At 44.5% G+C, this 58,806-nt stretch overlaps 1 protein-coding gene across 2 annotated transcripts; it reads left to right on the top strand.

Moving 5' to 3' along the window:
• Positions 1 to 8,991: 8,991 nt before the first annotated feature.
• GAD1 (glutamate decarboxylase 1) lies at positions 8,992 to 49,443 on the top strand. 2 transcript variants are annotated; one of them, XM_032637330.1, is made up of 17 exons: positions 9,189 to 9,356; positions 10,818 to 10,962; positions 14,328 to 14,390; positions 20,015 to 20,173; positions 21,509 to 21,751; positions 26,312 to 26,402; positions 33,217 to 33,329; positions 34,474 to 34,589; positions 34,670 to 34,749; positions 34,974 to 35,028; positions 36,317 to 36,433; positions 37,622 to 37,686; positions 41,117 to 41,195; positions 42,314 to 42,463; positions 44,565 to 44,672; positions 46,348 to 46,437; positions 48,017 to 49,443. In XM_032637330.1, the coding sequence occupies exons 2-17, from the start codon at positions 10,881 to 10,883 to the stop codon at positions 48,188 to 48,190; spliced, it is 1,785 nt and encodes a 594-aa protein (XP_032493221.1). In that variant the 5' UTR covers positions 9,189 to 9,356; positions 10,818 to 10,880; the 3' UTR covers positions 48,191 to 49,443. The 2 variants fall into 2 exon arrangements, with proteins under 2 accessions (XP_032493222.1, XP_032493221.1); XM_032637331.1 differs by lacking the exons at positions 33,217 to 33,329; positions 34,474 to 34,589; positions 34,670 to 34,749; ... (6 more) ...; positions 46,348 to 46,437; positions 48,017 to 49,443 and adding an exon at positions 31,630 to 31,812 and having other exon boundaries at positions 8,992 to 9,360.
• Positions 49,444 to 58,806: the final 9,363 nt, after the last annotated feature.

The raw sequence follows: 58,806 nt of genomic DNA, 5'->3' as shown, positions 1-58,806 counted from the left end.
TTGTGAAATCATCACCACCATCCACCTCAAGAACTTTTTCCATTTTCTCAAACCAAAACTTCGTACCCATTAAACAATAACTTCCCATTTCCCTCTACCCTCAGTCCTTGGCAACCACTGTTCTACTTTCTGCCTATGAATTTGACCTAGGTACCACAAGTAAGTGGAATCCTCCAGTATTTATCCTTTTGTGACTGGAGTATTTTACTCAGCATAATGTCTTCAAGGTTCATCTATGCCCTAGCATGTTTCAATACCTCATCCCTTCTTACAGCTAAATAATATTCCATTGTGTATATATATATATCTCACTTTGTGTATCCATTCATCCATTGATGGACAGTTAGATTGCTTCCACCTTTTGGCTATTGAGAATAATGTTGCTGTGAACATGTGTGTACAAATAACTGTTCAATACTAAAAACTTTTAAATTAAGCCTCTAATAGGGCAGGATGAAATCTGGGGGAAAAATTAATGAAAATGTTAACTATGGTTGTGTATGGGTGATGAGGTTATTTCATTTTAGTTCATTATAAAGTCACAGACTTTAACAATCATATATTAATTTAAAGGAAGAAATGTACTTTTTTTTAAAAAAAGAAAGAAACTTAAAAAGAAAGGATAAACAACAAGGTGCCACTGTATAGCACAGTGAACTATATCTAATCTTCTGGGATAAACCATAATGGAAAACCATAATGGAAAAGAATATTAAAAAAAGAATGTATACATGTGTATAACGGAGTCACTTTGCTGTACAGCAGAGACTGGCACAACGTTATAAATCAACTATACTTCAATTTAAACAAAGACTAAAAAATAAAGTTAAAGTAAAACTGACCTTAGGAACAGAAAAGTTTACACAAGGAAGGGAGGAAATAGAGCAATATTCACAAATTGCCTATTGTACGTGAGGCATTTAAGCAGGCCTTAGTACACTTTTTGGTGTGCTGGAAGCTTCTGATGAGGATCAATACCACTAAGTAAATAAATAGGTCATTAAGTTCAGAAAAGAAATGTTGTCTGAGACAGAAATGCTGATCTTCACAGAACCTTAACCAGTTAGTACACTCACAAACTTGCTTACTCTTATGCCCAGTTGGATAAATCAAGTAGAAACAACTGCACATCATCACCTATAGCCTCCAAAAGACCTTGTTTTTAAAGAATTGATTATGTGCTGGATTGTCCAAAAAGTTCGTTCAGATTTTGCCATAACATCTTCCAAACGAACTTTTTGGCCAACCCAGTAGTTCCTATTGTTGCAGAACTGTATCCAAAACAAAGTTTAATAGTTGGTTAACTTTCCTGAGCTCCTTCCCCCGCCTTTCAAACACTTTAGCTTGCCCCCTCTTCTACTCTGTAACAAGACTTCTGGCATTTCATGCCCCCAGGTCTCTAAATGTATCTTTGCCTCAAAGAAAAATTATTCTGAATGTCTTTCCATGAAAAGGATTACTTGAAAACAATCATCCTGTTAAGATGATGCATTTCACAGTTCCTTGTCTACCACTGGGTAGTGTGCTAGGAAGAAAATCGCTTTCCCATCATAATAGGCACCAAATTCAGTTTCATCCTGTTGGCATCTGAAGAACTGAGCCAAAGGTGGGGCAGAATACTTAAATCAGCAGACAACACCGTCATCCTACAAGCCACCTTCCCTTAGCTCACATCCCACCAATGAAAGAAAATAAGAGGAAAAATATTAAAAATCCTGGGTACTAAATGGAATTAAAAGAATACTTTTGAGAAACTTGTCTCAAAACAAACTTGCAAAACTGAGATCTTTTGCCACCTGTTAAGGCAGAGGTTTGAATACTAATGTAACTGGCTGCTCCTTCATAGGCTAGTTGAGGTCTCCTAGGTGGTTCCGACTTCGGGGGACTTATTTCTTCCTTGTCTACTTTTTCTTCTCACCTCCTTATCTGAATCCAGATGAAGAAAAGAAAGTGATGCAAAACGACTGCCCATGGTCATTCTGCAGGCACTAGGTGACTTCCAGATGGCCACCTGAAGATCTTAGGAATATATTGTCTATTCAGATGCACAAAATAAAAACCAGCCAAATATGCAGTGGGTGGTTATAGTGTTCCAGGAACCATTCTGTGCTGGGGATACATTGGTTTCAAAAGAAATCCCCACCCTCATGGAGCTTACATTTTAGTGAGACGAAAGAAGCAATAAATAAGTAAAATATACAATATGTCAAGTGGTAAAGACAAAAAGAAAGTGTTAGAGGAAAAAAACAGGCTGGAATAGGGATTTCTATGACCGGGGGAGATTTGTAAATTTAAATAGAGGGATAAAGGAAGGTCATTGAGAAAATAACATTTGAGCAAAAACCAGAATGAGAAGGAACAAATCCTATGGATACGTGAGGGAAGAGCTTTCCAAGCAGAGGAATATTTATTGCCAAGTCCCTGAGATGGGAACATGCCAAGAATGTTTAAGAAACAACAAGAAGGTCAGTGTCATTGGGGCAGAGTGAAGACATTGGCACAAAACTGGCTCCCTTTCACCCCTTCTCAGCTGAGTCTGAATGTGCCATCAGAAAATTTTCTCCTCTAGGAATCAAAACTCTCTGTAGATTAAAAGGCCTCTAAATCGCTGAAGAGAAAGCCTTCAAGTCCGTGTCAAGGGATGATGAAGCTCTACTGAAATGGGCAACAAAATGAGACACATATTAGGCTTAGCTTATACATCCAAGGAGAAAACATTTAAATGGATCAAAATCACTGTTGAACTAAGGGGAAAGAACAGGAGCCGGAGTTGACATACATTGAAATCCATAAACCAGGCATCACTGAACTTGTGAACATGGGTTTTATGGACATCAAATAAGACAGCCCACAAAACTAATGTTAGCTCCGATTTTATTGATGAGAAAATTTAGACTGAGCATTTAAATAATAGCTGATAAGTAAAATTGAGATTTGAACTCAAGTCTGACTAAAGTTATTGATTTTCCTCCTGTTAACAAGCTGCCTTGAAGACCTCAAGAGGTCCTTGAGTCCATAGCATTCACAACTGGAGAACATTGCCCTGTGAGAAGAGTCATGAAACACTACTAATTAATTATTTCAGATGAATGAAGCCTTATCTGGTCTCATCTGATACCCTAACCCTGCCATTATGGGAGTCCAGAGAGATTAAGTGATTTTCCAAGGCCAAATGATTATTATGTGGCAGAGCTGGGAGGCCTCACTGAGCAGTGCACAGGGCACTGAGATGGAAGGGAGAAGAGTTTCCAGCCTGATTCTCACTAAGTGTGTGCTCTGGGAAATCCTGAAACTTCTCTGGACTTCAGTTTCTTTGTCTGCAAAGCAGACGATCTCAGGTGATGCTTAAATGAGAATTCAGACAATAAACACACTGCATAATTTCCAGGAGATTTATTTTTCACCTCTATAATATAACTATTTCTGTAGTCATGATTCTAAAGCGAGAGACAGAGACGTCAGAGGTCGCTAACGTGCCCCACCCTCTCCACCACCGCTATTAGGCCAGACTGGGCCCACCCACAGTAAGCGATCCTGGGCAGCCAACACCAAGACCTTCTCTGAGTTCCACCTTGGTTCTCCCCGGCAGCCTTGGTGTGAGAGGCTGTATTCGTCAGCTACTGCCACGGAAATGATGCATCACACATTACCTCAAAACTCATGGATTTGCAGTTCAGCTCTATTCCTGTGTCCAAAGCAAATCACATGGCCAAGTCCGATATCAAGGTTGGTGTGTTTGTGTGGCGGGGTGGGGCTGGGGCGGGGGTGACGGCGGGGAGAGTATACCGTTCTGAATTCAGGGAAGAAAACAAAAGTTTTACCAGTTCAAGTCTTCCCGTGCTTCAATGCATGTCTGTGGTTTATCCCTAGCTATGTAGTTGAGACAATGTGACTATAGCCCCAGTGAAAAGATATTGACCATCATTTAATCTGCATATTTAGGTACTTTCTGAGATTTCAAGTTGTTGCAGTTCTAAAGGATCCTTGACTCATCCAAAGGCAGAGAACACAAGACCTCAGCCTTGCACCTGAAAGTAAGAAAGAACGAGCTCCAGGTAACTAATTGGGAAAACCCAGGGCACTGATTTGCAGCTGACACAGGTGAGAACCTTGGGTGTGAATAAATTCCAGTGAGCTCTTACTTGTTAGTTCTTGACAAGAAAGAAACTGAGCTAGAACAGCAATGATGAATCCCACCTGTTAAGCTTCTGTTTTCTCCGCGAGTAACTGGCCAAGGATTAGGCCAGATAGGGAAGGAATCTGATCAGGAATAGAAATTTATCAGATTCTCCACAACTAAGTCAGAACCTTCCAGAACCTCTCATACACAGCAGTCCTAGGCACCTACATCTGAAAGCAAGGGCTAAATACCTGTTATTCTAAATAGTTCAAGAGCTTTTACACTGAAAAAAAAATAGATAAAATACAGTTGACCCTTGTACTACACAGATTTGAACTGTGAGGGTCCACTTAGATGCGGATTTTTTCCATAGTAAATACTACAGTACTACATGATTTCAGGTTGGTTGAAAGTGTGGATGCAGAATCTAAGATACAAAGGAACCGTGGATGTTGAGGAACTCTGTACATGGAGGGCCGACTCTAAGTTATACGTGGATTTCCCACTGTGGTGAGGGCTGGCTCCCCTAACCCCCGGAGGTTGTTCAAGGCTCAACTGTATCGCTATTCCATACTCTGTTTCACTAAAAAGCATCTCATTTGGGAAATCATCTTTCTTCATCCCACTCTTTTGGGAAAGGACTGATTTTGCCTTCGTTTTTGTTGAGAGAACTGAAAACATAGATACATCTTAGAAGCTGTCAGAATTGCAATCCAGACCTGTTATTTCCCTGGTGTCCAGTTTTGCAGTGAAACACCTTGCCTAATTAATACCAGAGTTCCTGTCCTGAGGCTACCTTTAAAGAGCAGCTCTGTGGGAAAGAGTTGGATACTCTGCATCCCCTCCTCTTTCACCAAAGGGACAGAGATTCTGAGTGTTTCCAGCCACTTCCGGCAGCATCTCTCGGCATTTAAAAAAAAAAAAAAAAGGGCCCTGCTTTGTGAAATATGGCAGAGTATGAGTGAACTGGAAAGGGCCTGCCAGCAGTTTTCCTTCAAGAACTGCTCCCTTGTGGAACCCGTTGTTCCCTCAGAAATTGTAATCTATCGCCACCTGGCGGTCCCTCCGTCGTCGTGTTTGAAATAGCGAGAACTGGGCGTCTTAAGATGTGCCCCAATACAAATTACTCTGTCCTCTTTGATTAATTTCTTTAATATTAGAATATTTTCATCTTCTGAATAGCAAGGGGGAAGGGACCATATGACGATTATCTGAGGAACTCAGCGCTGTTCTTTAGAAGAAAAGGTTGTAATTTCCGGAGTCCTCTCTGGCGGCGTTCTGGCTGGAATTCTCCCTCTCTCGCCACACTTTTAACCCTTTCCCATCTTCCAGGAGTGAGTGTGACGTCGTCTGTTGCGGGTAGGGGTGTTGATTTAGCTATGGTTCCCAAAGAAAGTCCAGAATGATTTGGGGAACTATCTTTAAAGTACACAAACACACCGAATAGACCTTCGCTCCCACTTACGAAAAGCCGAGTGTACGGTTAACGCTGCCCACAGCCCTCGTCTCGGGAGACAGACGTTTAAAAGGTGAGGACTGCCATTTTTTCCCCCTCTATTTTGGTCGTAAATTAGATGCTTAAAATAGACCTTAACGAGCAGGCTGAAACGAACCAACACTGTGGCTCTAAATTACCTTTCCTGGAGGCTAAAAATGCTAAATGCGTTAAAAAAAAAAAAAAAAAAGATTGACGTTTCATATTTACTCACCTGACGCGGACCATATTTTACGCATAAAAAATCTCCCCCGCAGCCCATCTGGGTGCCCCTTCCACTCCTTACTCCACCCACTCGCTTTTTTTCCTTTGACGAAAGGCTCATCTCCAAATCCAAATCCACTTGGAATATCTTTAAACCTCCCGGGGAAAGGGCATTGTGGGCGGAGGGTCGTATTCCCAAGTCCCAACCATCCTTAACCTGAAGGAAGGTTGTCCTCGGAAGACATAATCGAGTAGCCTGGGTTGCAGGCTGGCAAAACCTCCACGCCCGGCAGAGAGAGACCAGAGGGGTCGCCCTCGCCCCCTCCTTCTTCTGCCTCTGGACGTCTTGTTCCCATTTCTTCAAAGCGCTAAACCTTCGATCAAATGCAAACGAAACAGCTGGGCGGATACTACCCCCTTCCGGGCCACCCCTCACCACCGGCAAGAGTCCCCAGAGAGGATATCTTTTTCCCACCCCCAATATCCAAAGCATCTTCCCCCGGGAGTCATAAAAGATAAAAATAAGAGTGGAAAAATACCGACAAAAATATAGATCCCCAAATATTCTGAAGAGCCGAAAGACCACCACAACGACCCTCCTTGCAAATTCTTACCGGAGAGGCAAGAATGGGGCGACATACTCCACCACCACCGCGCCCCAACAAGGGAAACAAAACCCAGCAGTTACTGCGGGGAGGCGGATGGGGAGAGCTGGGCGGGTTTCCTAAATGCTGGAGACCTAAGCGGACTAACCCGAGGCTTAAGCGACCAAACCGTGGGCTCTGTCCTTGGTGCTGAAAGAGCCGTGCCCTGAGTCCGAACTCGCTGTGCTGAAACTGGAATTCCAGGCCTTCGGTTCCTTACCATCTCCGCTGAGCCCAAGAGTCTGGGTTGGAATGAGAGATAATTGGAAACTAAATCAAAGCCATGAAGTCCCCAACTCTGTTACTCTTCCCGCCTAATTGGAATGTTCATGAGTGCAGGGATAATATAAATTGCTGGACAGTGTAAGCTCCATGAGAACAGCGCCTAGCACAAAGTAGGTGATTAATAAACATCCGTTTAATTAATTACTAATATTAAACATTTTAAAATTAAGGACGAGCAAGAATCTTCATTCCTCCCTTCCCCCCTACATAAAGGAGAAAGGGAGGGATGTCCTTGCAGCTGGACGGACTCAGCTTTAATTTGAGACACACAGTCTTGTAGGAGATTTCTTTCTCCGGCGAGATTATTTTATTGGCTAAAACGTTAGGGGTGAGCGTTTTGGACACCGGGGTCAGAAGAGGGAGTGGGTGGAAATTTCTCAGTCTGATGCCACAGGTTAAGGTAAACGAATCTTCCTTTCTGGGGAATCTCGGATCTTAGGAGAAGGCAGAGGAGACAAGGTGAGCGGGCGTCTTCCTGGTACGGCACACCCTGAGAGGAGCGGGGATTTGTTGCCTCCTCCCGCCGGCCTCCTTGCCCTAGGGCGTCTTGAATGATCGAGCACTAGCACCGGGCTCCCTGATTGGTGCAACCATTTCTTTTAGGAAGGCTCGAGGAAGGGGCGTGGGTGGAATTCCGAGCCTAGTCTCGTAGTAAACCGCGCGTTCCAAGCGTGGCAGAGAAGCTGCGCGGTGCGCAGTTTGAAGGGTTGTTTCCTGCGCGGAGTGGGCACGCCCACCCTGCCCAGTCGTGAGACCTGGCGCCCGGTGCTGCTGTTACCCACGCCCGCCGTTCGGGATGCTTTTCCGTCCTTAAAAAGTGCCCGAGTTCTTACTGTAAGATGGAAGAGAGGGCAACAGTATTTCCTTTAGTATCAAGGGCAACGCGGTTATTTCAAACCTCACAACGAGATCCCTCGTACTAATCGAATTCCGTCTTCTCAGGGCTGAATCTTCGATCTCCCTTATGGAATATTAAGTGCTTTGTAAGATTTTCGGCATCCCCACTGTGTCATGGTGAAAGGCAATAAGATATTCAGAGAGAAGGGTCGGGACTCCGGTGGGCCAGCAAGGCCGCAGACATGTCCATATATAACCCCTGCCTGCTGCACCGCAACAGGGAAAGGAAAAAGAAAAAAAAATCACTGCGAAAACGAGTAAAGGAATCACTGGTTACACGGTGTCACCCAGACCCAAAGATCAACTTTGTTTTGCCCTCAAGAAAAAGAAGCTGAGGTAGAGGAAAGAGGAGAACAAAAATTAGAGACGAGGGTGCCTGAGGGATGGCTTGAAAAGGCCAGAGAATAAACAGCCCCGCCAGCCAGTCTGGTTGTTGGCTCTGGCGCACGAGGAAAGCCCCGGCCAGCATAGGGCCTCTCGGTCTCTGGCCGCCTAGCGCCATCTGGTGGAAATTTTTCCGTGAACGTCTTTTTACCGTGAGGGGCTTTCCGAACCAGGCAGTTCGTTAAATACGTTTAAATATTGCAAAAGGAGAATTCTTAAAAAGCATGAAATCGAAGGGGGAGTGGAGGGGAGTGGGTCTAGGCATAGAGGGCCGGTCCGCTCCCCCCACCCCACCCCCAGGACACCTCTATGCTCGGGTTCCCCTTGTGTGTGGAGCGGCACTCGTGCGTGTTATTAACCTTCAGATATGATCAATCAGGAGGACTCCTTTCCCCATCACCAAGGGAACCAAAGCTAGGAGGGAGCGTACAGTGGGTTGGAAATCGGACCCTTTTCTCTGCGGAGGCAGTGGGTAGCTGAGCTCAGATGAAGTACTTGGGGAGGCTCTGAGCTGGATGAGGAAACTGAAATGAAAAGGAGATGGAATCCTCTAGGGTCTGAGTGTTCCCCCCTCGTCTCTGCCTTCTTTGCTTTCACGACAATCCTGGCTCAGTAGAGAGCCAGCAAGGACACGACCCAGAACGCGGTTTCGCTCAAGGAGGCATCGTGGGGTCGTAGAGCTGGAGGAACCGCGGGGAGAGTAATTGAGGCAAAGCTACTGCTCTTGTCTTCTCGAAGATATGGTAGTGGGGGAGAAGAAAGGGAGGGAGAAGCGCTCAGCGAGGCAGAATTCTTCATAGAAATTCTCTCTTGCCTCGCCTTACCCGACACTCTGCCTATTTCAAAAAATAGAGCGTGTTGAGTACGGTCTGGATTACTCATAGGGCTCTTTCTTTTTCTTTCTTTCTCTTTCTTTCTTTATTTCTCTTTCTTCCTTCCTTTTTTTTTTTTTTTTTCCGGGCGCAAACCCGTGATCTGGATTTATAATCGCCCTACAAAGCTCCAGAGGCGGTCAGGCACCTGCAAGGAGCCCCACCGCTCTGCCGAGCTGCCCCCGCAAGCAGCGGCCTCGTGATTCCCCTGCTGAGCCGGTCCCCGCCTCCCCACTCCGCCTCCGCCTCCCCCGAAGCCAAGAAGCCGCCTCTTCGGATTGCTCTTTTCTCTTCCTGGAGCTCCCGTGCGGGACGGTGCTAGCGAAACAGAGGCGGCAGCTGGAGGTGACGCCGGGCAGATTACGCCTGTGGCAGAGCCGGGCCGAGCCGGGCGGATTGCTGGGCGCTACGCAGAAGAGCGACCGGAGCGCACGGCTTGCTGTCTCCCAACCTAGGTGGGTAAGCGCGCGGCTGCCCGTACCTTCCCAGTACCCAGCCGCGACTGTTAGCTGGGTCCTCTTCACCCGCGGTTTCTTGACCAATCCCCACCCCAGTGTCTGCCATCTACCCTCCCGAGATGAGTGCGTCCCACCCGCCCCAGTCCTGACTCTCCGTTCCTGCGCGGCGCAGAGACCTCAGCCTTCTCAATCATCCTATCCCCATCAGCGAGATTCATGCCCCGGGGACGCACAGAGGCTGAGGCTCGCGCAGAAGTGGAGCGAGAGCGATTTTCCCCTCCGCTTCCCGGCTGCGAGCGCCGGTCTCACCAATGGGCTCCTGGCCAGCAGCAGCCGAAGGCGCGACTCAGAGCGGTAACCTGTTACTTCCCCAGAAGCCCCGGCCTCCCCGCTGCCTGCTCTGCTGGGCGAGTGCGCGCGCGGAGCTAGATGCGGAGTCCTATGCAGGGTCTGGAGGCCGTGGCCGGCGGGCGCTACTCTGCAGGCTCTTAGATGTACCCAGATTCGCCCGCACTCTCTGTCCCCTGGCCTTCGGAAGCCATCGCACCAGCGCCGAGCGCGGAGCAGGGGCGCCGCGCACCTATCCTTGTCTGCCACCTCTCGCACGCTGGGCGCAAGTTCGTTTCCCCGGTGACGTTCCCCTTTCTTGCCTCTCTCACCCTCTCCGGGTCTGTACAGCGAGAAATCCGGGGACCTCAGAGAGTTGGGTGGAGAGGAAATACAGAAACAAGGATAGAGCCCCGTTCTTGGCTTCGAGATGACTCAAAGCGGGTGGGGCAAGAGGGAGACAAGCGAGGTTCCGACTCGCTGCTTTCTGGCTGTCTGGACTACAAGGTGACTGTATTTCTACCCCAGCCAAGTCCGAGGGAGAACGTAAAGACATGGACCCTTTTTTCCCTCTCACCTTGTCTCACCAAAGTCCCCGGTCCCCGGAGCAGTTAGCCTCCTTCTTTCCAGGGAATCAGCCAGACACAACAAGGGGAACCAGACACCGAACCAGACGTGCCCGCCCCGTGCGCCCTCCTCCCCCGCAACACCCGCCTGCCCGCCCGCCCGCCAACTGCTGAGAGCCCAATAGTGCTTGTCGCGGCTAGGCTGGAAAACCGCGCACTGAGCCTCCCTAGCCCTCCTAGCCCAGTCCCCCGCACCCGCGCGACCTGCACTGGCCTTGGGCTCTTCTAGTCTCACCGCTGCGCTCCAGGTCGCCGCGCCGCCAGACTGGAGAGCCACCCCGGGCTACGTTGCGGGCGCCCGAGTCCCCAGCTCGCGTGCACGTCTCTTCCTCCCCCCGTCCCCAGCCCGGCGCACCCCGACCCAGCCCGCTGGCTGCCGTTCCTCTAGCCTCTGTCTCCTGAGCCCGGACTTAAGCGGGAGCGTCCGCGCCCCCGACCGCTCAATCGCCTCCCGCGCGCCGGACCCCTGAATCCCTCCCCGTGCAGCTCTCGCTTCCCTTTGCAGCCTGTTCCTAAGCCCGGCCGGCCGAGGACCCCGGACAGCAGAGGACCGGGGACAACCGAGCAGATGGCGTCTTCGACCCCTTCTTCGTCCGCAACCTCCTCGAACGCGGGAGCGGACCCCAATACTACCAACCTGCGCCCCACAAGTAGGTCCTGCTCCAGTGTCCTATCAAATGGACTGCGTGGAAGATGGGGGCGCTGGGACGTGAGGAGGCTGCGCTGGCAGAAAGGGAAGGGGGAGCGCGGAGATGATGGAGGCTAGAAAGAAATGGGGCCCTGACCCAGGTCCCGACCAAAGGTCGTTCGACTGCCAGGGATACTAGGCGATTCCAGGGCGCTAAGGCAGTGGGAACCACGCAGGGTCGGAGCGGTGGCGATCCTTGGAGGCTTCGCTGCGGGGGAAGGACGCGCGGCGAGAGTGTTGTTTTTGTGTGTGGTTTCTTTGCTAGGTGGGACGACGGGGGTCAGCGCAAGGGGCGGTGTGAGGAGCTGGGAGTCTCAGCGGGAATAGAGTCTTCTGTCTTCGGCTTTCGTTGAGCCGAGATCTGACCCTACCCCCCCCTCCTTTACCCCTGCATTGTGCTCGAACTCTATAATCAGCGGAAATTTCGACGTTAATTGCAGCTTTTAGAAAACTCGGGGTCCCTAATTGCTCCAAATTTGCGTCGAGCTATTGACGAGTGAGGAAGAAGCCAAGGGCGAGACAGGAGCATAAAATGGTTTGAGATTAAGCCTCGACATTTTAGACAATTAATTACATTTCAGAGACAAAAAAAAAAAAAAAAAAGCGGGCAGCATCCTGAGTGGCAAGAAGTGGGGAACCAGGAAGAGTCCAGAAGGTTTGCCAGGGCGGTAGGAGAGAGCAGCCCTCTCTTTTCTCCAGGGCAGGAGACCTGTCAGCAATGAACACCTCTGGAAGAGAGAGGAAGAAAAGGGGAACCAGATAAAAGTGGGTGGGGAGATGTATGCTTCCCCACCCCTAGCTCCATGCGGCGACTCAACCCATTTCCGGAATCTGTCTTTAATTCGGATTGATTTCCAGCATCTTTGTAGAGATGTGGAGATGGGGGAATTGTTTTCCTTTTTCCACTTTGGATGGAAATGCGCTCCCTCCAAATCCATGAGCTCTGGATAGTAACGGCCCCAGAATTTCTATATAAAAGGGCTTAGGGATGGCATTGTGGTTAGAAGGAGGGCTCATTGCTTCGCTTTTATAGTACTTTCTATAAGCTTGAGAAAACATCAATTGTTCCCATCAACGAAGGTTGGCGCAGGGGGGGTATCAGGTAAGCCCTCTATCCAACCCCTAGGTGCTGCCCTTGGCTTCCCGGCTGGAGGCCTTCTCTTAAATTCTTAGGCGGCGTTCCAGCTCCCTTTGCAGCTCCCTCCCCCAGCCCCCCAGGCAAGCTACAATTACCCACACAACAAAGAGGGGCTCAGGAGAGCCACCAGCCTTGGTGGCGCGAGAGCTGGGCACTGGCTACCAGAGCTGGTTGGACCAGGCCAAGAGAAACGGGAGGCCTGCGCGCCTTTGTCTGTTGCTCTGGCCCTGATGGATTTCTTTTCCAGTTCTCTCCACATTTCCTGCCCCTTTCTTTGCTGTCTGGCAGGGGTGGGCGGCCGTTGTGTTCACCAACCCTCGAGTCCTGAACCCCTACTGCGCCCCTACTTCCCAGAGGCAGCCAGCAGCAGAGCCCATGTGCCCAACTGCGGGTCCCAGACCCAGCAGAGGAGCTGACCCGAGTTCGCTCGTGGCCGGGCACGCCCGGAATTCGCCAGGGCGGAGGGAAGATAGCTGAGAACTGGGCCCAGGAAAAGCCTGCAGCACCTGTCCTGAGAACGCCGCCGTTGGCCCCCGACAGCCCAGCCACCGTGAGCATTTCTAGGCTGTGCGCGCACGCCTGGCTCTCCACCCATCCTTGCCCTCCCTTGCAGACACATCCTCGCCCGCCCAGCTGGCTCTGCTTCTCTGCCCCGCCAGGGTCTCCTGGGAGGTGGCGTTGCTCAATTCGCACAACCTTACTAGACCTCTTGCTCCGGGGACGCCTCCTCCTTGTTCTCAGCCACTCGGTCTTCCCTACTCTGGCTACGTCAAAGGATCTCTCTCACTACCTCTTCCCATCTCTCTTTCCCTTTCTTTCACTGCAATCCCCAACTCTAAAAGGCAGTGCTATGGGTCTGAACTCCAACGCCACAGCTGAGTGACCTTGGAAAACTCTCCTAGCCTCTCTGAGCTTCAGTGTTTTTATTTGTAAAGTGAGTCTTAGATTAACACTCCTCTTGCTTCCTAGGGTTATGAGGATTAGGTGAGATGGCGTTTAAAATGAAAGCACTCTATCGGATGAAAATAGCTCTTTACCTGCCAGGCATTTTTATTAGGGTTTAGCTTTCGCCCCGATTTACTACTGTCTGTTGCAGGAACTCCATCTGTGACACGCTCTCTCATTGACGTCGGGCTAGTTCTTCTCCCCGCTGGGGCTCTGTTGTGCCTCGGGTTTAATGGATGTCACTCTCCTTATCGCAGCAAACACTCGCGCCCGGCTGAAGGCACTGGCCCGGATGGGGTGGGGGATGGGAGTGATTGGAGGGTCTTGCTATGAGGAATCCGAGGGGAATTTCAGGCTAGGCCCACTACACCGGCTCGCATGCAGGCTTTGCAGGCACCGCCGTGCTTCTGGCTGGAAGTTGAACCCCGAGGGCAGGATAAACGCTGAGGAGTTTGAGAACACGGCAGCGCCTGAATCTGCGATTCAGACCTGGAGAAAAAGTGTCTGATTCCCTTCGCCTTCGCCTGCTCCAGATCCGAGACGTCCGAGGGAAGGGTTAATGAGGGGCATGTTGGGAAGAGGGGGCAGGGGATGAGACCCGAGGCGCACTATTGTCTTGCCGACTCCCCGGTCCCACTGAAGAGCGGCCATGCCAGCCCGACCATCTAGTCAAATACTATTTTTCACCCAATTAATTCCTGAACTCTTCCGCGACCCCATTTCATGCCAGTTTATTTTAAGCTGCCACTCAGCTGGAGACCCGCCAAGAAATTATGAGATGTGTTGGTCCCAGATGTCTCTGTGTTCCCTTTCCCAGCCGCTGTGGTCGCCCTTCGAGTCTGCGGGGCGGAAACCAAGGGACAGGGCCTGCGGGTGGGTGTTGGGCAACTCGAGGAGCCGGGCCTGGCCCTTTGCACCTGTGGTCAGCCCTGTTCCACTCCGACCCCGCCTTGGCGGCTACCCCATCGTGGTCGCTGGGAGCCGCGGGTGGGGCGCTGGGTGCGTGGCCTCTCAGAGACACTGTTCTGTACCTGAGGTCGGAGCAGGAAGGGACTGTGATGGGGTCTCGGGGGGCACGAGTCTCCCCGTCGGCCCAAAGATCTGGCTCTTAGCTCCTTTCGGGAAAGAGCTTTTTAATGAGGCGCACTGGCGAAGACCTGCCCCTACCCTCCCCAGAAAACCTTTGCCCTCGACCGGGTGCCGGACTGTCGAGCCTCACTGATCGCACGTCTCTTGGTTTCTAGCGTATGACACCTGGTGCGGCGTGGCCCACGGATGCACCAGAAAACTGGGGCTGAAGATCTGTGGTAAGTGAAAGGGCCGGCTGGGGCCCCAAAGGGGCTGCGAGGCGAGCGGGCTTTGCGGGTTTGGGAGAGTGGGACGTACGCGGAAGGGAATCCTGGCTCTTGGGTCTGTTTTCTAGTGTCTACAGCCCCTACGCCAGACAGAGAAGCTCCTCTACTGGCCTTGACCTTCCTCTGCCCTCTCCTGACGTGCCCCCCGAGGGACCTTTTCCGATGGGGGACCCTGGGCTACTTGAGACCTCGGAGCTCCCCTAGCTGGGCGCGAGCACAGCGCCCCCGCGCGACAGCCCCATTCATCTTGCCCGGCGCTTTGGCTGTTCTGACCCAGGCACTCTGCCTACGCGACGCGAAGGCGGCATAAAAAGGGTCCGGGTTTACTGGAGAGCAGGCCCAAGGCGAGACATCCGCCTTAGACGGTGGCTGGCGCGTCGTATTCCTTCCCTCTCCACCATCGCGCGTTGAAAGTGGCTCCCTCAGCTGGATATTTTTGCCCGAGATGTCAAAACGGATTCAGATTTCGTTCTTTGAGGCCTTGGAGGCCAAGAGAATGGATTGCCTGCAGCCCTCGGTGGCCTACCTGGAGGAGGTGTGGGCGGTGCAAGCTAGAGGGTTTGAGGAGCTTGCCCTTGAAGGAGAGGAGGGAAGGGAAAGGGGGCAGAGGGGGCGTGGGGCCGCAAGACGGAAAGTGGGTATCGGGCACGATTTGCTAGAGAGGAAGGAAAATAGATCTGGGAGCTGGACGGGAGAAAGAACTGCTCTCCGGAGACGTAAGGATCTAAAATGAAAACGCCCAAGGGCTGTAATTTTTTTTTTTTTTAAGGAAAAAGGGAGATTTGTTCGAAGGGACACAGCTGAGTGGCTCCGGCTGAACAATGAGAACTTGCTTTCCTTGCTACATTTCACCGTCTAAAATTTCTAGCCTTATCGGGCCAGAAAATACGGACGTCCCCGGTCAGGGGGTGGAGAGGCGGGGTAAGATTAACGAGGGGCTTATTAAAAGGTCATCCGTCAGCTGCTGCGCGCTGGAGATAGTGGCGGCGCAGGCGTAGGCACGCCCGCTCGGCCCCTGGAGCGCCCGAGAGTGGGCCGGCGAGCCGGTGGCCTCCGGGCCTGATCTTCCCAGCTGCCCTGCAACCCGGGGCCCCAGGGAGGCGAGAGTTTGTGGCCGGAGCGAGAGGAGTTACTTGGCAGCTTTTGGGAGTCACCCTCCCTTCCCCGCCTTGCGGCGCGGCGCCCTCCTTGCGTTTCTGGGGCTCTGTCCCCTTGATCCCAGAAGCAGCTTTACGGTGAGGAAGGGTTGCTCGACTCCAGGACCTAGCCGTTTTGCAGGGAAAGCCCAGCCCTGCGGCGGGGAGGCCCGGGGGTTTGGCCCTCTCCCCAGCACGCGAGGCCCGCGGGGCGAGGCCTGGGCCGCGTCCCCGCGCGGGGGCAGCTGGCGGCAGTCGAGCTTTGTTCTATAAATAGCCCCCTTCTCCCAGCCGCCATTCCCGGCTTAATGGCCCATTTCGCGCCAGGTCCCTTCGGCGGCCGTGGCGCTCGGCTTCAGCAGCCGTCATTGTCATGCAGCCGGGCAAGCAGAACTGAGCAAGCCCTGGGCGCCCGCCACGGTCGAGGACAGGGTCGGGGGAGGCTTGGGGTGAGGGCTGCTTTCCTCGCGGTCCTAGGCCTGCCTAACCAGCGGCCTTGATCCATCCCCATCCCCGCTTCCCGGCCTCGGACCTGGGCGGTGCCCCCTGCTGCCCCGACTGCAGACCCTCAGGGTCGGGGGAGAAGAGAAGGTGTAAACGCCGCTTCGGGGACACACCCGAAGTGACCCGAAAAGGTAAAGGGGCAGGAGTATCCCCGGGTCCGGGAATAGATGTCCAGGCACAGGGGTACGGGAATTGGGGAGTAGAGGTTTGCATTAGCTTCCCCTGAGGGAGAGCTCTTGGGCATTTGGGGGCTACCATCCTCAGGGAGTTGCTTCTCTGTTTTTACCCACCTCCCCAACATTAATTTCAGGAAAGCTGAAACACCTGTGACAGGAGAGGGCTGGTAGTGTGTTGAGGGGAAATTGCCTTCTGCTAATACACATGCTTTGGGGGCCACAGGTTAGGAGGATTTACAATAGGTTTGATTCTGAAAGGAAACAAAACAACAGGAGGATTTGTTTTCCATACTTTGCGCCAACTCTGGCTTTCCATTTTAGTCTAGTTACCGGAGGCAAAGTGCAGTCTTTGGTTTTGACTTGAATCCACACACCCCTCCCCTGCCCCACACACAGATTCCCCGACTCCCTTCATCCCAGACCTTCACGGGCTTGAAAGGTGCCCTCTTGACCTGACACTCTCCAGGTTGGTTTGACCTTTCACCTTAAGAGAGTTGAGGGACTAATGGTCATCTTCTCACTTCCAGATCCATTGCCCTGGGGGACCCATCCATTGCCCTTGCCAAGATTCCACCCCACCCCCTCTCCTACCCCCTCTCCTGGATCCTCCCCCCGCCCCCCGAAGACAAAGCTGCAAGGAAGGCCCCTGGTCTCACCAGTGTAACCCTTAGCTCCGGAGGCAGAATCCTGTGGGAAAGCAGTCAGCCAGAAGACACCCAGGGTCTTGCCAAGAGGTAGAGAGCCAGGTGGCTACAGGCATGATAGCATGACCTAAATCGAAGGAGATGCAGGGAGCCCTAAGTTCTGGCTCTGGGCTCTGCTAACTTCCCAGTGTGTCCTTGGGCCTCAATCACTTCTGTATTCAGAGGTCCCAGACTGGCTGCTAGTTACAGCCCCCTGAGCTGTTTTATTTAGCCCATGCAGTGTGTGTGTTTGTGTGTTTAATTTTGTGTCAGTCACCAACTTTTAAATATACATTTCAAATATTCTGTATTTATTATGGCTTCTCTTGAAATTAAAAAAAAAAGTTTGAGGTGGGGGAGAGATCTGGCAGGGTACTTATAGCCCAGAAAAATCAGGAAAAGAGCCCCTTCCTCTAGGGAGATGCAACTCCATGCTACAGCTTGGTGAGAGACAGCAAGGGGGTTGGGCTTCAAGCCTCACTTGCCCCCTTGGCCAGGTGCCCTTATGCCAGGCTCAGTTTGAAACCCCACTTGGAAACAACCAGCTTGAACCAGGTGCTCTAGTTCCTCACACCTCCCCCCCCCCCACAGGGCTGAGTAGGCCTTTGAGTTTGGGGGCAGCTGTGAGGACCAGCCGCAGGATCGCCCCTCGGCTCATAGGTGGAAGCTAGCCAGGGTGCTACGACCAGGACAAAGCTCACCGCAGCTTCGGCTCCCCTCCACTTGCCTCTTTGCCTCTTAAGAATGTTCAGCTAAGTTACCTTAAACTAGGTCCTTATAGCTGAGGTATAGAGCAAAAGGGAGTACAGTCTGCTTTAGTCTCAGGGACCTCTGCTTCCAGGACCCCTTGCTAGCCAGGGAGGTCATCAAAGCACTGACCTCAATGTCATCCACCACCTCATTATCCTTGGAGAAGCATACGAACTTCCAGAGCCTCTCAGAGCCCAGAGAGGCCCGGCTCCTTGACCTTATTTTTGAGGCTCCCAATATTTTAGAAAACAAATACCTTCCAAAAAAGTGATATTCCAAAAATAATATCCATTAAGTGTTTATATTAGCAAATGGTTTTTAACACAAATTATAATGCAATATAAGTGTGCTTTGCATAGGATAGTTACAAGATGTATAGAAAACACTAATTCCTTGTGCACTCCAGGAAGTGTGGTCCAGGAATGGGATGCAGGTTTAAAGTGTCGTGATTGGCATCTTTCATTCCTATCAGGACACCTCTGGGAATGCCTGTGAGAAGAACTCCTTTGGAGATAATATCCAAAGCCCAAATGCAGGTCCTAGGTCCTTTCCCACCTAGGAAAGGAGTTGCTAAGGGGTTTCAAGGCAGAGACTTTCCCAGGGAGTGAGTCAAAACCAACCAGGGGTCAGAGACCTAAAGAGCAGGAGTTCAGCTAGGCAAGACCTCACCTCCATTAGGGCATGTGGACTTGGTCTTTTCAGCCTGCCTGAAACAAATTCCACTGCTGCCTGTTTGGGTGGAGGGGGGCAGTCTCACTCAGGATGCAGGTGATACTGCATCCCTCTGGCAAATAAGTGCTAGCTTCTCATTTTGGACTCTGGGGATTTGGAGGAGGAATTCAGAAAGTAGGAGCAGAGGTGAAGGGGAGGATGCACCCCCCATCTTTATATCCAAGTGTGGAGCTCTATTATAGTGTATTTCCCCCCTTCTGATGTCCTTTAGAGCTTTAGTGATAAGTTTTAAAGGTGCTGAGAACAATGAAAGGCCTGGTGCCTCTGCCTTCCTATTCTTCCCTCCAAAAATAGACCCTGCTTCTGTGTGTGGGAGGATTCTAATCACTGCAACTTTCCCCCTGCACCCCTCCTTCCTCCACCCCTCAACACTGAATTGCAGTCCTGGGGAAGTAAAGCTGAATTCCCCAGATTAACTTGCCTCTCGTGGAACCTCCCGGGACTTTCCTCCAAGCCTGCCTTGTGACGTATGTGACTCCCCAAGGATCTTGGTGTCTACAAATACAGCTTTGGGGTCACCAAGAAGCTTAGAACTTTCTTCGTCTTTTCAGGGTGTTGCATTTCAGACTAAGATTGAGGCTGAATTGGAGGAGATGCTGAGGGAAGGAGCGGGTCCGCGGGTCCCGAGCACCAGAAGGGACAGGTGGAGGTACTGAGAGAGGAAGTGTGCTCCTGGTTGGCAGAGCCTCAGCCCTTTCAGCTCAGCCTTCTTCTGGGTTTGCCACTGGTAGTGTTTGCACTGCTCAACTCAGGCAGGAGAGATTTCCACTCCTTCTGAGGGGCAGGGAGGAGGTGCTTTGACTCCCACCCTGGGCTCAGAGTTCATCTCTGTGGAGTTCTTGGATGGCTGTCTAGCTTTATTACATTGTTGGTCACCATCTGCCAGTCTGCAAGCTCCTGGAGAAGAGGGGATCTGTCTCATTTATCTTTATCTGTCCCTGGTCCTAAATGCTCAGTAAAGTCCTTTTCCACAATAGGTGCTCAATAAGTGTTTATGGAATTAAATGTCACCACACATAAGATTTTAGGCTTTCTTGTCTCTTTCTCCAGTACCTTTATTTAAGGAGAGGGTGTGGTACAGGGAAAGCTGCCCTTCAGTTTTGGGTGAGAAAAATTAAACTTACATTCAACCCTGGTAGCATTTACCTGGAGTCCAAGGAAAGCATCTTCCCCAATCCTCAGTGCTGGTCTCACCCCCTCCTCCCTCTGGTTGCACAGCCCATAAACCCAGAGCTGGCAGCATCCTCTCCGTTTGTGTCCCTTCCCTTAAAACCCTATCCTGGGGCTGGTTACTGGAGTGGAAGCTGTCCAATTGACTTAATTCTGCATTCACTGTCATGTTGAGAGAGGAGAATGGGCTTCACTTACTGTTTTTCTCTCTTGCATGACTGGGTCTGTGCCACTGATGACACTTGGTACTGCCCCCTCCCCGCCTGGAGGCGAGCAGTGCCAGAGCCCTTACATATAAAACAGACACTCGGCTTCTATTCGGGATAAGTGAGAACCCTGCTTGGAGAGTCGACCTGGGCCAGCAGCAGACCCTCCGAGGCTGGGAGTTTGGTGCCCTTCCTCTGACCCAGCTTCTTGTGCTACAGGCTTCTTGCAAAGGACCAACAGCCTGGAAGAGAAGAGCAGGCTTGTGAGCGCCTTCAAGGAGAGGCAGTCCTCCAAGAATCTGCTTTCCTGTGAAAACAGCGACAGGGATGGCCGCTTCCAGCGCACAGAGACTGACTTCTCCAACCTGTTTGCTCGAGGTAGTCCCCACCCCCAGCCCTAGTGCTATCCAGTAGGTTGCTTATTGGAGTTTCTTTACTTTTTCATGAAACCTTGCTTCTTTTACAAAAAAAGCCATTATTCTCTCTGAACCATCATGAAACTGCTTTCCCAACATTTGAATATACTATACTCCCTCCTTCCCTATTGCCCAGGTCTCCATCATTTGAAAGCTGGATGAGGGCAATCCGTAAAACAGCCAACTCTAAAGATACTTGCAGGGACGAATACACAGTCAGAGAATCTCAGAATCCAAAGAAATCTTTCATATAAGAAAATCCAGCTATTCCCTCCATAGCATTTATCCTCCAAGGGTGGTGCCCACAACAGCAAAAGCACCCTGTAGGAAGCTGTGTAGCTGGGCCTCATGACCAAGTGCTGTCCTGAAGGTCATTTTCCTTTTGAAGATTTTTCACTCATTACCGCTGCCCCTACAACAACGGTCTCAGGAGGTGCTTTCCCAGTCTTTCCTGACCAGCACAAAGGTAAACCCACCCCCCTCCCCCTTCCGTGAACCCCCCACAAGCCATGGAGGCCAAACCAGAACAGTAAACAAGATTCACTAAACCTTGGAGAGATAATCCAAAGAATAGACACAGAGCATCATATACAGCCAGTCTGTTCTTGAGCTATGGCTGACAACTTCCGTTGGGGCCCCCTACAGCTTCCCCCGCTGGCTACCCCCGAGCCTGACTCTACCTAACACAGACCAGAACCCAGAGTCACCTTCTGGCATCCCAGAGGCCAAGCCCTAAAAGGTAAGGTCAAGAGAGGGGCAGGAGTTCCCTCTCCCACCTTCCTGAGCCCCACTTTCCAGTTCTAGTTTTCTGTCCAAGGACAACATAAAGAACCATCCCCTTCGGTGTGACCTCAGCCTCTACCCACAGAAGCCTCACCCGCCACCAGCAACAGATCAAGCACATCATAACACCAAACCGAAAGCCCAGTATCTGAGCCAGATGTACAGAGACACACCTGGTACTAGGGGAGCAAGACAGATGCCCCGTCCATCACATGCCTGACAGGTGCCCAAATGGATAACTGCAGGGGAGGCTGCTCGTGACTTCTCAAAGCGTTTCAATTAAGAGCAGCCTAACTATCAGAAACTCTGTGAACCCCCAGAGAATATATGCAGCGCTTCTGTGTATACGCCGATGTGCATTGCTCTGGGGAGATGGTACATCAGATTCTCAACGCGTGCATATCCTGGAAGAAAATCAGTCCTGTAAAGATACGGATATTAGGGAGTTCTAAGCTGACTGAGGAAATCCGGATAGGAGTCAGGCGATAACCCCTCATGGGCTTCCCCCCACCAGATCTGCTTCCGGCTAAGAATGGGGAGGAGCAAACTGTGCAGTTCCTGCTGGAGGTGGTAGACATACTCCTCAACTACGTCCGCAAGACATTCGATCGCTCCACCAAGGTGCTGGACTTCCACCACCCCCACCAGCTGCTGGAAGGCATGGAGGGCTTCAACCTGGAACTCTCTGACCACCCTGAGTCCCTGGAGCAGATCCTGGTTGACTGCAGAGACACCCTGAAATATGGCGTCCGCACAGGTAAGGGTGAGAGCCAGGTGGACACGCAGTGGCAATCTTGGCCTGCGTCAGACCTTTGCCAATTGCCAGGATGTCAAAGTCGTGTTGAAGGAGAAACACAAACCGGGGTGAAGGAAGGCAGCAAAGCACTCCATGACCTCAGAACCACCAGACGCAGTGACAAAATCCAATCATTATTTATTGTTGTAAAAATAGATTTAAAAGATACAGATACATGGTGCTGTGTCAAGTTCTGTATAAAGAGTTTTAATTCTTGGTTTGAGGCTATTCACAACCTAAAGAGAGCAGAATGATCCATTCTCTACTTCTCCCACTTCCATTTTCACGCCTACTTCATTCTGATAAATCCGACCCTTGCCTGTCCCTGAAACTGGGGAGAATTGGGCCCATTTCCTTTTCTTTCTGTACTAGTTTCCTAGGGCTGCCACAACCGATTACCACAAACTGGGTGACTTAAGACAACAGAAATTTATTATCTCACAGTTCTGGAGGCTAAACGTTCAAAATCAAGGTGTCTGCAGGGCCATGCTCTCTCTGAAGACTCTTGGGAAGGAGCCATCCTTGCCTCTTCCAGCTTCTGATGGTTGTGGGAATTCCTTGGCATTCCTTGGCTTGTAGATGCATCCCTCCAATCTTTGCCTTCATCTTCACCTGACGTTTTCCAAGAGTCTGTGTCCAGGTTTCTCTCCTCTTTGGATTAATGCCTACCCTAATCCAGTATGGCCTCATCTCAACTTGTTTACATCCACAAAGACCCTATTTCCAAAGAAAGTCACAGCAATCGGGTTAACACTTGAACATATCTCTTACAGGACACAATTCAACCCCCCACACCCTCTATTTGCTAGGCCCAAAAGCCACACACTTACACACCCTTTGCATTCTACTCCATCCTCTGGAGTTCAGGTATTCTGAGGCACCAAATCCTCTCTCCAACAGGGAGCCCTGGAGGATGCCCTCTTGCCTCCTTTCCATGTTATAGGAACTCTCTCTACTCAGCAATCCTGGCCAAGTGGTTACTCTCCAGTTGCCTCAAGTTCAAGGACTTTTGGGATCTCTGTCTGGCTCTTTCTAAGCCTAGGAATCAAGCAGTGGTTTCTTCTCCCTACCGTCTTTCCCCACTGCAGTCTGGCTCTCCTGAGCCCTTGGGCAGACTGATGTACAGGAATTGGCAGTCCATAGCATGGTTGTCCCCACAGAGGAGCCCCTGAGGCCATGACTGGTAGCCTCACTCTTCCTAGTCATTTGAAGATATGACTGGGGAGGGTGTCGTGATAGGACTGAGTAAGGCTATTGGATGTCAAAAACAAGGGTTATAATGAAATAATGAGGCTGGCCAAAGAGGCATTTTTAAATAATGAATCCCAAACAGCTTTTAAAGTCTGCCAACACCACTGGTATAGGTGTAGCTTTCTTGAATCACTGCAAGATGGACAAGACTCAATTATATTACAAAGTCTGTGTTTGATTTTTAAAGAAAAACACGCTCATCAATTTAGTTACATCTCACCTTGGTCTGATGGCTAATCTGTTCCTGGTGGAGATCAAGTTGTTATTTGGCTAGGGAAAAAAACAGAGTTCTCTGTGTATGTTTTAGCTTGACCAGCTTTGGTCCACTATTTTTATTTTGTCAGTTCACGCCACAAACACTTTATCAGAGAGATGAGACCACGTACGTTTATCACGAAGCTCAGAATAGTGTTGCCCCTCAAAGAAAAATACATGGATTTGTCATAATAGCAACTCATATCGCCTACAAAACTGAAGTATCACATGGTCAGAGAAGCATGGACTCTTACTAGAGTCGAGTGTGTGAATCCAATTAGATACTTAGCCTGGAGCCATTCATCCCTGTTCTTCAGAGCAGCTTCTAGAAGCAGATATTTGCATTTGTAGAGTTCATAGTCTTCAGGCAATGTGAAACCTGCATCACAGGGTGTTGACCCTGGCAAAGTGTACTGTTGCTTTCATGGGAAAACACATTTCCTAGTTGCTGGTGTGTAGTTTAGATGTAGTTACTGGAGCAATAGAGTAAACCCACAGGTATTCTGCAATGGAAGTGGAAGATATTTCTTAAGAGTATTAATGCACAGCCAGAATAATGAATAGGGTTTTAGAATGAAAACATACTGATCTGGGAAGCATCTGTGGAGGGATGATGATGGCCTTTGGAAATTTCCCTACAAATTAACAAAGACTTCTGAAAAAGGAACCAATGTATATACATTCTCCAAGAACTCAGAGAAACGCTAGTCAGCCCTCAGTCACAGTAGACATGCTGACTTCCTTAGTTTTCCTGTTTTGAACTTTTTATCATGGAAATTTTAAACTTATACAAAAATAAAACAGTGTAATGAACCCTATATACCCAACACCCAGCTTCAGCTATTAGTAGCTCTTGCCAGTGTTGTTTCACCTGACACCCCACCCACTCCCCTCTCTTCTATAGTATATGGAAGCAAATCTCCAGCATAATATTATTTCATTCATAAATATTTTTTATCCTCAAGGACTCAAAAAAAAACATATTATCATTGGTACATCCAAAAAAATTTATAATTTTTTAATATCACATAGTGTTCAAATTTCCAGTTGTCTCATGAATGTCATAAATGTTTTATTTTGTTACAGTTTGAGTCAAGATCCACAAAAGTCCCCCACATTGCAATTGCTTAATATGTCTCTTAATCAATAAATTTCTTCCTGCATCTCTTTTTTTTTTTGAAGCTTATTTGTTCAAAAATTTTACTTTAAAAAATTACTCTTTCTTTCTCTCCAACCTGACTCTAAGCCATGTGCTGCTCAGTACCACGTCTATCATCTGTTAGTATTTTTGTTGACTATAGACAGTTGAAATTGAAATTTAAACTAGGTCATTTTGTTGCTTGATAGAAATTCTGGTATGAGATTTTGGGGACATTAAGCCATAGCCATAAGAGGAAAGTAAGGTTTGGGGGGACTTTGTGTCCTTTTATATTTTAATAGACCATGAGATACTGTTTCACTTTTGTTTGAGGGTATTTGTGTCAGTCTGTCTGTCTGTCCGTGTCCATCTTTTGTCTCTGCTATGCGATGTGATTTTGATACATTGTCAAATGGTGTGATTGCATTTATTTATCATTCAATCTTGTCTTAAAATGAAATGTTTGTTGTTAAAAGTTTTCAAATGGGTATTTTGTGTGTGTGTGTGTGTGCGTGTATATATATATACACACACACACGTGTATGTTTATATATATGTACATACATATTTATATTTAAATGGACTTCAACAAAATTAGTTACGTTGTAGGAGATCTCATAGATTTTGTTGGCACTGAGCCGAGTAGAGCAAAATGGACCAGTTTAAGCTATTTAGAGTACTCTACATGAATATCTGGAATCTGGCCTTGAATTTACACCAAGCTTACTGTTTATGCTTCTTTTATTCTTTCTAAAGATCAGTATTATTTTTCGAGGACTCTTGAGGTGCGGGGATCTATATATTCTGCTCTAAGAAGTCCTAGTCTAGATGTTCTGAATGAGTCCTCATCGCAAGGAGGGAAGGATATACTTCCTCAGAGAGGGGACTTAGACCAGGAACATTCCAACATTAGCTCTCTGACAGTTATTTCAGAGGCAAAAGCAATTTCCTCTGGAAACACAGCAGTCAGCACATCTTTCTAACACCAGTTCTCTGTCACACACCCCTAGATAATGTATTGCGTTGGCGCCTTTGTGTCAGCCAAGCCAAGCCTGCTGTATGGGGTTGAGTTTTTCTGTGAACGCCAAGTTGGCCAAAATTTGGCAATAATCCTGAATTTGCTGAGAACAAAGCCTGATAAAGCATAGAGTAGGTTGAAAAGGACTTTTGAGTTACATAATAATAAAAATTATTTTATCAACAACTCAATGAGTGGATGAGGCTGTGTCTGCCCCTGTTTCACAGAGCAGATGCCAGGTCATCTCAGCAATACATCTAGTGTAACAGTCACCTGACTATACGTGGGCAAAACACACCAATGCTTGGCATCGTATTTGACTGACACAGAGGCCCAGAGAGTGATGGCATGCCTCGGCATCAGCCTCAGAGCTGGCACTTACCCTGGGCTTGGTTCGGTTCACAGAGCCACTGACCCCTTCTGAGGCCTGCAGCCTCTCCTCCTCCCTCAGCATACCTTGATTTGGAGAATAAAAGCTTGAGGTGTTAAATTAAAAACTGAAATATTTATGGAGAAAAACAGGACCACCACATCCAGATTTGTATTTTAAAAAATACAACAGAGGAGCTCATCTGGAAATCAACGATACTGGACAGATTACTTGTTTTATGACATTGGATTTCTTTTACTTTAAAAGCATTATGCTTTAGAAACATGTAAGTTTGGGAGACATCTTCAATGTTAAAGGTTGGTATAGGGTGGGTCAACGTGCCCTTCCTTCAGTATTCTTGGGCAGCCCTATTAGACCATGGGGATAGAGGTCCCATCACTGTGGCCTAGTGGAGTGGACCTTTTGATTTGAAGACAGCTTGAAAAATCTGGATTTGCCTTGATGCTTGTCTGTTACTTACCTCTTTAGGTCATCCTCGATTTTTCAACCAGCTCTCCACTGGATTGGATATCATTGGTTTAGCTGGCGAATGGCTGACATCAACTGCCAATACCAATATGTAAGTCCCACATATTATTTCCACGTAAGCAAACATGATGTCTGAGTATGGCTTGTTGTATTAAAAGTCCAATTCCAATGGTTCTATAATAATTTTATTACAGTTTGCCCTAGTCATCTTTTCTCTTAAAATCTTTAGGTTTATCACAGTTCTGAGTTAAAGGTAGATACTTGATAAACTATTTTTTAATTGAATAATGCAGTTTAATAAGAGCATGGTCATAAGAAGTCATGACTCTAGCTTTCAAAGTTTAGTGTGAAACTTCATGTTAAAAGACTCCATATTTCTTAATGATGTATTTAAAGAGAACATGTTCTGGGGTATAATCTTGGTCCATTTTCCCACCCAAGCATATTGCTCCTTATTATTTAGGTCATATTTTCTTCATAATTAAAGAGGCCATAAAGCCACAAACCAATTTGATCAGCCTATTGTTCAACTAAAAATTCTAAAACAATTCATGTAGTGATATCCCTTTGAAAGGAATTATATATCCCTTTCAAAATAACTGTTTTTCTGAATGTGAAATTTTTTCATACTTGAGTAGGCAAAGCCTTTGTTTGTTTCTAAGTTCTTGTAAATTTATTTGAAACTGGCTCTAAGGTCCTGGCAGTAGGAGGGTTGTGTGTGCAAGTAATACCTGGGTAGTCTTCTGGTAATCACCCCACAGTTTCTTCGACACACAACGTGCCATCTTTGGAGACAAGGACAGGTTACAAGTTGATGGAGGGGCATCATAGCTTACTAAGTACTGTCTTTTCTTTCAACGCTAAGATAATGTTTTACCACTCTCTATGTATCCAGACAGTGGTACCACATTCTATGAAAGTGTCCAGAGGGAAATAATAAAACAAGGTTATCGCAATAAGTTAAAAATAACTACATAAGAATTATATGGGTTTTAGTCACTGTGGAAATATTTGGAAAATAACCGTACACTTTTTAGTTCATGGTAAAGTAGATTTGAAAAATGAATTTAGGTGAAAGGGTGGTATTATTTAAAATGAGAAATTCCATTTGACGTCAAGATAGAATGTAAGTTATTAAAGTTCAAGGTATTCTATTTTTCTTAAACTACTACCAGCCACAGAACCTGAAAGGGCATTTTAAACTTATATATTGATTTGTGTGTGTTCCAAAGCTGTTTAATGCTGTGACTCAAAATACTTAACTACATTCAGAAAAGTTTCTATTCATTAAGGCCTCCTACTTTGTTTGCTAATGTAAAACAACAACAACATTTAAAAAGCAAATGTGACAAGTGAAACCATTAGTGCTAAAAGATTAAATTGATTGAAGTCAAATGGTTTTCCTGCTCCCTGCTTGCAGGTCAAGGTTAACTTCACAGAATGTTCATGTTGGATCACTGAGGCTCTGAAGGGCTGGGAGGAATTCAGGTCAAAGATAACAATCACCTGTATGATCTCCTCAACAAAAAACTCCCCTTTGCAGTCTTTATGTTTATGGTTTGTGAGATAAAAATATATCAGCAAGCATAGACATCATAATATATTAATTATAACTTGAAAAAAGACAGTAATGTTTAACTGAAACATCTCACACTAAGGAATGATTTTAATTAGAAAGTACAGCTTTAAAAAAAAGCTTAACTATTTAGAAAATAAATGAGAAAAATAGAGTAAAAGGTACATACCCATTAAGGCCCAAGTACCCTTATTAATATAGGCACCAAATTCACCCAGTGTCTTTAAGTATGTATTCTGTAGGCCTCTCAGCTGTGATTTCCTAATATATATAGCTCAGTCTCAAGGTAAATAAAAGGAATTCACCCCGTTGAACTATTTATGACCACATATTCTCCTAAAAGACTTTTCTTTAACCAGGGAAATCTCACAAATTTTCCTTTTTTTTTTTTTTTGTATATGTTCATAAAATGAAAGTCCCTTACTCTTCCCTTACCTCAGCTCAGCCATATGAAACGCTAAAGTATTGTCCAACCATCTGAGGTCAAGGCCAGTCCAACTAAATGGCGCATAGTAATTGCAGCTGTACTGAACAGTGGATATTTATAAAATATGATCCGATTCCAACAGATCGATAGCAAAGGTTATTTAAAATACTGAAATAGTTTCTGTCAGTTCTAGAGACAAGGCATTGTCTGAAGAAGTAATAACTATAATCTAGAAATTGTTCTAAGCCAGTTCCCCTGGAAGCTCATGAAATGTGGCAGCACTGTCAGGAGCTTATGCAGAAATTTGCTCCCTTGTGACAAGTCCTTCTGCAGCTGGGAACAGTGTTCGTAGTAGGCCTGGGAAAGAATGGCAAAAGGATCTTTTTTGGCAGCGTAGGATTTAATTAGTGATACACTCGTTTTTTGGACCTGTACTTCATCGAGTTTGGATGGCACTGGTAATAGAGAATAATAACTACATTGCTCAGTATACTCTCCCTAAAAGAACTGTCCAATATTTTAATCCAAGTGGCAAAGTGTAAGGTATCTGATGGTTAGAATAGAAGGAACATTTATGCCCATGCTTTCACACCCACCTGTGCATTCAGCTTTGAGATATATTCTTCCAAGCTAGGACTCGGTGAAGATGCAAAGAAACCGTCACCAATGTGTAGTTGGCCGTGGCATGTACAGCTCTTTTCTTCCGAAACACGGGCACCGAGCAGGTGTAAACAACAGCCTGCCCTCAAGCACCTGACGATAATACATAATCCTAGTGGCAAGATCTATCACAGCCCTTTGTTATGAGGTTATGACTTCAAGTATCTAGCACTTTATTTTCATAGAAATTACACAGGAGAAATTTTCTATGGGGGTTATCAGTCATTTTACACTAGTAGGCAGGTTGTTACAGAGGAGCCTGCAGTAAGTAGTTCTCATTTGTCATAGAAAAGCAGCCGTGATGTAAAGGACATGGAATTCCAGCTTGGAAACATCCTACATGTGAGATCTTAAAACAACTCACTGAATTTCTCTGAACCCCAGTTTCTACTTCAGAAAAATGAAGAATAATTGTATCCACCTTACATAGTGATTCTGAAGACTAAAAAAGACACCAGTCTTAAGTGCCCAGTGTATACAAGGTACAATGCACACACCCAGGAAAGGCAGCCAACCCATAGGTCACTGTTGCCATTTGCAGCCCCTCCCTTCAACATCCCAGCTCTTTTGTTTCTGTCTCTCATCATCTCTGGACACCAAAGGGGCTCACTAAGCTCCCCCTCAGGTGTATTATCTTTTAAGGTAGAGATGGGCCACCCACCACATCCATAAGGAGGATAAAATCTAAGAGGAATGTCAAGTTAGAGAATCAACGTAGAAAATTATTTCTTCCTCTCATTAAAGAAGTTCTTGGTTTGGCAGTTACCAGGGATGCAGGATCCTTGTGCCTTCCTGGTTCATACTGAGGCATGTGGCTCTCATCTTCAAAGTTACTTCATGGTGCAAGCTAGCTGCTGGAGTTCCAGCCATCATTTATGTGTTCCAGATCTCAGGAAGGAATGCAGGCAGAGGGAGGAAGGAGGAAGGAAGGAAAGAAAGAAAAGAGGGAAGGAGGAAGGGCAAAAGGGAAACACACTCTTTCCTTCTAAGAAACCTTCTCAGAAGCTCCACAAGACATTTCTCATAGCATCTCTTTAGCTAGAACTTAATCCAATGGCCACACCTAGGGAGGCTAGAAAATACAGTCTTTGATCTGGATGAACTGCAACTCCAAATAAAATTGAATGAAGGAAGGGAAATTTTGATACTGGTTAGCAACCAGCAGATTCTGCCATCAGAGAAAATCAGCTTAACAATCAATTTGCCTCTGTTAATCCCACTGAGAAGGTGAGTTGAACTACTAAAACAGGGCTGACTCACTACTCTACTCAGAATATAAAAACTCTCCTTTAGTGTCATTCCCTGAATGTCACAATCATACTGTTTTTAAACCCTTACTTTCAATCCCATGTTCTTATGCTTCAACCCAGAGCTTTTAGCAGGTTTAGTTTCTTATCCTCCGATTCTGAAATGTCATCTTGTACTATGACTTTAGCATCAAACTAGCTTCTTCTGAATCCATATTTGACCTTTCATCTCTTGCCTTTATCCACTTTCATCTGTCACTTACGGAAGGGGTACCAAACCTGGAGTCCCAGTTGCAAGAGGAGACTCTCCTAAAAGTGTATATAAAATGATGTGCATATCCTCATTTTCTTCCTGGAGAGAGGGACCATAGCTTTCCTAGGAGGCCCAAAAGTGTCTGTGATCTCAATTAAGTTAAGAACCACTGCTCTAGGGTGAACTTCAAGGTCTTCTCTAAGGCTTTGGATGCAGGCAGACACCCAGTTGTAAACACGGCCGAGGATGAGAAGGCAAGTTCAGAGGAAGTGTCAGCAATGGGGGCACCACGTTAGCCCATGTGACAGGTCTGGCTGAGGATCAACAGCCATGGGGCAATCTACCAGCTTCTAGGAGAGGGTGTCAGGACTAAGGTCACGAATCAGAATAAGCTTGGTGTTAGCTGTAGGGTAACTGATCCTTCAGACCCAGGCAGGGACTGTCAAACAGGATGCAGCTAAGGCCAAGAGGCTGGATTCATCCTAGTAAGCTTCCTCCTCAAGGTTGGGAATTGTGTCTTATGACATCTTTGTCTCCTCAGTACGTAAAAAGCCATTTGGAAGAAAATAGTCATTCATTAAATATTTGTTGAACAGAACTGAAAGAAAGGTTTCAGAATCAGGAACCTGGTATAAGTAAGGAACCTGAGATAGATGAGATCAGATAATCTCACGATCAAACTCTCTAGACTCTTCCTCCTGATCCTGAAAGTAATAACCATATTCCTGGTAAGAAGACTAATTCATGCAAACCTGGGCCCTAAATTGATTCAAATCCTGAAGTGGACCAACCCTCTGGTCTTCAACCCCATCCTTTCTCCCTTCCCCATGTGGTTCCTGCACTGACTTGACTCTGGTCCAGCTTTCATCCAATCCTTGATAAGGTTCTGATATTATGGTGTATGATTCCATTGGTTCCTTGCCTTACCCTAGAGAGCCTTCTCGTTTGGTACTGTGAGACTTAAACACACATACTGCCACCAGTACCTCTTCACCATGCAAACATTTTTGCCATTCCAACATTTCCAACAATCAGTGGCACTGTTGATAACGCATTTGTTCAAGAATGGTTAGAACCACATCATGAGTTTGCCCCTTGGTACACTCAGCAGCACAGGCTAAACCAGGAACCCTTCTCTTCTTCTTCCTTTATCAGGCCATCAGACATGAGGGAGTGTTGGTTGCTACGGTGATGGGGCTCAGAGCAGAACCAAAGCATGATTGTGACCTCCAGAGGTGATGGTAACTGAACACATGATTTCCAAGGGTCTTCCTCCTAAATTTCAAGGTTCCTCCCAAGGAAAATGGACATATTCTTTTTGCAAACAAAATTCTTCTATGAGGAGATATATACCCTGAGGATCCTTCAGGATCTTTTTGTCCTCTTTTACCACCATGTGATTAATTTGATTATTTTTCTCCATGATTAAAATTTAGTACCTTCACCTGGGTCTTTGTACAACAATTGTTATTTCATCCTTGCAAATAGCTTTTCTAAATCATGAAGCCAGCAAAAATTCCCATTAATTCCCAGCATTGGCATTCAGCCTAAACACCCTAACCAGGGATGAAGTCTCCCCATATCACTTGGCTGAGTCAATCTAGGAATCTCCCTTCGGCGAGCATTGTCTGAGCCGAGCCCACAAACTCGAATGCTTAAGAAGGCCAAGCAAAAAGAAGAAAGACAAAGTCTCACAGTCAGTAAATATCTTTTTGTTTTCTGGTTTAATTTTCTGTAGATGGACCTTCTTTGATTTCTCTTAAGCCCTTTGCCTTGGTACCACGATTTTGTTTCAATGATTAGTCACCAGACTGTGTTTTGAATGGCTTTGAGAAGAGCATGGCTTGCTACTTTTAAATCAGTTAATTAGAAGACAAAGCTAACCTACCAGAATATCTTGATGCCCACAGTTAGCTGTGTATGCCAGTTGACATTCTTCTTGTTTTTTTGTAATTGGTAATTAGAAAATCATCACTTACAATTATTCTTGACAGATATCGACTTCAGAGAATTATAGAAGCATTGCTGTCCTTAGGGATTATCAGTAGAAAAACCATGTAGATAATTATATTGAGATCTTTAAAACCTAGGTCAATACTTCCAATTATCTTCATGGTTAGCTTTCAGGTATTTACATTGTTTTTAAAAGATAGACTTTTTGGGAATTCCCTGATGGTCCAGCGGTTAGGACTCCGTGCTTTCACTGCTGAGGGCGTGGGCTCAATCCCTGGTCGGGGAACTAAGATCCTGCAAGCCACCTACCTCGGCCAAAAAAAATTAAAATATAGACTTTGGCTCTGGGTTTTATAAATTCTACAAGTGTGAAGTTGGCAATCAGTTTTTTTAAATGTTGCAAACCACTTATATAGAATTTAGAATACATTTTTTAAATTAGCATTTGCATCATCCTATAATCTTAGAGGTGAAAGGGACCCAGAAAAATCATTTTCTTTCCTTCTATTTCTCTGGGTGGACCACACCTAAGACATTCCGTTGAGATGAAAGTCTGTTTTGTTGGTGAAGAATCACAGAGCAGGTACTTCCACCACCTCTCTCGGTAACCCAGGATGGTTTCTGACATTTTATGATTGATGACAGTGCATTTCCAGGAAATTAATTGTTTTAGTGGTTTTAAACATCTTTTATTCGAACCCAAGTCCAAATGCTAAACCAGTTATCTGTGTTCCCCAAATAAGTGGTTTGACTTCTTTATTTTCATTCTTTTTCTCACCACCTTTCCAGGTTTACATATGAAATTGCACCAGTGTTTGTCCTCATGGAGCAAATAACACTTAAGAAGATGAGAGAGATAATTGGATGGTCAAGTAAAGATGGTGATGGGATATTTTCTCCTGGTAGGTTTCTGTTCTCTTTCCCCGGCTCTCCTCAAGGTTTGCAGTATGGATCCTTGGGATCCATGAGAACACTAAACACAAAGTGAGTTTGTAGAAGAATAACAAGTTTTTCAATAGTCCTGCCTTCTTATCTTTGTCAGAGTGAAGGCTAGCAAGAATGCTACATTCTATGTGTACTAACCAACAAAGGCTGTGCCTAAACCTGTACTAACTGACAAAGGCTGTGTCTAAATCATGCTAAACAGCTCTGGTCTGTCGATAGCAGTTTGATTAAGGTGGGGATCAGAGAATCAAGACCTTATCAGTGGACAGATCAATTTTGGCCAAAAGAGTATATCTACTTTAAATCTCTAGTTCAATATAGATACAATAAGAATCTTTAAAACAGGGACAGATAATCTTGTAGAAAGGAGGGAGTTTGGAGTGGTGTCAGAGACAGTGTGACTGTGTACAAAGGGAAGAGAAAAAATAAAAATTGCAATTGTTCAGGCAATTGAATCAGTCCATGAATTTGCCTGTTTGTCAGGTAACTGATGCAAACATGACTGTTTGTGTTGGCCAGACGTACCTGGTTACCTCAGTTCTCCTTGCATCTTGATTTAAGTAAACACGAGTTTGGTTTTATTTTAATACACTTGGAGTTCTTCTAAATGACTCAATAACTCAGTTGGGCTGTTCTTTGAGGAGAGTATCCAGGCAATGTCACTGTTCCCTTCCATAGGCTCTATTACTCTCTCTTCCTCTGTCTTTCTGACTCAGAGAAAAGATTCATCTTTGTTCAGTAAATAGATTGAGTAGAAAATGGAAGCAGGAGGGTTGTAACTCACCTATCTCTTTGCAGCCGCTGCTTCTGCCACCCCTTATATTCCTGTCTAGGCTTCGAGGTGGGACAGGCACCAGAGTACGTGAATCACCTCCAGCCAAATTGCCTAAATGGCTTTGGTAATAAGTGTAATTATTTGTATCTCCAGGGCAAAGGGACCAGAGGGAAGCCCTGGCAATAGGGAAGCCAGCAAAACCTATCACGATATTGTCCTTCCCCTTTCTGACCTCCCTTGTCTCTTGAGACACCACGTCAGCCTTTTTTGGTAGAAACAGTAATGAGGAAGTCCCAACAGCTCCCAATGTGTCTGCTTGCCGATAGGGGGAGCCATATCCAACATGTACAGCATCATGGCGGCTCGCTACAAGTACTTCCCGGAAGTTAAGACAAAGGGCATGGCAGCCGTACCCAAGCTGGTCCTCTTCACCTCAGAACACGTGAGTTGGGTGCTCTTGCACATGGATTGTGGTGTTTTCCAAGGGACTGTCTAACATCTAACCTCCAGCCTCTGTTGCAGAGTCACTATTCCATAAAGAAAGCTGGGGCTGCACTTGGCTTTGGAACCGACAATGTGATTTTGATAAAGTGCAATGAAAGGTAGGCAGGGGAGAGTGAATATTAGGTTCTTGATGTATTAAATGTGCTCATCTGTTAAATTTGTTTTATTGTGCTTAAGGACTGACTCAATACAGTGTGCCAAGCTGCTAATGGTCTGTTGAAAATATCTGATTAAATTACTTTTTGCTGCTGTAGAAGTTTTTTTCCATGTGCAATCTCACTGATTGTTCATTTTAATTTCTCTCCTTTTACAATAATTACAGGGGGAAGATAATTCCAGCTGATTTAGAGGCAAAAATTCTTGGAGCCAAGCAAAAGGTATGTACTCTACGGTGCATCTAAATTCTGGTGAATATCGATTTTTTAAAATACCTTCTTTCTGCCCTAGACAATAAAAGTGTTTGATAATATAAGAGATAATTTTATTGTGTTTCTAAAATTCTTTTCTCAGATGTTTACTTATTTTCAACTTGTGTGATGACATGGCTTTAAAGCTGTGTCTACACAATATCAATTTTTTTTGAAAAGTGGAAAATTCAGTCATTAAACCACTTGTTCTGTCTTCACTGTGCTAAATGACTAGTTTGATGTACTTCAATAAATCCACTATCCGCGTCTCATGAAGATGCAGCCTAATTGAGGTTTTCACTTGCTACTTGTTAAGTGTAATCTCATTTTAACAAGTATCATTTAAGGTTAGGATTCTATTTAGCAAACTGCTTGCATGCCCTGGCAGTTGGCCCATGATACTTGGTGAATCCAGCCTCAATAAATTCTCTTAAACAGAAAAAATCGCATAGAACAGATATATGCACGAGGCACTGCCAAGTAGCTGTCAGGCCATTTACCAACTCATTGTTGTTTTGGTTACATTCTTGTACCTCCTTCTCTAACTATGGTTGTCTGCCGGGTCTCAGCAGAGGAGACAGAAATGTCGCTAGGACTGAGCAGGGAGCAGAGGAGGAGCTCCTAGAACTCATAGACTTCCCCAACCCTGTCTGAGCTCTATTACTTCACTTTCTCATTTATTTCTTGTTCACACCAAAATTTTACTGTATCTACTCTTAGGGAAACTGTGTATAGACCTGTTTTCAATAACCAAACAATGCTTCAGTATTATTCCTTCAGTATTATTATTACCTCCATACACTTAGAACAGCACAGCTTCTAAAATGTAGAATGTCCAGATGACACTCAGATACCTGCCCATCACTCCACTTATTACTCTTTCCTGCTTTATTGTTTGCCATAGAACTTATCACTACTAAACATGCTATTTATTTTGCTTATTTAATTTTGTTGACTGTCAGTCACTCCCGACGAGAATGCGAACTCCACAAGGACAGAAATATTCGTCTTTTGTGCTCACTGCTGTATTCCCAGCATCCACAACAGGGCCTGGCACATGAAAGTCTTCAAAACTATTTGTTGAATAAATGAAGGAATGAGTGAATGAGGTAACAGAGAATAGTCCCAGATATAGTATCTGGTAACACACCAGCTTAGCTGATCTCTGCTGGAAATAAATGCTACAGTAATTCTTCTCCTTCATGTGGAAAGGAGGGAGGTTAGAAAGACTAATCAGCTTGTCCCTCTTGCCTTATAGGGATACATTCCTCTGTATGTCAATGCAACTGCCGGCACGACTGTTTATGGCGCTTTTGATCCCATACAGGAGATTGCAGATATATGTGAGAAATACAACCTCTGGCTGCATGTCGATGTAAGCGCTGTAACTCAGAGTGGCCTGGTCCCGTCGGGGGGGCGGGGGTGGAAGCAGCTCTGCTTTATAATTTGCCTCCAGCTTCTCCCATTGCCTCTCTCCCCACTACATTTCTCTGGCCCCTAGCAGGCCATTCATGACAGGTGCACACCACACGCCTGTCCATCCTCTGGGGCTCACCCAGTCCTTACTGGCCAATTGCTGTCATCTGTGATTCATCCTAGAATTTCATCTCTGTCACTTTCCTGGAAAGCTTTTGTCTGAACAAATGTTTAAGAGTGAAGGACAACTGATTTCGGAGGGAAAAGATGTAAGATACAACGTATAGAAAGTGGCCATGAGTCTGAATCTGAGCACTCAGCTATCTGCCTTCAGTCCAGCCATCTATGACACTTTTCTTCCAAAAAAAAAAAAAAAAAGGAGAAAAGAAGAAAGAAAGAAATGCATACTGGTACATGTAGGAAAAATAAGGCAGCATATGGAAGGTGTTATCAATTAAGAGATTTAGTTCCAAATTTTCCTAGGAACATAAGAGGTACATTTTCACATGTGTGACTGGATGTGTTTTTTCCTTTTTCTCTCTCCATTCTCTTATGGGTTTAACTTCTCACAACTAGACAGTGGGGTGATCTGCCCTGCTATTGGACAAATGATAACAAAGGCTGTTCTTGTGTCACATGGTATCCCAAGATATTCGATCCCCATGCATCAGAGGATGCATAAAAACGTCTTGCTATTGCAGGAGTGGTTGTGGGACCTCCAAGCCCACCAGGGCTGCTGCCTTGTGAGTTTTTGAGGAGCCCTTAGAATTCTGCTCTGGGCAGAATCAGACAGCAGTCCCTAGTCCTTTGTGTCGCTCCCAGAGCTCCGCCCCTTGTCTCCTCAAGTGTCCCTGGCTTTCCAGAGCACTTTGGGCCTTGGGTCTCAGCACCACAGACTCAGCCCCTATTTACCTGTATCACTTGCACTGTGACTCTGACAACCAGGAGGAACTTTTGAAGAAGTGATAAACGATGAATAAGCACAACTGCCCCTGGTGGAACAGTCAGCGTGGGTTCCATTTGTCAGAGAAGCTTACGCTTTTCGCTGTTTACATTCTCGCTCATGTTTTGCTAGAGATGTGAAGTGACCGGGTGTGGACTCCTCAGCGCCACCTCCCTCTCCCTCTCTTTTTCTCTGTCCTCACAGGCTGCCTGGGGTGGCGGGCTGCTCATGTCTCAGAAGCACCGCCATAAACTCAGCGGCATAGAAAGGTAAGGGCTGAGCACAGGGCCTCCCTCCGTTCAGGCCATGCAACACGCTGTGCCGCTGAGTCCCTAATGTCCCTGCCCTGATTCCCAATGTCTTATTCACTCTAAGCTCACTTTTGTTCAGTAGGCACTTATTGAGCACTTACTGTATGCCAGGCACTGGGAAATTAAAGATGATGGATTTCCCAGTCAAATGAGTTCTCGCCTCAATTCACGATTTGGAAAGAGAAAAAGACAAGTATGCAGATAGTTACCACACCATGTGATATGCTCAGCAATAGATGTGATTGCAAGGTGCCCGGGTAGGAGAGAAGAGAGACTTACCAGTGTGGGGATTTGGAGGCTAAATGGGAGTTTGTCAAGGGCACAGAAAGGGGAGCTGATTTATTTCATTCTTTATTCTCACTAAGCTTACGTTTCCCATTAAGCTGGGAAAAGGGTAAGACACTCAGCTTACCTGACTTGTCTCACGAACAAAGATATTTCATCTGCCAAGCCATGCTATTTTAGACAGTGTAGTTGGAGGCCTTTCTGAGGAGGAGGCGGTTCAGCAGATACTGGGATAAAGGGAGAGAGGAAGCATGAATACAAGGAAGAGTGTTCCAGGCGGTAGGAAGGGCAAATGCAAAGACCCTGAGGTAGGACTGTTCTTGGCAAGCTGGAGGAAGGACTGTCACCGAGACCATTGTGGCTGGAGCAAAGTGAAAGCAGTGAGAGCAGACCGAGGGTGGAGAAGTGGACGGGGAGCAGGCGTCAGGGAAAGCACTCCAGTGGCTTCAGTGTTTGTTACCTCTCCTGTGCCTCTTCCCTTGCATTTCAGTTTTTTGTGTTTTTTTGTTTTGTTTTTGTGGTATGCGGGCCTCTCACTGTTGTGGCCTCTCCCGTTGCGGAGCAACAGGCTCCGGACGCGCAGGCTCAGCGGCCATGGCTCACGGGCCCAGCCGCTCTGCGGCATGTGGGATCTTCCTGGATCGGGGCACGAACCCATGTCCCCTGCATCGGCAGGTGGACTCTCAACCACTGCGCCACCAGGGAAGCCCGCATTTCAGTTTTGAAAGGCCAGTATTGAAGCGAGTGAGACTGACTTGTTGAAGCATAGTTATATGACCCTTAACTTGGAGGACAAGATCTTAAATGTGGATAAGCCAGTCCAGCTGTACTTTAGATTTCTCAGGCAATTTCCATTTTCCATCTTTGAGTCAAGGAAAACTTGAAACATTTTGCACTAGACTTTTTCTTTTCTAACATTTTAAAGTACATATGTCTTCTGAAGGAAATTGAATCCACGTCATGTCTTATTACTTTCCACCTGTAGCACCAAAGAATCATTTACTTCAGACCTTTAGGACATTCAAAAAACATTTAAGACATTTTGTGAGATCTATGTATAACTGGTTTTTAAAAACTTATTTATTTATTTATTTAATGTTTTGGTCTGCGTTGGGTCTTCGTTGCAGTGTGCGGGCTTCTCATTGAAGTGGCTTCTCTTGTTGCGGAGCACGGACTCTAAGCGCGCGGGCTTCAGTAGCTGTGGCACGCAGGCTCAGTAGTTGTGGCTCACAGGCTCTAGACCACAGACTCAGTAGTTGTGGCACAGGGGCTTAGTTGCTCCGCGGCATGTGGGATCTTCCTGGACCAGGGCTCGAACCTGTGTCCTCTGCATTGGCAGGCAGATTCTTAACCATTGCTCCACCAGGGAAGTCCCTATGTGTTATTGTTTAATGATTCAGTGAATGATAGCAATGAGAAAATGGATTAAATTCACTACCTTCTAAATAAGGCTTGACAGTAATTTTTTTTTTAATAAATTTATTTATTTTTGGCTGTGCTGGGTCTTTGTTGCCATGCGCATGCTTCTCATCACAGTGGCTTCTCTTGCTGTGGAGCACAGGCTCTAGGCACGCAGGCTTCAGTAGTTGTGGCTCGCGGGCTCTAGAGCGCAAGCTCAGTAGTTGTGGCACACAGGCTTAGTTGCTCTGCAGCATGTGGGATCTTCCTGGACCAGGGATTGAACTCGTGTCCCCTGCACTGGCAAGCAGATTCTTAATCACTGCGCCACCAGGGAAATCCGACACTGATGTTTTTTAATGAAATAAACATTTAGTCAACTTTTCTCAGAACTTTTCACAGTCTCTTTCATAAAGGTTTTCTTTATTACGCACATGGGGGAAAGTACATCGGGTCTTTCTTTCTTCTCCTTGAGATACAGCGTACGCCTGTGGTCAGGTATACACTAAATTATTTTCCCTCTTATGCACCTAAGCAAGATGAAGAGGTTAAAAATTCGCAGCAGGAATTTAGCTCCAGGGAGAGCAGAGGCAGTATAATTCGGAGCCAATTGCTATGTCTGGGGAAAACATCCTTCACAGGTATTAAAGCATAGAGCCCAGCTGTGGGCTAGGCCATTGGAAAGGAGCTACCTAAGCTTTAATCATCATACATTACGCGTAGTTGTTTCCCTCATGTCCTAGCTAGTGTGCTCCTTAACCATTTAATTGTGTCTGACGGAGTGTTGTGGTTGCTAGGAGACCATGCTTGTTAAGCTATCATTGCAGCCTAAATAGGCAAGATTATGTTTATTTAGCATTTAAACAATGCTGCTAAGTAGTCAAAGTCTAGAATTGTCTAACTGATCCTTGCTTTTATGTGTCAGTCTTCATACTACCTTATAAGCAGGTAGGTCAGCGTCACCGGTCCAATGTATTAGTAAGAATGGGAAGGCAGAAAGAAGCTGAGTCTGTAGCCTAGAGGGAGGCAGTCTAGTGGAGAGGATATGAACACTGGCTTGACAGTTAGACTCCCTGAACTTGAATCTTGGCTCCAGCGCTTCCCAGCTGTGTGACTTTGGGTGATGTACTGAACACTTTTGTGCCTCAGTCTCTCCATCTAAAATAGGGGTGATAATAGCCCCTATATGATAGGATTGTTGTGAGAATTAAGTATTCAAGCATGGTTATTAGCATTATATATTTACTAACTCATTTAATTCAGTTCCTTGAGGCAGATACTGTTCTCCCCACTTTACGGACAGGAAAACTGAGGCTCAAAGGAGTTATGTAACTTGCCTAAACTAGCAAATGTCAGAGCCAGGTTTCAGACTCGGGTACTCTGGCTCCAAAGCTTGAGCTCTCAGCCATGACACTGCACTGTTAAAATGCCTGTAACACTCTTAGAACGATAGGATACATAATAAACGATGTTCGTAAATGTTAGGTAGTATTAATACAGTTATTTAGAAGAGGCAGTCTGCCACTTAGTACTCTTGAGACTGCCTGCAAAATATTTGTTTACCACTTGATTAGTCAATTTAGGGGACGAGGTGTCGAAAACTTGTCTTGACTTGAGTTGCGGTGGGTGATGTTTTCCTCAAGAGGACGGTTGCCTCTTGCTGACTCCTACACCTCCTCCTCAGAGCATCATGTGTTTCTTTCAGGGCCAACTCAGTCACCTGGAATCCTCACAAGATGATGGGCGTGCTGTTGCAGTGCTCCGCCATCCTGGTCAAGGAAAAGGTCTGCCCTTCCCCCAAAGATGAGCTGGTGGCCTGCACACCCTTTAGAAGGCACAAAAAGAGAAAAGCATGGGTTTTTTGTTTTTTGTTTTTTTTTTTTTACAGTACTGGCTGAGGAACTCACAAGATTGACAGCCCCACTGGGCCTGCCATGGCTGTTCTTTCCCACCTGCACATGTTAGCCTTCGGCTAACCCAGCATATCCTGTTGGCCCTTGTTCTGAACTGTCCTTCTTCCTTGTTCAGCCCCCACGGCCCTGCCAGTGATAGAAACTACAAGGGCATTATTTGAGTTTGTGGTCCCAAGAGCTGAAACAACTTATTTGGAACCACAACTACAAATGTCAACTTAGGGCAACAAGGAATATTGACCAAAAAGCTTCTGTAAATGACGATAGTTGTATAACTTGCCCAAATTAGCAAACGTCAGCCAGATTTCAGACTTGGGTACTCTGGCTCCAAAGCTTGAGCTCTTAACCATGTCACCGCACTGATAAAATGCCGGTAAGGCACTTAGAACAATAGGTAGTATATTCTCTTCCTAAGAATCTAATAGGACCCTGCCGTGGAGGGCCTTGTTCCTCCAGTAAAACTGTTGCACACTGAGCCGTCCTCAAAAGCCTGTCACCAACCTGTGGGGGCCAGTACCTATACAAGCTTTTTACTCCCAAGTAGAGCACCTGTTAACTTCATAGGAGCTCCCGGAAAGGATTGGAACACTTTTTAGGGGGTGCTTTGGCGGAGGAAAATTCTTCTACGCATGAAACTGTCCCACCCTCTACAGGAAGTTTATATCCCCAACCCCTGCTGACTGAATGCCATAGCACTTCCAGTCTGTGAAATAACCGAAAACACCCATGGACATTTCCAGATGCTCCAGTAGGGTGGGCTGTTGGCATCTGAGACAAAAGATCGTTTTCCAATCAGAGTGATAGAGGAGAAGGGGCGAAGGGTTTTCCAAGGGTGGTTTTGGAGAAGGACATCAGAACAAGTGCACGGCCTCATGAGACGTTAGAAGAAAGATTGTATGTGACCCTAAGTCCGGCCTGCCCTGTTTCAAAACCATCCACACCTCTGCCCTGTGAATACAGATGCACGCCTGTCTTGATTTCCATTACAGGGTATCCTCCAAGGATGCAACCAGATGTGTGCAGGGTACCTCTTCCAGCCAGACAAGCAGTATGACGTCTCCTACGACACTGGGGATAAAGCCATTCAGTGTGGCCGCCATGTGGACATCTTCAAGTTCTGGCTGATGTGGAAAGCAAAGGTACGAAGGAGGGCATTCAGGAAATAGAGCAGAAATGTAATTTGCACAGGCTAGCTGGCAAAAGTGAGGCAAAGATATATCCCAGATAATCCATTATGTGCGAAATCAATATCTAGATAATTGAGTTAACTATTTTCTTTGCAAATGAAATCACTTTATCCCTTATGTCAAATTCTCTCTCCTTCCATTCAGTCTTCTCAATTTGAATTAGCATGACTTTTCTTATAACTTTCTCTTATAAGCACTAAAAATTTTGTCAAGATAAGGACTTCCACAGCAGTCCTTAGGGATGCTGAAATTGTTTAGTGCAGATGTAGAGAAAGAGATAAAGATAAAATTACTACATTATTCTGTGCAGAACCCTGAGTTCCTTTATATGGTCTCAAATCATGGGATATATATGACAGTTTTAAGTTCTATTTAAATAATGGCTTTCCCATTATTTGTACTTCTATGCTCTCTTCTAGAAAATGCATACTTTATTCTAAGAAATCCTAGACTGAGGCATGCTGTGTCTGCATTCATCAGTCTTTCAGGATGCATTTCTGTGTCTAGAAAAAAAAGCAAACTACTGGAATTTCCCCCAGTGGGGGTGAGGGAGAGGAATACCATGGGACTATTTATTTCAAAAGTATTTGTATGCAATCAAGTAAGGGCAATTTTTATTTCACAGCTTTATATTGCAACCATCGTTTTATTTTTCTACTGTTAAAGTAATTTTAATAAATTTCCATATATAAGATCGGGTCACCTAATACCAAAACAAAGAAGGGTTTCCAGCCAAACATCTAGTCCAATGTTTTTTCTGTAAGAAGAATTTGATGGATTATTAGTTTTTTTCCTCATTAAGTTATTTTGTCTTAATATAGAAACAGTGTGAATTTGATTTCTACCACAAAGTAATCATAGGTATTTTAAGCATATAAATAGTCATAAATTGCAACAAGAGAAAGAGCCCTATCATTCAGAAATATGATAACCACATGGCCTGTCTCAGTAACTTGTGCCTTGGTTTTGCCTGACAATTACCGCTTGAACAGTCTGCTGGAAGTTTAGCTCAAAGAGTATTTATTGGTTACCGACGTGGGACCTGGTGCGGGCTTCCTTCCCAAGAAGAAAGTGGACTGGCCCGAGCACTGCTCAGCGGCAGCTGCTGCTTTGCCAGTGCTGGGCTTGGCCCAGACACATTAGCAACCCACAAGCCTCGTGCATCTGCTCTCCTTGTTAACACCGACGCACTCAACACCCCCCATGCTGCTGTTACTAATCAGCCATGCTGGCTTTGGAAACTCATGCTCAATCAGTTTGTCCATAGATGGAGCTACTGCCATCTCAGGGCACATCCCGAGACCAGTGCTTCCCCATCTGCCTGCCTGCCTCTCACTAGAAAGGGGTAATACCATGTTACGTGGAAGGTAGCCTGCCTGGGAGGGAGGGGGACGTGTTTGGCCAGGACTTCCTGCTGCGGGAAGGTGGGTTCTAAAGTAGTATTTCTCCAACTATCTGTGGTGAAGAACCAGCTGGGGTGTTTTTAACCTCTCATAGACCAGTACAATAAATTGGTCTTCACTTAATTCATTTATTGTACACTACAATAAAGGAATTGCTAGAAAGGTGAAATAAAAAGCCATACCAAGTATGAACACCGGTTTTAAAAATGCAGTTCAGTAGGCATAAAAGTACTCTGTCAAGTGACCATAAATGTTCCTTATTACTTCATCTCAATTTTTGGACTCATCTTATCATGGACTGGTTACATTTTGTGGACTGGCCTCAGTCCATAGACAACAGTTTGGGTGGCATTATCCTAAAGCAAACCAGAAATGGGCTTCAGGCTGTGAATTACTAGCAAGAAGCTAAAAGCCCTGTTGAGAATAACTGCCCAGAGACTAGAGTGCCTTCAAAAGAGATGAGGCACACTTTATCGCATGCAGAGCTATGAGAAAGACATACATATTTAATGAGATGGTTCTTGCTAACCATCTCCAAGAATACTCTTATATATATTTCCGATAGACAAAGACAGCATAGCCCTCTCAATGCCATCACAGGGAAATTCAGCCTGTCACCAACAAACATGACTTTTCCTTTTTTAAAACAGGGCACAGTGGGCTTTGAAAATCAGATCAACAAATGCTTGGAGCTGGCAGAATACCTCTATGCCAAGATTAAAAACAGAGAGGAATTTGAGATGGTTTTTGATGGTGAGGTAAGTTATCATCCTGGACTAGATATATAGCATTTCTGGAAAATCTCTTGAGGGAAGCTCCTGAAGCTGTAGTGTCCCACATTGCCGGAAGCTGCTTCTGAATTTTCGTTCTAGCACTCTTCATTTACTTCCCTCTGTGTCCATGAATGTTTCTTCTGGTAGCATTGGGATGACTTTTCCCCTTCACCTCTTCTAGAAAAGATATAGTTCTCAGCCAGCCCTTCGTAGGCAAGAGGTCTTTCCTTGGCAGGTCTGAATCCTGTATAATTCTGGGGTCTTATTATGGTGTTGTACCTCCATGATAAAGTGTTCCTCAGTTCCAAGAAGCTTATAGGATGGGTATATCCTTGTCTTCCAAGACTGGTTCTAAAATGAAGTTCTACTTTACAATAGATTCATTATGAAGAGAGCAAGATACGGTTGTCTCTGCCCTGAGTTCAGATCCGTATTGCACACAGTAAGGTACTTGTCATACCAGTGTTGGCTGAGTGCCTGCGGTGTGCCTTGCCCCAGGCCAGGAGCTGGATTATAGTGTAGTGACCAAAACAGGTACTATCTCTGCCCTATTGGAGCTCACAGTTGAATAAAGAAAGTTGGGGGCTTCCTTGGTGGCGCAGAGGTTGAGAGTCCACCTGCTGATGCAGGGGACACGGGTTCGTGCCCCGGTCCGGGAAGATCCCACATGCCGCGGAGCGGCTGGACCCGTGAGCCATGGCTGCTGAGCCTGCGTGTCCGGAGCCTGTGCTCCGCAACGGGAGAGGCCACAACAGTGAGAGGCCCGCGTACCGCAAAAAAAAAAAAAGAAAGTTGGAATAGGAGCCAGTGCTGAACAAAAGGACATCCACTCATAATCCAGTGTAATAAACACCACCTGCATTCAATTCAGTCCATTTATCAGGCACCTAAAGTACTGGGAACACACCGGAGTCACCAACTGAGCAAAAGAGCCCTGAGCAGTTCAAATCAATCATACAATGCTCATGCGTTCCACCTCTGGGACCTCACTCTCATCATTTACACTAATTTAAACATTCAACCAGCAGGTTAAAACAAATGTAATGTCTCTAGACCATGAGAGGCAGGCACAGTGATGGCAGACAGCAACTAGGAGGGAAACTGAAAAACTACAGCGAGAATACAGAAGGACTTAAAAAGCATGAGTCTTTAGGGCAGGAGCACTAAACAGTTCTAAGCATCTCAATAAGCCCTGTCTTACAGATTAGAACCAGTTTTAATTTTCATTATGGTAATCCTGAGTCTTCAGAGAAGGTTCAGTATTGATAGAGTAAACAGAATACTCAGTACCAATAAAATTAACTATGTTTTGAGCATCTTCTATACATGAGGCACTACAAAATGGCAAGATGGATAATACCCTTTTTTAAAATGACCCAAATGTAATTTTTTTAACATTTCAGTGTTGAAAGGTGGGTAACTTTAGTCATCTAGAAAATGGGCTATGGGAAACAGTTCTCTTGTCAGATATGATGGGATTGACCAGGCTTTGTTCTCCCAAGTATAGAAGTAACATGAAGCCTTTTTTTTATCCTTTTTTTTTTTTTGTCTGAGAGACTTCCGCCAAGGGTCCATAGGGGTTTTGGGACAGCTCTCTCTCAAGTTCTCATAATTTTTCTGTTTTGTTTGTACGCATGCTTGTCTGTGAAAATCTCCACAGCCTGAGCACACGAATGTCTGTTTCTGGTATATTCCACAAAGCCTCAGGGGCGTCCTGGATAGCCCTGAGCGCCGGGAAAAACTACACAAGGTATGGAATCACTCCTTGTCTCATCTAACCCTCTGCAATTTCTCTGGCTAGTCAGAAGATCCTCACTCTGATGTGTCTTTCTAACGGAGGAGAAATAAAAGCTAAAGGCTTGGGGTGGTAGGGAGACATCTTGTTATAGTCTTCTTGGGTCTGAATTGTCCCCTCACTGTGGCTCAGATCAGTGGGAACCTCTGGAGGACGCATCCCTGCCTTAGGTTGGTGTTCGTCATTAGAGGGGTCATATGCAGCGCAGTTGAATAATATACATATTCCTAGGAGCTTTCGTATTAAACTATGTCTGTTAAAATATCTTTTACTAAGTTCAAGGCTGTTCTAATGCTGATTCGTTCTAGTTGTCGGTTTCTATATCTAGTTTATATATTACTTATAGTTGTTTGTATTGTATTTAATTTATATAATATTTCATTCATCTAACCATTCAGCAAATATTTGTTGAGCAGAGTCCATGTGCCAGACGGTATCCTAGGCACTGGATTATACAGAAGCCCTAATTTGTGTTGTTGCCCATGTGAATTTTTTGTTTTTGATTTTGAATTTATTATCATTGTCCTGTGTCCGACTTTCAAAATTCAGTTGCGCTGTACTTTCTGTAGGAATATGTGATTGGGTAGACTTAAATAGTCATTAGAGGCCATCATCAAAAAGCCTACAAAGAATAAATGCTGGAGAGGGTGTGGAGAAAAGGGAACCTTCCTACACTGTTTGTGGGAATGTAAATTGGTGCAGCTACTATGGAGAACAGTATGGAGGTTGCTTAAAAAAACTAAAAATAGGGTTACTATATGATCCAGCAATCCCACTCCTGAGCATATATCCAGAGAAAATTCTAATTTGAAAAGATACGTGCACCCCAATGTTCACAGCAGCAGTATTTACAATAGCCGAGACATGGAGACAACCTAAATGTCCATAGACAGAGGAATGGATAAAGAAATTGTGGTACATATATACAATGGAATGTTACTCAGCCATAAAAAAGAATGAAATAATGCCATTTGCAGCGACATGGATGGACCTAGAGATTATCGTACTAAGTCAGTCAGAAAGAAAAAGATAAATATCACATGGAATGTGAATGTGGAATCTTAAAAAATGATATAAACGAACTTACAAAACAGAAACAGACTTCACAGACATAGAAAATAAATTTATGGTTACCAAAGGGGAAAGGGGATGGGAGAGGGATAAACTAGGAGTTTGGGATTAGCAGATACAGACTACTTCATATAAAATAGATAAACAACAAGTTCTTAGCATATAGCACAGGGAACTACATTCAATATCCTGTAATAACCTATAATGGAAAAGAATCTGAAAAAGAACATATATATATGTGTGTACAACTGAATCACTTTGCTGTCCATCTGAAACTATCACAATGTTGTAAATCAACTACATGTCAATTTAAAAAATTAGTCACTAGATATTAGCCAAGGAAGAAACTTGTACAAGTAATAAAAAGAAAATTGCTCTTTTTTCCAACTAAGAAATGGGTTGCATTTTGAAAAAGAGCATGGTATATCAGTCTTGAGTTTTGTTTTGTGTCTTCCCTCACAAGGTGGCCCCGAAAATCAAAGCCCTGATGATGGAGTCTGGCACGACCATGGTTGGCTACCAGCCTCAGGGGGACAAGGCCAACTTCTTCCGGATGGTCGTCTCCAACCCAGCCGCTACCCAGTCTGATATCGACTTCCTCATTGAGGAAATAGAGAGGCTGGGCCAGGATCTGTAATTGCCGTCCATAGAACATGAGTTTCTGGGACTTCCCTTTCCCCTCTGGTATTCTAGAACAAACTCTATATGTTGCTGAAACACATAGGCCATTTCATTGAGGGAAAACATAATATCTTGAAGAATACTGTTAAAACCTTACTTAAGCTTGTTAGAGTTAGCAGGAAATGATGTTCTTTTTCAAAAGTTGCACAGTATATATGTACAGCTATATATACCTGTCTCTATAAATATATGTCTGTATAGTGAGTGTGGCTTAGTAATAGATCACAGCATGTCTCCCACTCCAAGAGAATTCACTTTACCTTCAGCAGTTACTGAGGGCCAAACATGCTGCAAACCAGCTTGCGCAACAACCCCAGGAAAGATGTTTTTCAAAATGCCAGGTGTCGGGGACCAAGGGAAATGCTGTTGGCAGGAGTTGACTTCATTGTCGGTATTTCTCCCGCCTGAAGTGATGATGGATGAGAAAAAGCACCACTGGCTGACAAGAGTCCCGCCCTTCCCATCAGTATCCTGTGAGGGGAAAACAGTAGCAGAGTCATTGATTGTTTCAGGTGTACTATTGCTGTATTTTTAGAGATTAATTTGTATAGATTGTGGATATTTCTGTTGTCTGACCTTGGGGCGGAGTGGAAGAACACATGTAATGATTTCATTGACTGTTTGACAGTAGGTATATGAAATATTTGCTTATTTATATTCAGAGATTTACCATGTTAAAGAGGCGTCTTGTATTTTCTTCCCATTTGTAATGTATCTTATTTATATATTAATGCAGTAAGTTCTAAAAACTGATTATGGTATTTTCGTGCACTTGTGAGCCAAAGAGAAAAGATTAAAACTAGTGAGACTTGTATTTATATTAGAGTGCCCTTAAAATAATGATTTAAGCATAAGTTTACTGTCTGTAAGAGAACTCTGATACTGTACATAACGTATATATGGAAATCCTGTTACTTACATAGCATCTGCTCTTCTATTACCCTCTCTGGCTATATGTCTGGTGTTCTCTACGCTTTTCTAGTAACTGTTGCGTGATAACTAGATCCCCTGTAATTTTGTAGTAGCTCATGACCAATCTCTGTGACTTTCTTAGCACAAACCTAAGGCAATGTTTCCGAAGACCTTCTGAAGTCGGATAAACTGACCAGGCTCACAACTGTTTTTGAAGAAAGGAAATTCACACTGTGCATTTTAGAGTATGCAAGAAGAATATAAACAAATAAAAATATTCTCCATGGAGAATTTGAAAAAACATTTTCTTTTAGTATCTGTTTCATGCAGAAAGAGAGGTTTCCAGTTATAGTTACGGGGGTCACCACAGCCCATTCACTCTCCACTAGCTGACTTTAGGTGATGCTCAGTACCTTTATTAAGTTGCAACTCAACCCACAGTCTTAGGTTCCCAAGCCCCTCGTCTAAGAATCATTGGGATTCTAATTAAATAAAATTTGCAATTCACACCTGGAAAAAGAAAAGCCATTCCTGTTTTTCATTTTCCTATCTGCATCTTGGAGTTCCATTCATTCAGTTACTCAACAAATGTTTTCTTCCTCTGTAGCAGGCAGTGTTCTAGCACTAGGTAGGGTTGCAGAGGTGTGCATGGCAGACAAATTTTCCTTCTCGTGGGGAATCTTCCATCACTTGGTGTCTGTGGTATCTGAATACGTCTGAGAGCATAGAATTGTACCTTCCTGCTGTTTATGCTTGTACAGTGGGCCCAGTTCACTTCCTCAGGAAACATATTTTGGTGCTGGATCATTATGAAATAGGGTCCATTTTCTACACTATTCTATTAAGCTATGATAATACTATCTTACTCATTTGGAATACAAGTAGTTCCCTATCTGGCACTTGTAGGGATTAAATGAGTCATTTGTAATTAACATACTGATTGTACACGTAACCATTGTATTAAACAAACTGGGCTCCATAAGGAGGTGATGATAAAGTCACTTTATTCTTTTTCTTACTGTCCCTTCAAATCCCCTTGTGGGCTGATTGTTTCCACGCCTCCATTTGAATTCAGGCCGATCCCGTAGCTTTCCTGGCCTCTCAGTCACAAGAACAGTCTCATTTAGCAATTAAATGTCCAGGTCAGTGTCATAAGCAAGACCTCAAATTTGTATACAATATAGAGTTCCTCCCCTTCCTCCCTCTGGTACCTTTCAGGCTGCAATTCCTGGGGGGGGGGGGGGGGGGGCGGGTGCGAGGCTGGTGGTGGGGTAAAGTCAGCTGCTTTTTTTACTCTTTCAGCCTCATTTCTACTCCCTAGCTACCGTATTTTCCCATCTAGGGTCAGGTCTAGGGGGAGAAGGGGTCAAAGTAGCAAAGACACAATTTTAGGTAACTGTTAAATTGGCATCTGGCATCCGCGCCCCTGGTCTGAGATTTTCTTCTCACGGGATAATATTTTGAGGGGAATGGTTTATTTTTTTATTAAGATATAATTAAGGTACAGTAAGAGTCACTCTTTATAGTGTACTGTGTATAGTGTTCTGTGAGTCTTGACCAACCCATTCAGTCATGTAACCACCACAATACTTGGAAGAGTTCCGTCACACCAATAAATCCCCCGTATCCTTTGTGTGTAGCACCTTCCCCAAGCCCCCGTTCTTGGCAACCTCTGATTTGTCTGTTTCTAGAGTTTTGCTTTTCCCATTTTGGTAATAGAATCATATAATATGTAACCTTTCGAGTCTACCTTCTTTCACTTAACACAGGGCATTTGGAATTTATCCATGTTGTCTGTATCATTTGTTTGTTCCTTTTATTACTGTGTAGTATTCCATTTGTATGAATGTACCAGTTTGTTTATCCATTCCCTCATAGAAGGAAGTTTGGGTTGTTTGCAGTTTGGGGCAATTAAAATGAAGCCACTATGAACATTAGTGAACAGATTTTTGTGTGAATGTAGGTTATCATTTAACTTGGGTTATTAACTAGGTATAAGATTGCTTGATCATATTGTAAGAGTATGTTTAACTTTATAAGAAACTAACTAGTTCTGAAGCGGCTGTACCATTTTGCATTCTCACTAGCAATGTACAAATCTTCCAGTTGCTCTGTATTTTTGCTGACATTTGGTATTGTCAATTTTTAAAAATTTTAGCCATTCTTTTTGTTGTTACAGCTTTATTGAAATATAATTCACTTGCCATGTAATTCATCCATTTAAAGTGTACAATTCCCTGGCTTGTAGACTATTCATATAGCTCTACAGCCATCACCACAGTCAGTTTTAGAACATTTTAATCATCCCACAAAGAAACCTCATACCCATCAGCAAACACTTCTCATTCCCACACACACATCCTCTCCAGCCTTTGGAAGCCACTACTCTGCTTTCTGTCTATAGATTTGCCTATTCTAGACATGTCATATGAATGAAATCACACAATATGTGGTCTTTTGTAACCACATGTGACTTAGGATGCTTTCAAGGTTCATCCATGATATAGCATTCATCAGTACTTCATTCCTTTTATTGCTGAATAATATTCTGTTGTATGGATATACGTTTTACTTATCCATTCATCAGTTAATGGACATTGGGGTTGTTTCCACTTTTTGACTATTATAAATAACACTACCTACTATGAATATTTGTGTACAAGTTTTTGTATTGACATTTTGTTTTGTATTGTTTTTACTCTAATAGTGGTATCTTGCTGTGGTTTTAATTTGCTTTTTCATGGAGCACTTTTGAAGGATCCCATTGGAGTCCTCCCACCTCATCGCACATGAGACATCAAAGTCTCTCCTCCTGTGACCACTTAGGACTCAGACTCTCAGTTCTGGGCCCCTAGCAATATACCCTGTCCAGCCCTTATGTTGATATCCCTTCTCCAGGCAGTACTCCTGGGTGGAATCTCTTTTATTTAAAATCAATTATGTGGATTACATAAGGAGGGCTTTTAAAATATACGTGTACAGGATAAAGAATGATGATAACAGGATACTTGACTACCCACTGCTAAGCCAAAGAAATAGAGCATCATCAGTACCTTAAGAGCTCTCCACCCCCATCAGGAACTCTTCCGTAATTGGTTGCTCTCCTTTCCCCAAGAAATGATCACTATTCTGAATTCTGTGTTAAACACTCTCTTGTTTTTCTATATAGTTTTAACACACGCATATGAATCATTATGGTTTAGTTTTATTTGGTTTTGTACTCTGTATACATGGAATATTACAGAATATATACACTTCTGACTTGTCTTTCAACATTATGATTTTGTAGGGCCAGAGCTAACCCATAAAGAGCCTTTGGACAGTTAAAAACTTTTTTAAAGGCACCGCTTCCTTCAGGGATAAACATCCCTGTACCAGTGTGTTCAGCTTGGCATGTGGAGCATGTAGTAGATTCTAGCACCTACTGAGCCCACTCCCATAACTTGCAGGCACAGCCTTATGTGACAGCCTCATGTTTTTGAGATTCATCTTTGATTATGCTGTAATGCGTTCATTTTTATGGCTTTGATGCTATTCATTGGTATGAATATACTTAAGTTGGTTTATTCCTTCTATGAAGGTGGATATATGATTTTTTCCCCCAGTTTTTGCCTTTAGGGACAATGTTGCTATGAGCATTCTTCTTTCTTTTTTTTTGATTTTTTAGGTTTTTAAAAAAATTTATTGAAGTATAGTTGATTTACAATGTGTTAATTTCTACTGTATCGCAAAGTGATTCAGTTATACATATATATACATACTTTTTCTTATTTTTCATTATGGTTTAATCACAGGATATTGAATATAGTTCCCTGTGCTATACAGAAGGACCTTGTTATTTACCCATTCTATATATAATAGTTTGCATCTGCTAACCCCAAACTCCCACTCCATCCCTCCCTCAACCCCCTCCCCCTTGGCAACCACAAGTCTGTTCTCTACGTCTGTGAGTCTGTTTCTGTTTCGGAGATAAGTTCATTTGTGTCATTCATATTTGAAGTTCATTCATATTTTAGATCCCACATATAAGTGATATCATATGGTGTTTGTCTGACTTTCTTTGCTTACTATGATAATCTCTAGGTCCATCCATGTTGCTGCAAATGGCATTATTTCATTCCTTTTTGTGGCTGAGTAGCATTCCATTGTATATATATACCACATCTTTATCCATTCATCTATCAATGGACATTTAGGTTGTTTCCATGTCTTGGCTATTGTGAATAGTGCTGCTATGGACATTGGGGTGCATGTATCTTTTTGAATTATAGTTTCCTCCATATATATGCCCAGGAGTGGGATTGTAAGATCATATGGCAACTCTATTTTTAGTTTTTTGAGGACCCTCCATACTGTTTTCCACTATGAGCGTTCTTTGCACTTGTTTCCTGGTGCTCATGTGCAAAATTTTTTCTAAGGTTTAATACTTAGAAGTGAAATTGCTGGGTCTTAGAGTACTTGTTGAACTGGACTGAGTAAAGCAGAGTGGTCAAACCAAGTTGCACATCAACCAGCAATGCACGTTTTCCATAACCTCACCATCACTTGGCCCCAGATTTTTGCCACTCTGGTGGGTACAAAAGAGTATCTCCTTGTGGTTTTAATTTGTCTTTCCCTGATTACAAATGAGATTGAGTATCTTTTCACATTTTACGAACCATTTGTTTTCTCTCTTCTTTGAAACGCCTAATTCATACCCTTTGTCCAATTTTAAACTTAGTTGTTTGCCTTTTTATAGTTTTTAGAAGTTCTCTATATATTCCAAGTACAAAGTCCTTTTGAGTGTATGTTTGATAAATATCTTCTCCTAATTTGGGGCTTGACTTTACATTTAACTAATGGTCTTTTTTTGAAAATATAATTTCTTAAATTTAATGTAATAGAATTTATCAACATATTTCTTTACAGTTTTTGGTTTTTTGTGTGCCTTCTTTAAGAAATTCTTCCCTATCCCAAAGTCATAAAGATATTCACATATTCATATTGGCTTCTAAGTTTTATGGTTTTATACCTTTCACATGTAAGTCCTTAATCCACCTGGAATTGATGTTTGTGTTTGGTCCTTCTTCAAGAATGAAAGGGCTATTATTAGCCCTTTAATCTTCCATATAAATTTTAGAATTAACTCATCAAGTTCCACCAAAAGATCCTGTTGGAATTTTTATTGGAGTTTCACTGAATCTGTGAATCAATCTGAAGAATATTAACATTTTCAATATTGAATATCATAACCTTAAACAAAGTTTATATCTCCACTTAACTGGGTCATCTTTAACGTCTTTCAGTAAAGTTCCATAATGGACATGCACAGCTTTTGATAGACTTATTCCTATGTGCTTTATATTGTTATTTTAAATGACATCTTTTTTAAATTAAATTTTCTAACTGATGGTTGCTGATAAATAGAAATGTAACTGCCTTCCTTCAGTAATAATTTTGTATCCTGAAAACTTGCTAAAACTCAAATAATTTCGCTTCTTCAGTGTTTTCCAAATAGAGAAATATACCGTCTATGGATAATGACAGCTTTGTTTATTCCTTTCTGATCCTTATACCTTTGTGTGTGTGTTTTGTTTTCTGTTTTACTCTTTATTTTTATTATTATTTATTTATCTATTTATTTATTTATTTATTTTTGGCTGCGTTGGGTCTTCGTTGCTGCACGTGGGCGTTCTCTAGTTGAGGCAAGCAGGGGCTACTCTTCGTTACAGTGCAGGCTTCTCATTGCGGTGGCTTCTTTTGTTGTGGAGCACGGGCTCTAGGCCCACAGGCTTTAGTAGTTGTGGCACACGGGCTCAGTAGTTGTGGCGCACGGGCTTAGTTGCTCCGTGCTCCTTATACCTTTTTTTCCCCTTTTCCTTGATATACTGCACTGGCCAGGATAACCAGTATGATGAGGAGATGAAGTGTTGGTAGTAGGCATCTTGCCTTATTTCTGATGTTAGAGGGAATGTTTTCACCAGCCACCATGAAGTTTTATGTTTCCTTTAGGGTTTTTTTTTTTTTTTTTTGTAGATACACTTTATTGAGTTAAAGAAGTTTCCTTTTATTCCTAGTTTGCTAAGAGTGTCTCTAATATATGAATGTTTAATTAATGTTGTATTATACATAAACAATTTAAGTTTTCCATGTCTTCTTGAGTCTGTTTTTGCAAGTTGCATTTTTCCAGGAATGTATACATATTTTGAAGCTTTCAGGTTATTATGAAGTTGTCCACAATATCTTCTTTTTTTTTAATCTGTTGCATCTGTACTTATATTCTCCATTTTTCCCCTAATAGAGGTAATTTGTGTCTTCTTTCTTTTTTTATTGATTAACCTTAGCAGAAGTTTTTCAGTTTCATTAAGCTGTTCAGAAAATATTTGTCTTGGTCAATAGTCTCAATCATATGATTGCCTTTTACCTCATTATTTTCTGCTTCTATGTTTATTATTTCCTTCTAATTTTTTGAGGCTTATCTGCTATTCCTTTTTCTAACTTCTCAAGTTCTGTGCTTAGGTCATTAATTTTGAACGTATCTTCTTTTCTAATGGAAGCATCTAAGGATATATATTTCCCTACAAGCATTCCTTTAGCTGTATATTACAAGTTTTGACACACGATAATTTATTATCATTCAATTCTAAATATGATGTTTGTCTATTTTTCCTTGTAGTTTAATTTTTGCTCTTTATTGGGTATAAACAAGCTTATAATTGTCATATTTTTCTGGTGATCTAAAACTTTTATCATTATGTGGTGACCCACTTTTTTTTGCCGCCTTGTCTCTTTTGTCTGACAGGCAAATATAATTTGCCTAATATATATTTTCTCTTCCTTGAACTATAATGTTTCTGTATCCTTATGCTTTAGGTGTGTCACATATAAATAACTGGATTTTATCATCTTTTCCACCTGACCATCTTTGTATTTTAACTGAAGAATTTCGTTTATTGTGATGACTGATATATTTGGATTTAATTCTACCATCTTATTTTGTGCTATCCATTTGTTCCACCTTTTCTGTTCTTTTTTTCCTTCTTTCTTGTAAAAGATCTGGATTAATTGAGGTCTGTTTTTTGTTTCTCTTGCTTTTCAGTTTTAACTTATGAGGGTATAATTGCTGATAAATGATACTCTTTATGTCTACCCTAAAGATATTAGCGTGAATACTTTACCATTTCAAAAGTTAATTTTACTCTCCTCATGAATCACAAAAGAACCTTAGAATTCTTTTGCTTTGATCATCCTCCTCCCAATATATACGCCGTTGTTATCCAGTATTTCAGGTATCTCTTTTTTAACCCTATAATTTATACATTATTAGTAGTTTTATTCAATTGATTATTGCTTAGATATACCCACATATTTACCACTCCCTTGTGCATGATTCCTTTTTACATCTCAGACCTTCCATTTGGGTCATTTTCTTTTTCCTTGGTCTGCATGTGTTTGAACTTTTCTCTATTGAAGCTTATTAATAACCCCTCTCTGAGGATGGGCTCTCTAACATTGCTTCCTGGGCATCATTTGTGAGGCTGGTTTGAAAGCATAGTGATTCAGGCAATTTGCTGCCTTGAAGCTGGAAAAGGTAACTCTTAGATAAGGCAGACTTTGTTAAAGAGAAAATGTTCCAGTCACATCAAGGGGCCCTGCTTCTAAGCTTTATGAGGATCCTGTTATCTCTTACAGATAAAAGAAACTAGATACATGCATCAGATTTACCTGCAAGAATCTTAAAATCCTTTAATCGGACCAAATGATGTAAAGCAGTTTAATAAAGGGAATCTCACTTTATTTGGGGTTGAAGAATGGAATTTTTCATAATACAGGGTTGCTTTAATATTCCAGTAAAACCACTTCAAAACTCCATCTCCTGATTCCCTCAGTCTCCATAGTGGACATCTGTGTTTTATGCCTGCCCGACATCTATTCTCTTTTTTTCTGATCGTAACACTCTAATTTTCCTTTGAGAGGATATCCTTTCTTCATTCTTGTTCCATGTAATTGGAGGAATGAGCCCACCCTCTGATTCCAGAGCTGGTCATCTGACTCAAGTGTGGCCAATCAGGGTTTTCCATCCCCTGGGCTGCAGGGATGGACTCTTGACCCTGGACAGGCTGACAGGTGAGGTGATGAAGCCCTAGTCAATAAGGACTTAATGAGCAAAGCAACATGTGAGAAGCCTTAGCAATCTTGGCCTTGACACAACAGATGGAACAGAGGCCCCATCTTGAAAGCCTAGACTAGGTTTATCCAAGATTCTTTAATAATGGCTGAACTTGTCTGGAGGGCTGTATTAGTTTTCTACTGGTACTGTAACTAATTAACACAAATTTAGTGACTTAAAAAACAACATAAATTAATTTTTTTTACAGTTCTGAAGGTAGAGCTGCATTCTTTCTGGGAGCTCTAGGGGAAAAGCTGTTCCCTTGCCTTTTCTAGTTTCTAGAGGCTGTCTGAGTTCCTCGGCTCATGGCTCTACTTCACATCTCCATCTTTGACTCACCTGCCTCCCTCCTTCCATGATAAGGACCCTTGTGAATATATTGGAACCACTTAAAAAATCCAAGGGGGCTTCCCTGGTGGCGCAGTGGTTGAGAGTCCGCCTGACGATGCAGGGGACACGGGTTCGTGCCCCGGTCCGGGAGGATCCCACATGCCGCGGAGCGTCTGGGCCCGTGAGCCACGGCCGCTGGGCCTGCGCGTCTGGAGCCTGTGCTCCGCAAACGGGAGAGGCCACAGCGGTGAGAGGCCCGCGTACCGCAAAAAAAACAAACAAAAAAAAAAAAAAAAAAAAAAATCCAAGGGAATCTCCCTATTGCAAGATCCATAACTTAGTCACACCTGTAAACTCCCTTTTACCATGTAACACATTCATAGATTCCAGGAATAAGGATGTGAAGATTTTGGGGGGGGCCTATGGGTAAGATCCACCATGAGTTAAATGTGCACTGGGGCCAAGGTACCTCCTGACAAAATCCTCATCTGAGGAAAAGAGACAGCTAATGGTCCAAGGACAATGAGTTGGTGTGACGAGGAATCTGTTAAGTTCATCAGGGAATGTCTTACTGAGATTAGTTTTTCGGAGAGGGAGACCTTGCGTTATTCCTAAGAACTGATACCAGAAATCTGTGAAGAGGAGGTGGTAAGAAAAGAATTCATTTCACTACAAACTGAGAAATTTAGAACACAAGCTGGCATAGCTTTGGAGCCACATAGCAGAGTGGAACCCCCATGGGGGTGTTTGGGGACTAGAGTCCAGTGGCTCTGTGGGAGGGGCTATGCCTTCTGCCTGGACCTCAAGTTACTGGGTGAAGTTTGGCTAGAGCAAAGACTCCCATGACATGGCTTCAGAGTGGTTAACTTTTGAGGGTACTTTCCCCACTCATACGTACATTTCATAGGCCTCTGAGAAAAGGCTGAAAAAGGACAAAGGTATCCTGCTGCCAGGGCTCTGGATGCTTCTGCTCCGACACCAGGACAACCTGGCCATCATTGCGCTACTCAGGCCACTCCAGCGGGCGTGAACAAATGGGGGGAGGATGTGGCTTGGTGAGCTGTTTCAGAGTCCGCCTGTGTTGCTGGTCCTCGTAGCATGTGGAAGAGGGAGGGAAGCGGGTGTGAAGGATGGTTCTGTACTTTGTGGCAGGTTAACAGGTGGGATTTTTCTCTTTGCCC

The sequence above is a fragment of the Phocoena sinus genome, chromosome 7 (genome assembly GCF_008692025.1).
Source record: "Phocoena sinus isolate mPhoSin1 chromosome 7, mPhoSin1.pri, whole genome shotgun sequence".
NCBI classification, from domain to species: Eukaryota; Metazoa; Chordata; class Mammalia; order Artiodactyla; family Phocoenidae; genus Phocoena; species Phocoena sinus.
This window is presented reverse-complemented; position numbering and strand designations above follow the sequence as displayed.

What these genes read in the sequence shown, in the direction of transcription:
- GAD1 (XM_032637330.1), top strand. Translation starts at nt 10,881, where the DNA reads ATGGCGTCTTCGACCCCTTCTTCGTCCGCAACCTCCTCGAACGCGGGA. An exon ending in ACCTCTGGCTGCATGTCGAT is followed by an intron (nt 36,434 to 37,621) that starts GTAAGCGCTGTA and finishes CTGTCCTCACAG; the next exon opens with GCTGCCTGGGGTGGCGGGCT. An exon ending in GCCGGGAAAAACTACACAAG is followed by an intron (nt 46,438 to 48,016) that starts GTATGGAATCAC and finishes TTCCCTCACAAG; the next exon opens with GTGGCCCCGAAAATCAAAGC.